The sequence below is a fragment of the Rosa chinensis genome, chromosome 3 (genome assembly GCF_002994745.2).
Source record: "Rosa chinensis cultivar Old Blush chromosome 3, RchiOBHm-V2, whole genome shotgun sequence".
In the NCBI taxonomy this organism is placed as follows: domain Eukaryota; kingdom Viridiplantae; phylum Streptophyta; class Magnoliopsida; order Rosales; family Rosaceae; genus Rosa; species Rosa chinensis.
Genome location: NC_037090.1, coordinates 23,544,503 through 23,616,591, shown reverse-complemented (window position 1 = coordinate 23,616,591; position 72,089 = coordinate 23,544,503). Strand labels below are relative to the sequence as shown.

The following is a 72,089-nucleotide window of genomic DNA, read 5'->3' as shown; positions in this document are numbered from 1 at the left end:
AGAATCATTTCCAGTAATCAAAATATCGTCAACATATATCAAGAGAGCAGTGAAAGACTTGCCTTGTGTTCTGGTGAATAACGAGTAGTCAGATCGAGATTGAACATACCCTGCAGTTCGAATAGCTTCTGAGAATTTTGAGAACCACTGCCTAGATGCTTGCTTCAAACCATATAAAGACTTATGAAGTTGACATACCAAGTTTCCCTCCCCCTGTGTCCGAAGCCCTAGCGGTCGAGACATATAAATTTCTTCATGGAGATCGCCGTGAAGGAAAGCGTTATTAACATCCAACTGGTGAAGGGACCAGCCTCGAGCTGCAGCCAAGGCAAGAAGACAGCGAACTGTGATGATTTTGCCAGTGGGAGAGAATGTATCCTGATAATCGACACCCTCCAATTGGGTGAATCCCTTAGCAACAAGGCGCGCTTTGTATCTCTCAATGGATCCATCGGAGCGATGTTTAATCTTATAGACCCACCGACAACCGATCGGCGTCTTCCCTGCTAGAAGGGATGTGAGAGTCCATGTACCATTAGCCTGAAGGGCTTGCAATTCAGAACGCATTGCCTCCTGCCATTCAGGATGGATGGCAGCTTCAGAATAAGTTCTAGGTTCTGTAACTTGACTGATCTGGGCAATGAAAGAGTGATGTGCAGGCCTGTAACGATGATAAGAAACATACCGTGCCAGGGGATATCAGGTACTGGTAGTCGGACCTGGAAGCAAGGAATTCGAGTGGTCTGGGCAAGCATACGTAACCTGAGAGCATTGATAATCCTGAAATTTCCCCGGTGGATGACGGGAGCTGCTGGAGCGGCGAAGAGGCTAAGGGATGGGTGCGGGTGAAGCTGTAGCTGAGGCGGGTAAGGGGTCCAGGGGTGGTGGAGGCGAGTCAGATGAAGAATCGAGCGGGTTGGAAGCTGGGGCCGGGAGATTGGAGGGTGGCGAGGACGGAAGTGGGTATGGGAGTGCCAGAGGTTTGGGACGGCGAGCATAAGTCCGAAGGGTTGGGCAAGGAGAGGTTGGGGAGGGTAGTTGTGGGTAGGAGGAGAGACGATCGACACGGGGGAGAGGAGGTCTGGTGCACTGGGTGGGGAAGAGGATGAGGGTGCGATGGGTTGAGAAGAGGACGTGGCTGAGACGTCGGGACAAGGGGAAGAAGAAAGAGGAGGAGAGTCAAAAGTGAGGTCAAGGGAAGATGTAGGGTCAGATAGGGGAAGAGGGATTGGGCCGTGGGAATGGGCCAAAGAGGAGACAGAAGAAACAGGTGTGGCAGAGGCATATGGAAAAATAGTCTCATGAAAGAAAACATCCCTACTTGTGAAGACCTTTTTAGTTGACAGATTATACAATTTGTATGCCTTTTGACCAACAGGATAACCGATGAAAATACAAGTCATGGCACGATAATCGAATTTGTATGAAGTATGTACATTGGTAGCATAGGCCAAACATCCAAACACACGAAGATGATGGAACGGAGGTGGTTTTGAGTATAGACGCTCAAACGGAGTTTGGAAGGAAAGGACAGGGGTAGGTAATCGATTGATGATGTGCACCGCAGTAAGAGCACACTCCCCCCAAAATTGGGTAGGAAGATGAGCGTGAAATTTTAAAGCGCGGGCCACTTGCAAGATGTGACGATGTTTGCATTCCACAACCCCATTTTGTTGGGGCGTGGAAACGCAGGAATGTTGAAATGTCACTGCGAAATTTTTTAATGCGAGATGAGAATTGAGTGAATGCATAGCTAAAAAATTGCTTTAGAATCGATTGTGCCTCATCTTTGTGCCCCATTAAAAAAATCCAAGTGAAACGTGTATAATCATCAACAATGGTAAGAAAATAATGGGCACCAGAAAGTGAAGGGTGCTTATAACGGCCCAAATATCACAATGAATAATATCAAATGGTTTTTCAGATGAAATTGAACTAGAACCAAAAGGTAAACGATTCTGCTTAGCCAAAGGATAAACATGGCAAGCATTATTGGATTGAATTGAAATATTGAGAAAATTGATAGGAGCATTTTAATGCGACGTTTTAACTGTTATTTCCCTACATTTCTTGCGTTATTTCCTTATTAAAACTCTGTTTAGGGAAGTTTCCATTCTTTGATTGGGAAAGTTCCTAATTGTAGAAAGTTTCCGTTTTATAGTTTCTATTTTCCATTTTTAGAAAGTTTCCATTTTAGTTTAGGAAAGTTTCCATTTCTTATTTTAGAAAGCTTCTATTTTCAGGTTTCTGGAATAAATAAGCTGAATTGAGTTCATAAATGGAAAGAGAAGCTTCATGAAGATGACATGGCAAGGAGAGATTCAAGGAAGAGTTTTTAAAAAAGGAAAATACATTTTCCTTGGGAATTAAATTTGCCGTGAAATACCTAGAGGAAAACAAGGTGACAACGTGGGAATTAAGGTGATTGATTGAGAATTTCACGTGGAATAAATCAAAGGAGATTTTCTTGGGAGATTTTTATGGAAAGAAATATTGTTGGAGGAGTAAATTGGTGTGATTGCCAACGTGAAAATCAGAAATAATCAAGGAGATGACGCAAAGAGAGATTCAAGGGAGATATTTATGGAAGGAAAATATGTGTGCACCAAGGAAAAGCTCAAAAGGCGTCCAGATTCATCCCTAAATTCCCTAAAGGAATGTTGGCCGAAATTCATGAAGAAAATCAGAATAATTTCAAGGAAATTCAGCAATTAAATATTAGGGAGGTATTTTAGAGAATTATGATTGGTTGGAACACATCACAAGCTTACTTGGCGAATTATCATTGGTTGAAGCTATGTGGAAAATTCTTATTGCTTTGTGAACCCTAGCCGTGCTCCTATATATACCCACCTCTTTGACATTGAGAAGGGTTCCTCTCTCCATACAATTTACACTTTAGAAAAAAATCAGAAAATCTTCTTAGCATAGCCGTGAGTTTCTCCATCCTCTAGTCATCTCCACGAGTTCAAGCAAGGCCAAGGGAGAAGAAGCATAGCCGTGAGCATCCATCGTCCATCTCCAACCTTGAAGCTTGCTTTCGAGATTCAAGAGACCACCACATCAATCGTTCATCACCATCTCCATCTCACGGTGTAATCCGATTCTCCTTTGTAACCTTTGCTTTGAATTTCGTTGGTTATGAACTAGTTGACATATGTGTTTGAACAAATATTAATTTCTGGAATTTTTATGATTAATTGAGAATTTTCAGATTCATATTATTGTGATTCGAGAGTTGCTTATGTGGGTTTGTTTAATTAAATTTGCGTTATAGATAACTTTTGTATTTTAATCTTATGTGGTTGCAAACACTTAGGGTTTTGATATAATTGGTGCTAGGTTTAAGAACATGAAATCGACTTTTCGTTTTGTGTAAACTTGAATCAAAGTAGTAAAGGTTTTGTGCAAAGATCGAATTTAATTAAAGAGGATTGCAATTAGGTGGACTTTTCCATAACTAAGTTGTTCACTTGAGTTGATAGCCTTTCTTTGTTCTTAATGCGTTAAACATGTCATGATTGACTAGCTTTCTAGGGCTTGATTACATGTTTGATAGGATTAATCTTTGTGCTTTCACTTAGGTTAATTAGCATTGAAAAGTAAAAAATGGGATATTATTTGCTTTCGAATATTTCACATGATCAACTCCTTTCTCATGACTTAGATGAACAATATTAGGGTTTGAGTCAATTTTAATCATATGTTTCGATTTTGATCTTTGTTCTCTCATTCCATTTGTATTTTTATGTTTTTGCATTTTAATTGTTTTGTTAACTTAGTTTTATTTTCGAAAAACCAAAAACAAAATCCCCCTTTTTTCGTGTAAAATGGTTATAGTTGTGAATATATTTGTGAATATTATACTTTGTTTTAATTTTAATTGTTTGTTTGTCCTACATTGACAGGTGTACCCTCAATCCCCGGAATAGAACGATCCCTATTTACTTTATACTACTAATGACATTTCAGGGTTAAATTATGCGCTTGCTTTAAGCTGTATCAATTTTTGGCGCCGTTGCCGGGGATTGAAAAATCACTTGTTAAATATGTGAATATTTGTTTTGTTTATATGTTGTGTTCGAAAAAAAAAAAAAAATTTTACTTGTTAATTGTTCATAATTTGTTAGTTAATTAGTTAATTAATTACTTAGGTTGTTATTTATATTATTGAATACGAATTTTAATTGTGAGTTGTAAATTAAAGAAGGAATAGGTGAAGTCGTGTTTATTAATATTGGCCTAAACCCCTTATTGGTACCTAGTCCAGGTCCCTTAAGGTTGAGGGCGGCCTTTATTAACATTCATTGAACTGTCTTCACACTTAGGATCTTTTTCATCCAAGTAAGTATAGCCTATGTGGGATGGTGTCTAGGAAGGGGACAACACTCATGACAGGTTCTTGAATCCAGAAGTGCTTACAAATGGGCCTAAACCACAATGTGGGAGTAGCTCATGCCAAAATGGATTCTACCTCTCGTGGTCGCCCTCCCCTACCTGGCCATTTCAGTAAGGTTGCCCAAAGGATGTAGGAGAGACTTGGTGTCTAGACGACTATACTTGGGCCGCACGTCCTCTTGATTTACCGCTTGGAATTTAATTTGATATCAATGATATATATAACTAACGAAAATATTGTGATTCACTAAGGTATATTGGATTAAACATAGTTTTGAAAAGGGTAGCTGTTTCAGTCCCATTGCACATCGAGACTCCCTGTTCCCGTACCTAAGTGTTGAAAATAATTGTAAAGGAAAGGAAAGAATGTAAATATTTGTAAGTATTTTCGTACAAAGAAAGAAAAGAAAAAAAAAAAAAAACACTTGTGTAAATATTTTTCGTGTTTTTTTTTTTTACTCACTTGTGTACTTAACTTGTGTCTTATGTACTGACTTGTTAACTTGTGTACTTAACTTGTTAATATTACATGTAGTTTGTAATTCACTAACTTGTTATACTTGTTTATATATATATATATATATATATATATATATATTTTTTTTTTGTATTTCTTTGTTAATTATAGTCACTAACTTTATTTAATAGAGGTACCGTCTGGCTGAAAGACGTTAAATTCAAGCGCTGCTTGGGAGGCAACCCAATTCAGAAGCAGCTGTGAAGGAGTCTTCAATAACACAGATTTGCTTTCTCTTTCGCTATTTCTTTTACTTTATAATTTTCTCCTTTATTTTTGAAGTCTTTTCGTAAATTCCATTCCTATATGCTTAATTGTTTCATTGCATGCTTATGATTGATTACATTGAGGACAATGCAATATTTAAGTGTGGGGGAAGGGATTTACACTTTTATCTTGAGTCATATATTGAAAAATACAAAAAAGTGAAAAATGTCAAAAATTTAAAAATTTTCGTTGCTTTTGTTTTTGTTTTGAGTCTTAGGATGCCCTTTCAACTGTCTAGGATGATTCTATATCTCTGAAATCATGATTAAAAGAGGATCACAAAATTGAGATGATTTCTAAAATGGTATTCTTTGGTTAATTGAGATATATGAAAAATGTATGCATGTGTAGTGGATATGGATTTCGTGACTTTGGTACAGAATATGAGCATGTTAAGATGAGTTTTGATTCATATAAACCCATGTGAGATAATTGAGCCCATGTCCCTTTTTCTTGGAGTGAATCGAAAATATATATTCTTATTTTCTTGGCGATGTTTTGATGATCTCATTATTCTTTCATCTTGATTGACTACTTGCCATAGATTAAGTTTGATGGACTAGAGAATGCTAGAATTCACTCTTGTGCTTGTTGAAACGTTATATCAATACATGGCCCTGATTCTGGAAAGGATAGAGGCACCCTAGGAATTACCACCATTGCCAAATAAACTTGTGTCCCTATTTGTGCCCGTCGTGGGACTCCCCTAGTTTAACCCCTTTGAGCCTACATTAAGCCTTTTCTTTCATCACCCTTAAAATCCTTAACCCTGAACCTTAGTATAGCTACACTCCTACCCTTTGTTCTAAAAACTTAGTGGAGCTATCTTTTGGGACATTACTTAAGGATTTGGCATTGAGAATGAAGATTGAGAAGAGGTGAAAGTTCAAGTGTGGGGGTAGACTTGTCCATACAGAGAAAAATATGTGAAAGCCGTGAAAAAAAGAAATGAAAAAAAGAAAAAGAAAAAAAAATGTGTACGGCTAGAAAAGAAAAAGAAAAATATATCTATGGATTTTAGTCCCCCATACTTGGTGAGTTTGGAGTTTGTTTTGAATTGAAGGCCCACTACAGAAAAATTTGGCCTTTGTCCAATTCACTAGAGTTCAAAGGAAGTTTAGAGTGAAGTTAGGGCCCAACATGAAGACATTAGGCCCTCTTTACATTACCTCTATGGGATAGGACGTTTTGATATATCTTTGTGGATTTCTAGAAGTCTCTACAGTTACATGAACTCTACTAGGTTTTTAGGACACTTTGTTAAAATCCTTACCTTTCATTTCTTAAAACCTTGAGCCTTAGCCCCATTACAACCTTTGAGAAGACCTTCTTGATCCTTAAGATGGGACAGCCTTTGATGTGGAGATGAGTTACAAGAGTTGAACCTATGGCTTGGGTCCATCCGTGCAAGTAGTTGGTATCTTTCATGAGATCTTTTGAAAAAAAAAAATTATATTCACAGAGTGCTTTTCATTTCTTATATATGTGAGCTATTTGATTGCCTCAAAATATTTTCTCTCACATATAATAGAGTGATTATAAGCTTTTAAGCATTGCCTTGAATTCTGAGAGAAGAAAGAGTGATATACCTTGTGAGGATTTGTATCATACTTGTCTGAAACATGCTTTACAGAACCCATCACCATTGTTACAACCAAGTCCTACTTGTGTATGTGTAAATTATGTGTTTCAATTAACTCTCGAATGCTTAAACATTGATTCTTGGTGGAGTGCTAATCTTGGTGTTGTGAAAGTAAGAGATTGTTGAGACAAAAAGTTGAAGGGCAATAGAGTCATTGTTTGTGTAGAGTCTTTAAATTTTCGTTGAGTCTTTGTGTGATTTTGCTAAGGGACTAGCAAAAGTTAAGTGTGGGGGAATTTGATAGGAGCATTTTAATGCGACGTTTTAACTGTTATTTCCCTACATTTCTTGCGTTATTTCCTTATTAAAACTCTGTTTAGGGAAGTTTCCATTCTTTGATTGGGAAAGTTCCTAATTGTAGAAAGTTTCCGTTTTATAGTTTCTATTTTCCATTTTTAGAAAGTTTCCATTTTAGTTTAGGAAAGTTTCCATTTCTTATTTTAGAAAGCTTCTATTTTCAGGTTTCTGGAATAAATAAGCTGAATTGAGTTCATAAATGGAAAGAGAAGCTTCATGAAGATGACATGGCAAGGAGAGATTCAAGGAAGAGTTTTTAAAAAAGGAAAATACATTTTCCTTGGGAATTAAATTTGCCGTGAAATACCTAGAGGAAAACAAGGTGACAACGTGGGAATTAAGGTGATTGATTGAGAATTTCACGTGGAATAAATCAAAGGAGATTTTCTTGGGAGATTTTTATGGAAAGAAATATTGTTGGAGGAGTAAATTGGTGTGATTGCCAACGTGAAAATCAGAAATAATCAAGGAGATGACGCAAAGAGAGATTCAAGGGAGATATTTATGGAAGGAAAATATGTGTGCACCAAGGAAAAGCTCAAAAGGCGTCCAGATTCATCCCTAAATTCCCTAAAGGAATGTTGGCCGAAATTCATGAAGAAAATCAGAATAATTTCAAGGAAATTCAGCAATTAAATATTAGGGAGGTATTTTAGAGAATTATGATTGGTTGGAACACATCACAAGCTTACTTGGCGAATTATCATTGGTTGAAGCTATGTGGAAAATTCTTATTGCTTTGTGAACCCTAGCCGTGCTCCTATATATACCCACCTCTTTGACATTGAGAAGGGTTCCTCTCTCCATACAATTTACACTTTAGAAAAAATCAGAAAATCTTCTTAGCATAGCCGTGAGTTTCTCCATCCTCTAGTCATCTCCACGAGTTCAAGCAAGGCCAAGGGAGAAGAAGCATAGCCGTGAGCATCCATCGTCCATCTCCAACCTTGAAGCTTGCTTTCGAGATTCAAGAGACCACCACATCAATCGTTCATCACCATTTCCATCTCACGGTGTAATCCGATTCTCCTTTGTAACCTTTGCTTTGAATTTCGTTGGTTATGAACTAGTTGACATATGTGTTTGAACAAATATTAATTTCTGGAATTTTTATGATTAATTGAGAATTTTCAGATTCATATTATTGTGATTCGAGAGTTGCTTATGTGGGTTTGTTTAATTAAATTTGCGTTATAGATAACTTTTGTATTTTAATCTTATGTGGTTGCAAACACTTAGGGTTTTGATATAATTGGTGCTAGGTTTAAGAACATGAAATCGACTTTTCGTTTTGTGTAAACTTGAATCAAAGTAGTAAAGGTTTTGTGCAAAGATCGAATTTAATTAAAGAGGATTGCAATTAGGTGGACTTTTCCATAACTAAGTTGTTCACTTGAGTTGATAGCCTTTCTTTGTTCTTAATGCGTTAAACATGTCATGATTGACTAGCTTTCTAGGGCTTGATTACATGTTTGATAGGATTAATCTTTGTGCTTTCACTTAGGTTAATTAGCATTGAAAAGTAAAAAATGGGATATTATTTGCTTTCGAATATTTCACATGATCAACTCTTTTCTCATGACTTAGATGAACAATATTAGGGTTTGAGTCAATTTTAATCATATGTTTCGATTTTGATCTTTGTTCTCTCATTCCATTTGTATTTTTATGTTTTTGCATTTTAATTGTTTTGTTAACTTAGTTTTATTTTCGAAAAACCAAAAACAAAATCCCCCCTTTTTTCGTGTAAAATGTTTATAGTTGTGAATATATTTGTGAATATTATACTTTGTTTTAATTTTAATTGTTTGTTTGTCCTACATTGACAGGTGTACCCTCAATCCCCGGAATAGAACGATCCCTATTTACTTTATACTACTAATGACATTTCAGGGTTAAATTATGCGCTTGCTTTAAGCTGTATCAAAAATTCTTGGCAATAAAACTTAAATGAGAGGGAGACACATGCCCTAATCGGTTATGCCATAGATCGGTAGATTTTGTGGTGAGGTTGCAGGTTGGTTTAGTGTTTTAGGAGGAAGGTGAACTGAATATGGATTTCTTCGCCGCTAACTCCACCAAGTAGTATAGACCACCACGCTGCTTACCCAAACCAATCATCTTCCTCATAGCCAGATCCTGCAGAATACACCAGTATGGGAAAAAAGTTACTGAACAGTTCAAGCCTCTTGTTAAACGACTAACCGACAATAAGTCAACTTTGAATGTAGGAACACAAAGCACATCTCTGAGATAATAAATTGAATTTAGAGGAAAAGATCCTGTGGCAACTATTGGTGCTTTCTGTCCACTTGGTAACAATACCGGTGGTAATGAAGAACCTTTCTTTTCAGATAATAAATTGGGAGAGGAAGCAATATGATTCGTCGCCCCTATCAATGATCCAGCGGCGGGAGGAGATTGTAGACAAACTTGGTTTGGCAACTGCTGAATTAGCTTGAGGTTTAGCACCTTCTTTGTCTTTAGTCCCCAAGATGCTAATAAGCTGCTGAAGTTATGCTTCTGTAAAAGTAGAATTCAAGAACCCTTCTTCATCTTTGGTTTGTCCATCAGAGACTTGATTTACAGAATGACCACGGCTTCTATCATTCTTGGGACGGTTGGATTTATTCTTTGGATGACCTGGTGGATAACCAATCAACTTGTAACAAGTTTCAACAAAGTGCTCCATATCACAACAATAGGTGCATTCAGGACGTCCTCTAGAAGAGCCTTTGCGATGCCTATCTTGATTAGATTTCTGTCCACTTTGCAAGCTATTGGAGGATTGATCAAAATGGTGTTCCATTCTGCCTTGTAGGCTAGAATTATTTGGCCTATTATTTCTTACAGCCATAGCTGCTCCACCATGTGAATCTGAAGCATGTGTAGTCCCAAGTTGCCTCTGCTTTACATTTTGACAAATTGCTGCGTATGCTTGTCGAACTGAGGGAAGAGGATTCATTAAAAGTATCTGACCTCTAGCAGCACTATAAGATTCATCCAAACCCATCAAAAACTGCATCAATTTCTATCGGTCTTGTTGCGCACCACAGGTACATGAGGAGGCATGAATATATGAAGCTAATTCATCCCAGAGACTCTTCAACTTAGTGTAATAGGCTGAAACAGACAGCTGATCTTGTCTATGGTAAGCAATCTCCCGCTGGATTTCAAAGATGCGAGGGGCAATGCTTTGAGAGAAACGCTCACGAAGGTCTTCCCAGACTTCACGAGCAGTAGTGTAATAGATTACACTATCAGAGATTTCCGGGGCTATAGAATTGATAATCCAAGAATGGATCATATCATTGCACCGAGACCAAGTTGCATAATCATCAGGATACTTTTCTGCTGAGGATGGTTTGATGACACCGTTGACAAAACCAAGCTTGTTCTTGGCATTTAAGGCTATGGTCATGGCTCTCAGCCATATTGAGTAATTATCTCCATTGAGTGGTTTAGAGACCAAGACTAAGCCGGGATGGTCTGAATGATGACTGAAGAAGGGGTTTGAGATGTCAGCCTTTGGGGCATCTGATCCTTCTCCCATGATTTAAGAGATTGAGGAATGAAGCTTGCTGCACGAGAAGATAAGGCACAACAGCAAGGGAAAGAGTCAAGATTTTACTCCTGCTCTGATACCATGAAAAGAAGAAGATATGGTTGAATGAATAATCATTAATCTGTAATCACGTACATATACAGTAGGTGGACGTGTCCTACACGTTTGTCTCTCCTATAAGCAAGCTATCAGCTATCACTACCAACTACAATCTAGGAATATAAAAGGAAACTGTTATATACAGAATATCTCTACTTTATACACAAGATAAGTCAGATTATTTTCCTAACAACATCATATTAGGCTATGAGATAAGTCGAATACATCCCACTTCTCAACATTTTTACCTCAAAATTTTGCAGAACCGTCACACATATGAGAAGCCAGTTAAAATATACAACTAAGAAAGCTGCTTATCCTCGACCATTGCATCAGTTTGAACTAAGCATCCTCTGCTGCAACAGAGGCAGTTTGGAAATAACCAGGATGAGAGCTGAGTGGTATACAGCTAAAGAAACAATGAAGCTCACATAGAGGTGACTTGGTAGGACTTTTCATTGTTGTTTTGTGGGCCCAAATATTTTTTCATGTGGGTGGGGAAAGGGAGGTATAATCCCCTAGGATGTGTAGTATTGCTGGTACTCCCTGCCTGAGTTCTGCTGTCTGCTATTTTCCTATATTTATTTCTCCGTGGTGAAGGCACCTTGTTTCTTTCAGAGGGTGATTGCTTTCCATATACACCTACTTAGAAATTTAGCAGTACATAAGGGGATTTTTAAGGGCATGTATATTGCGGGTACAGTCAGCTGCATTTTGGATTGCTCCTTTATTATATTTCTTTCTGTACCTCCATTACTTTTATAATAAATTACATATAAGTTATTGACAAAAAATGACTTAACAAATACATCCTCTAAAAATTGAATTAAACATATAAGGACTAAATCTTACAAATAAGGACAATGTGCTCTCCACTTGCCACATGTCATGAGTTAATTTACTTTTTTACCCTTAACTACTTCTTTTGACTTCTAATCCCTTTAGAAGGATCAAATCTTACAAATAAGGATAATCTGCTCTCCACTTGTCATGAGTTAATTTACTTTTTTACCCTTAACTACTTATTTTTGACTTCTAATCCCCTTATGTTAATTTTTTTTTCAGAGAATAATTCTTTATGTTACTTTTATTTTTAGAATAATCTTTTTATGTTTTTTTTTTCCTAAAAATAATCCACTTATGTTTTTTGTTTCTTGAGAATAATCCATTTATGTTACTTCACAAAACCTTACTCTCCTACTACTCTCATCTCATCATCTAATCTTGCTACTGCACTCGTCCAATCCTGCTACTGCACTCAAACTCGTCCAGCTCTGCTACTTGTTTTCTGCTACTGCACTCGTCATCGCCTAATCCTGCTACTGCACTCGTCCAATCCTGCTACTGCACTCAAACTTATCCAGCTCTGCTACTGCACTCGTCATCGCCTAATCCTGCTACTGCACTCGTCCAATCCCACTACTGCATTCATACTCGTCCAGTTCTGCTACTACACTTGTACTCGTGTTCTGCTACTGCACTCGTCATCACCTAATCCTACTACTGCACTCGTCCAATCCCGCTACAACACTCGTTGCACTCATACTTGTCCAGTTATGCTATGGCACTTGTACTTGTGTTCTACTACTGCACTCGTCCAATCCCGCTACCGCACTCGTTGCACTCATACTTGTCCAGTTCTGCTACGGCACTTGTACTTCTGTTCTGCTACTGCACTCGTCATCATCCAATTCTGCTGCAACACTCGTACTCTTTTGGTTTTGTTATTACACTCGCTGCACTTATGCTCGTCTAGTTCGGCTACTGCACTTGTACTTGTTCAGTTATGCTACTGCACTTGTACGCGTCCAGTTTTGCTACTGCACTCGTACTTGTTCAGTTCTGCTACTGCACTTGTACGCATCTAGTTCTGCTACTACACTCGTACGCGTCGAGTTCTGCTACTGCACTCGTCTAGTTATACTACTACTTGAGGATCGAGACAACATTAAAGGTACAACATTAAAGGTTAGTTGCTACTGTTTTGAGATGGAGATGAAATGAAGATTAGTTTTGCTACTGCTACTATTGCTGCTTGAAATTGAAATAATATTGAAGGTAGCTACTACTGCTGCTACTGACTCTAAACAATCTCAATTCATCATTAATAAAGGCACATAGAGATCTTAAGCCTTTACCGAATGTTACCTGATTTAACTATTAGTGTAAAACTTCACATTGTCATGCCCTCTTGCAATTGTAAATTGGCTTGCATTAATAGAAGAAGTTATCTGCTTCATAAGTCCTCTGTTACTCACTTCCGGAATAGTATTTAGCATCGTGTAGATTTGACTCTTAGGCTCTCTTACGTATGAAAAATTACCAACAGAAACTGTGAACCTCAAGGTGATGCAATTTCTTGGATGATATCTATGCAGTATCGTTCACTTGACATATAAGTATATAACTAGATAATTCCACACAATTGATTTCTCTTTGGTTTAACAAAGCACAAGGTCCAAGAGGAGTGCGGAATCATTCATGTTAGTTTGCCAATTTTGACCATTACAACACCAATAAGACTTTGCTTTATCCAATTGAAACTCTTTAATACAATAATTAGGTTTTGCCTCACTGTGAATCCAACCGTATTAACTTACAGTGTGGGCTTAGATTCAATGGTGACCATGCGAGCTCCGAACTTGACTCCAATGGTGAGGTCATGCACAGGTTAGAAGTTGGAACCACTTGTCCGTCAATTGCAGTAGCAGATTTCCCTACACCTGCGTCCACACGAAAACCTCCAATTTTGTGATCAATTCTCAATTAAATTCTCACGCTCCCGTTGAAGAACTCGTCATCGTCCCTCTGCCGGTATTCTTGGTACTTGTTCCTCATGATCTTAGACCAGTCCGGAATGCCCACCGGCAGCGACGCCGCCATCCTTATGTTCCCGTCGCCAGCCTAAGAGCGCTTAGACGAGGCGGACTTCTTCGACGCCTTGAGGAGACGACGCGGGAGCTCATCGCCCGTTTGCGGTACTATGCTTATCAGACCTCTGTTTTGGGGTTATTCCATCCAACAGTGGCATCATTGTAATTTCAACGAAAAATTATTCTAATTTGTAACTGTGGATGAAACATCAGGTATTTCTTTGGGTCTGGCCTCATTGTCCTTATTTGTATAAAACTTACACAAGTTGAGTTTTCTGTTTTTTCAACTTTTGTCTGGTATTACTATGTATTTTTCTATTACTTTTATCTCGGTGGAAATGAGTTTGTATAAGCTTTGTAATACATGGGTGGGTGACGGACAATTCTGGCCTTCGAATTGGTCAAGGCACATGATTTCGCATTGTAGATTGTAGTAGTAATTATTATTTTATATTTTATTTTGTAGCTTTCTACCTTTTCAACATGTATGCTTGGCTCGTCCTTTTGGTTAGAGCTGTTGTTTTCCATTTGATGAGTGAGTCTTCAAGTATCCACAAATCTTTTTATTTTTTATTTTTATAAATTTTCCTCGGCCAAACCTCAAAGCATTATTTGGTCAAAATGATTTGATACTTACTTTTAACTTGTTGATTTAGATGTTGGAATTTAGCGTTTTGGATGAATTTGAGGTTTTTAGACGTCTTGTGTTGCATCAAATTCCCATTGGCCTTCCCGCCCCTCCTCCATTTCTTTAAGTAATGACTCTTCACCTTAACAAACCATTTGGGTTTTTCAGTACATGAAGATTGTTTTGGTCAAATCCTAGTCTATTTTATCCACGTCGGATAAGGAAAAGATCCTCAAATTGATTGGAAATATTTAACTATTCAAGATTGGTTGTCATCTCTTACGCGAGTTGGCAACAAATTTACACCAAAACTAGGGGTGTGCAAAACACGGTACAAACAGGCCAAACCGGTCGAAACTGACCGGTAAATATGGTTTGGTTAAAGTTTTTTAGCGTTAAAATATGAAAGCCAGTTCAATATCGAACCAAACCGTTTATGAATTGGTTTGGTTTGGTTTTTCTTTTACTTAAAACGAGAAATCCGAACCGACCAGTATGTATTAAATATAATAGGAAAAAAATTTAAAATTATATACATAATATATATGTGTGTGTGTGTGTGATATATATATATATATATATATATATATTTGTGGGTAGTCTTTTATAAGTAAGTTCTAAATCTCCAATTATAATTTGATTATCAAAATGATATACTACCATATTGAATTCTAGACCCAAAGACTTAAAACCCAAATAAGTGAATCAATTTGAAACTTTTTTTTTTTGACAAAATTTTGAAACTATTTTGGATTTTGTTCTTTGAATATTAGTTTTGGATTTTGATTATTAAATTTTGGATTAAATACTTGTTATTCTTCAAACTTTTGCTTGAAAAACAGTTTAGTCCCTCGCCTTTCAAATTAAACTGAATAGTCATTATTCTCTCTAAAATGTCCAAAATAGGTCTAAAATGACTATTCTATCCCCAAGATCCTTTTTTTTTTCTCTTTTTTATTTATTTATTTATTTTTATTTATCTCTATTTTGTTTTCTCTTTTATTTTTTTATTTTTTTTTCTGGCTGGTTCTCTCTCTCTCTCTCTCTCCAAGCTCGTATCCGACCTCGAGTTTATCCACTCGATCCACCGCACTCACTACTACTCTGCAGCGCTTGATGGGCCCCCTCCACCCCTCATGGAAGCTCCGCCGCCACAATTCCATCTGCACCTCCGTCGTCGTCCCCACTAAGCTCAGCCACCTCTCCTCCTCCTCATCCTCCACCACTCCCACCAATAAGCTACCTCACTATCATCATCCAACATATTACGAATGATCAGAAACACCCAGATCAGATCGAGCAATAACAACACACAACCTAGATCATAAACACCCAGAAACAACCCAGATCCTAAACACCCAAGTCGTTGACGTATTGATAATACGTCAAGATCTAGATGGAAGGAGAGGAGCGGGTCTTTGGGTTTGAGATTCGAATACGAAACGGATATGTTGAAGACCCGCCGAATTCGATCCAGCAATTCACGAGGTCCACTGCCACGAAGCTCAACCCGGAACCCGAACTAGGGTCCTCCATGCTCTGGAGCCCCAAGAACCCGCTGGCGTCTCCGACAACCTCATAGTCCGGTGAGATGATAAAAGCCAGCCCGCCGCCGATCGAGGAGGGGTTCAAATTGCTGACGGAGAACGTGAAGAATGTGGAGAAGCTAGCCGGAAAAGGAGCGGAGGGTTGCTTGAAGCAGACGGGCTTCAAGTACAGCACTCTGCCGGCGCTGGAGTTGCATTCTGATAGAGGAAGACGAAGACCCATTTAGTGGTGGGTTCTGGAGAGTCATGAAGATGAGAATGTAAGAGATTGAGAGTAGTGAGGAGGACAAGATCGATTGGTGGAGAGGGAAAGAGAGAAAAGCAGAAAAAAATAAATAAAAAAAAGAGAGAAATTTAAAAAAAAAAAAGAGAGAAAATAAAAAAAGGATCTTGGGGGTAGAATAGTCATTTTAGACCTGTTTTGGACCTGTTCTATGAGAATTAGAGAGAATAAGGACTATCCAGTTTAATTTGAAAGGCGAGGGACTAAACTATTTTTTAGGCAAAAGTTTGAGGAGTAACAAGTATTTAATCCTTAAATTTTTATTATTGAGATTGAGTTTTAGTATTTTACCATGAGTTTTTCGTAAACAAAACGTTAATGCTATATAAGTTAAAACCACATTACCGACCGAACCAAACCATCTTTAAATGGATTGGATTGGATCGGATTAAGCTTATTTTTTTCGATGACTGCCTGTTTAAAATGTCTAAACTGCTTACTTTGGCATAGAAACGGTTTGAAGTCAAAACCAATCCAATCCAATCCAATCCGCGTGCAGCCCTACCAAAAACTCGGGAGTAGGACTAGCAATTGGCCTATGGCAGTATGGCACCCGACCCGATGAGCCACAAAAAACTTATGCATAAGGTGATAAGGGATATACCTTTGTCAACAAATTATTTGTTGGCAATAGTGTTTCATGAAAAAATAAAAATAAAAATAAATAAATCTTGAAGCACCTTAAAATCTTGTCCGGAAAATAAAATAAAAATATTATTTTATTTTTATTTGTTGTCTCACACCCCTGTATTCAAGATTTTAGGCTGCTCCAATGTTGCTCTCCAATAAAAGATGAAAATTTATATCCTAGTTTCAACTCTACCTTCTTCAGTTCTCTTCTCTTCTATATTAACTAATATTTTACGTTCATTTGATAATTTCTATTATAATTGGAAAACAAAATAGTACAATCTACTAAAATATCACAAGCGCCATGAATTTAATTCGCCTTGAGCCCCCGAATTCTCGGGATTGACTTAAGTGTGCAAACCTATATTTGTAGGGCTACACGGTGACAAACCATATTACCCTATCAATAAAGTTGTCGATACTACTAAAAGTCTTTAAAAAAAAAAAAAAAAACAACAACTCACAGGCATGATAACAAAGGTACATGCAGCATGAACCGGGAATATAAATCTAAAAGAAACTCACAAAGCCACATTGTTCAAAAAAGAATGAACTGGCCCTTCAAATAAAGAAAGAAAGAATGCACTGGGAATAAGGCCCAGTTTGGTATTGCTTTTGGATCCTGCTTTTGGTCCAAAAGTGCTTCTGGTGCTCAGTGAGGCTGTTTGGTAAACTCCAAAATTTTGGCTTTTGGGCAGAAGCGCTGCCTCCCACAGCAGGAAATCAAAAACTAGTTTTAGTAGCTTTTGAAAATGACTTCTGCGGAACCGAGCTGACAAACACGGAGGTATTAATGAAGTTGACTGAACTACCTTATTTGTCCTCGTCCTTTTCTAAAATTTACATTAAACATTGATTGCCAATCTTTTCTCCTCTTCGACAACTCAAACAGAGATGACCCAGAATTTTCTGACTCTTCACCAACCTTCACAAACACTGAAAATTAACCACAGATAAATATCAATAGCAATGCATTAAGGTCAGAACTGGACCAAAGCGAACCAAGCTGCGACCCTGAAGTGGCCTTGGCGGTGGCCGAATTGTACCCAAAACGTTAATCATCCTAAATTCAACTATAATCAAAACCAAGTATATCAATACGTAGAGTGTGAAGAGGAGATCGACTTTCGTACCTCATGCATTGCAGATGATCGCCGGAGTTGCCAGAAAACGTCGAAATTCTGCCGAAAAGGCTGGAGCTTCTTGGTTTCAAATCGCCTTCATCAGAGCTCGTCGGTGAAAACCCAAGCCGTAGGCTTGGTCGCGACGGTGATGTTGTCCGAACGCCGGTGTCTGACGCCTAGAGATGGCTGGAATCGGAAGTGAGGATCGGTGACTGTCGAGGATACTAGAGAGACAGAGAGGCGTCTGAAGTTCTAAAATTTTCTGGAGGCTTCTGGGTGTTGATACGATCTCGGCCCTTATATAATTGAAAGCAATGGATTAGATTAAATGGTGATTGAAATCTAAGGTCCATATCGCACCATAATATTCTTTTTATTTAAAATGAATTTCCTTATTTCCAAACTTCCGAAATATGAAATAAATAGCTCCGAAGTCTGAAAAATTTCACCATGGACTCATCGTGCCGCGTACTTTACTATCGGGTTTTGAAATTGAAGATTTAACTTACTAAATTTTTTTTTTATAGTTATTCCTGAACACTATTAATAATTATAGAGAGCGCTATATATATATATAACAAAAAAACCTAAAATTTTCACCGATATTACAAAAACTCTAAAATTTCTTACATAATTTTGATTTTGATGAAAGTGGAAATTACTCAAGTGAAGAGACTAGTGAAGAGATTGAGGATAATGAAAGTAAATGTTTTATTCGGTCTAATCAAGGGTATAAGGATAATACATGAGAAATTTATTTTATTTGGTATGATTACATAATCAAAAAACAAAATTATGTATTTTAGCAGCATATCTTAGCATGTATGACCATTTTGGTAATTATACATTTATACCTAGCTAATGCACTTTTGCCTTGCAACTTACCAAACACCTAGAAATTGCTTTTCGTTCTCACAACACTTTTAAAAACAATTTACCAAACACCTCAGCTGCTTCTTCTCACAGCAAGTTTGGAAGTGCTTCCTCTCACAGCAGGTTCGGAAGTACTTCTTCTTACAGCACAGCAATCCCAAACTAAGCCTAAGCCATCGTTAAAGCCGCACATCCCCGAATACCATACTTGTATATTTGTCAATTACGGAATCAGGAAATAGTTGTGTTAGAGACAATCCATCTCCTCCACCAATCAATCTCCATTGAATGATTTGTCTACAGCTGGTTTACAGATTCCTGTGATCATGCATCAGTTTTGATATTGTAGTTAATGTAATATTATTGTTTCCTGTAACTGTCAATACACACAGCTATATAATGCATATAATGTAATAGCTTATTTGATCAAGAAAAATCAATTTCTACATGGTATTTGTTGCCAGTGCCACAAGCCTCAAACTCCAAATCTTTGACCTTCAGAAGGGTTCGCAATCTGTTGATACATATCTGCAGCAGGCCAAATCCATTGCCGACTCCTTGGCCTCCATCAACCAGCCTATCTCTGATGCCGACTTGGTTGTTGCTACACTCCATGGGCTTGGTCCTGATTATCTCATGCTCCGCACTGCTCTTGCCCAGTCTCCATCCCTACCTGATTTCTCTGATCTCCGGGCCCGGATCCTTGCCTTTGATGCGCAACAACAGCCCAGTCCTTCTGACTCGGCCACTGGCCTGCTTAATCAAGGTCCGATTCAGGCACCGCAGCCTCGCCGTCGTGACAATCGCAGTCGGCCTCCCCAATTTGGTGGTCGCCCATTTGGGAACTATCGGTATAAGCGTGGTGGTTCACGACACCAATTTGTTCCTTCCCAGCAGCATGGCTCGCCTCACTATGCGTCCTATCCTTTTCCTCCCTCTAATCGAGCTGCCCGCTCCCCTTGGGCCACTGGGCTTCTTGGTCCAAGCCCACATTGGTGTCCCAATTGTCACACAGATCAACATGGTCTTCCTCAATGCCCTCACCGTTTCTCAGGCCCCTCTTCAGCACCTCCGTTTGCTGGCTCCCATTCCCTTGGTGATCTGAATTGGTATCCCGATACCAGAGCTACCCACCACATGACAGCCATGCCCCTCAACAACTCTCAGCCTTATGGTGGCCCACACAATGTTTATATGGGTAACGGCGATTCCATGCCCGTTACTCATACTGGTAACCTCCCTTTATCACTAGGCCAATTTCCCTTCTCCTTAGAGCATGTCTTACGCATTCCATCAATTCGTAAAAATCTTCTTTCCGTAGCTCGTTTTACCAAAGATAATCTTGTCTACTTTCTTTTCGCTCCTAACTTTTATCAAATCTGTTGCTTACGTACTGGTTGTCTATTGTTTCAGGGCTCTTCTAAAGATGGCCTGTATCCGCTTCATCTGTCGTCTGTCCCCACCACTCCTCATGCTCTAGCCTCCATTCATTCATCTCTCTGGCATAATCGTCTGGGTCACCCTTCGTCTACAATATTAGCTCATTTAGGGCCTACTATAGGGCCTCATTCTACTTTTCGTGATTTTTGTCGTGATTGTGCACTTAGCAAATCACATCAATTACCTTTCAATTCCAATAAAGTGTGTGCTAAATCTCTTTTTCATATTATCCATAGTGATGTTTGGATATCTCCCATATTGTCGGTAAGTGGATTCAAATACTATGTTGTATTCACCGATGAATTTTCCCGTTATACATGGATTTACCCAATGCGTCGTAAAAATGAGGTTCTTTCACATTTTCAAACTTTGGTTGCCTTGATCAATAATATCTTTAATGGCTCTGTCAAATTTCTTCAAAGTGACAATGGCAAGGAATATGTCAATCATGCTTTTTCTCATTTTTGTCAATCCTTGGGTATCCAACAACATTTTTCCTGTCCTCATACCCCCCAACAAAATGGCCTCGCCGAACGCAAACATCGCCACATTGCCACAATGACCCGCACTCTTCTCCTCACTTCTGGTGCACCCCAGAAACTATGGGTGGAAGCCGCTTTGACTTCCGTTCATCTTATTAACCTCCTTCCCACTCCTGTTCTTGATTGGGATACCCTTCATCATCGCCTTTATGGTACTCTTCCCTCGTATTCCTCTCTTCGCGTCTTCGATTGTTCTTGTTATCCTCATCTTGGTCCATATGTGTCAAACAAACTCTCTAGTCGTAGCATTGAGTGCGTCTTTCTTGGTTATAGCCCTCATCATAAGGGCTACCGTTGTCTCAATCCCACCACTGGTCGCGTCTATCTCTCCCGTTATGTTCTGTTTAATGAAAATAATTTTCCTTTTAAAGACTTGCAGGCACACTCCAAATCTGGTACTAGTCCCCTAGACTTTATCTCTTTGTCTAGCTCACTTCCTCAGCAGGCCCACCTGCCCATCCAAATGCCCTCCTCATCTGACATCACCCAAGCCGATCTCACGGTCTCTTTGCCAGTTCAATCCTCGCCAAACCCGACTACTCCGACGTCGGCCCCAACCCCCACTGCCGTCCCAGACCCTCCTCCATCGCCGCCAGCCTCGCTTGCTCCACCGTCACCGCCATCTTCCAGTGGCGCCCCACTCCTCCAGTACAGCTGTCGTCGCCCTTCTTATCAGCCGCCCACTTCCCCGCCTCCTGCCCCCGCCGCACCCTGTCCAGATGTCCAACCACCGGTGTCCTCTCTTCCCAATGTTGCCGGCTCTTCCCAGATCGATCCTCCTGTGGACCCATCTCCTCTAGACGTAACCCCGGCCATCGGCGCCTCCAAACGGACAGCCCCAGTCTGTCCTCCACCACCGGTTCATCCCATGACTACTTGCCTCCGCGCTGGCACTCATCAGGTCTGCCAACTCACTGACGGCACTGTTCGATATCCTCTGCCTCGGGCTCTTCTCACCTTCCTAGAGACTGTTGAACCCACCTGTTACTCACAGGCATCTCAGAAAGCCGAATGGCGTGCAGCAATGACGGAGGAGATAAATGCCTTGTTGAAGAACAACACCTGGACACTGGTGCCTTCCTCCCCATCACAGAATACAGTTGGCTGTAAGTGGGTATTTCGGGTGAAGCGGAAGTCTGATGGATCGATCGAGCGCTACAAGGCTCGTCTGGTAGCCAAAGGATTCCACCAGCAGCAAGGTATTGATTATGATAAAACCTTCAGTCCTGTGATTAAACCTGCAACTATTCGTACTGTCATTACACTTGCTGTGTCTCGAGGTTGGTCCCTACGCCAGTTGGATGTGAAAAATGCCTTTCTTCACGGCATTCTCAATGAAGATGTCTATATGGTTCAACCTCCAGGTTTCATCGATCCGACTCGGTCTTCTCATGTCTGCAAACTCAACAAAGCCCTATACGGACTTAAGCAGGCTCCCCGTGCCTGGTTTAATCGCATGCGTACATTCCTTTTATCTGTTGGGTTTGTTCAGAGTCTTGCTGATTCCTCCCTATTCATTTACCATCACGGTCTACACACCATTTATTTTCTGCTATATGTTGACGATATTGTGGTGACGGGTAGCCATGAACAGCCTCTCCAAAGTTTTATTGATACTCTGGATCGTGGCTTTGACATCAAGGACTTAGGTCCTCTCCATTATTTTCTTGGTTTACAGGTCACTACTCATTCTCATGGGCTGCATGTCAATCAAGTTAAGTATGCTCATGATCTTCTCTCCAAGCATGATCTCCTCCTCAGCAAACCTGTGAGCACACCCATGTCTACTAAGTCTGACCTCAATACCACTGATGGTGTCGTCCTTGAGAATCCTACCTCCTTCCGTGAACTTGTTGGTTCCTTGCAATATCTCACCATCACACGACCTGACATTGCCTTCGCAGTTAACGCTGTCTCACAATTTATGAGCCAGCCACATGTGTCTCACCTTGTTGCTGTAAAACGCATCCTCCGTTACATCAAAGGCACTCTTGATCATGGTTTACTGTTCACACCACCAAACCAACCGGTAACTCAGTCTGCTTACTCTGATGCTGATTGGGCCAGCTGTCCCGTTACTCGTCGCTCCACATTTGGCTATCTTGTGTACCTAGGTTCTAATCTTATCTCTTGGTGTTCTAAAAAGCAGCCTACCATTGCTCGCTCTAGTGCAGAGTCAGAGTATCGCTCTCTTGCCCATGCTAGTGCCGAAACAACTTGGTTGGGTTATTTACTGTATGAGCTTGGTGCCCAGACTCAATTTCCCATCTTGTTGCATTGTGATAATCTGAGTTTCACTTATATGGCCTCCAATCCTGTTTTTCATGCACGCACTAAGCATATTGAACTTGATTACCACTCTGTTCGTGAAAAGGTTGCTCGTGGTAGTCATCGCGTTTGTTTCATTCCATCCAAGGATCAGCCGGCAGATTTGCTCACTAAGCCACTTCACAAATCTCGCCATCGTCTCTTTTCCAGCAAACTTGTCCGTCCAGGACCGCCAAGTTTGAGGGGGGCTGTTAGAGACAATCCATCTCCTCCACCAATCAATCTCCATTGAATGATTTGTCTACAGCTAGTTTACAGATTCCTGTGATCATGCATCAGTTTTGATATTGTAGTTAATGTAATATTATTGTTTCCTGTAACTGTCAATACACACAGCTATATAATGCATAGAATGTAATAGCTTATTTGATCAAGAGAAATCAATTTCTACAAGTTGCTTTTACCCTACTCATATCCTATCCAAGTATCCATCTCGTCAACCGAAAACTCTGAAACTTTCATGGGACATCCATCATGATAAGATTAGGAAAATTGGCACTGACAGCACTAAAAGCGAGCAGCAGCACTAAACTTAGTGCTCCAGAACTAGAATCAGTCCACCTACAACAGTTCTGGAGCAGAATAGTTATCCTATTTCATTAAGACAAACAAGAATACAGTCTTCTATGCCAAAAAAATAAAAAATAAATAACAATTGAATCTTCTTACTTGATAACAAGGCAAAATTCAAATAGCAAAGACACATAAGTCCCGCAAAAATACAAGCCTCAATTTAAACTACTAGTTTAAACAAATAAACAAATATTCAAGGTATTTTTCATCAAGTGAAAGCAAACCACCGAATAAAGTTGTTGGACCTCACTTTTAGACATCTATGTGACTATGTCTGTACTATGATTCTCCAAGTCACTATCTTTATTTGAATCTGTCAAAGCAGAGATTAAATATGAATTTTGGAAGTGGTTTCCATCAAATATTTTTGTTTAAGATTCAACCTGAAGTTTGATTCAGCCTTTGATCCTTTACTATGCATCCATTCTAAATTTCAATTTCAATTCTTTAGTTTCAATATAGTACTTCAGAAAAAGCTCTATATATACACAGCTTTCATAGATTCTTCTCATCCACATTCAAGTTTAGTAGTCACTCAATCATACACAGCTTTCCATTGCCTATTTCACCACTTGGTAAAGTTACAGAAGCAACCATGTCTGGGTTCAAAAGCCAAAGGTGGTCCCTTAAGGGTATGACTGCACTCGTCACCGGTGGAACTAGAGGCATTGGGTTAGCAATCTCTTCATTATTTACTGTATTTGCAAATTATTCAAATAATTATGTCATCTGTGATCTTATTTGGGTTGTTTTTGGGTACTATGAATTAATAGATATGCCATTGTCGAAGAACTAGCAGGACTTGGGGCAACAGTGCATACCTGTGCTCGTAACAAGGAAATGATCGATGAGAGGGTTCGAGAGTGGAAGATTAAGGGATTTACCGTGAGTGGTTCAGTTTGTGACCTCACATCTAAATCTCAAAGGGAGGAGCTCATAAAGACTGTCTCATCTGTTTTTGATGGCAAGCTTAGCATCCTTGTAAGTTCGGACTTTGCTATTTTTGTTCTGTATCATTTTCGAGTATAAAAGCTTTGATGTAAAGATGGGGTTTTGACTTTTGAGTATTCTGCTACCTGTTTACCAGCTTACTGTAGAATTTAGTTCTCAAGGTTCTTTTATGGTGATACAGATAAATAATGCTGCAATAGTCACACTCAGAGGAGCTACAGATTATAGTTTAGAAGATTTCTCAAGTATGATGAGCAGCAATGTTGAATCTCCCTACCATCTTTGTCAACTAGCACATCCTCTTCTGAAGGCATCAGGAAATGGAAGCATTATATTTGTGTCCTCTATTGCTGGTATAATAGCTCTGCCTAAACTCTCTGCCTATGCAGCAACCAAAGGTAATTAAGTCGATTATTTTGTTCATAAAACAAAAATTTGGATCCTACTATCTACTACTTACACGAGCTTAATTGTTATTTTACAGGAGCTATCATCCAGATTTCAAAGAATTTGGCATGTGAATGGGCAAAAGACAACATTCGGACAAATACTGTAGCACCATGGGCTGTCAACACTGGGGCAGCAGCAGTTGAACCGGTAAATATTGTCTCCACTTTTATGTGTTTTATGACTCTGTCTAATAGGACTCAGGGTTAGGGGTGTTTCTAACATTTTAAACTTCACTTTTTTTTATCAGGATGAGCATCGTGATGATTTCAGAAGGCTAATAGCTCGAACTCCCATTCGTCGCCTTGCAGACCCTAATGAAATTTCATCTCTGGTGACTTTTCTTTGCCTCCCAGCTGCTTCTTACATCAATGGACAAGTTGTTAGCATTGATGGAGGATTTACAGTTAGTGGTTTCTAGCAAACTCAATATATGGGTTTGCCAAATCTCAAATCTGTCACCCAACTCTCAATATTTATTCAATTCTTTAATTTCAGTTGCTTCAATTTGTGGATAGCCAGTCCTTCCTTCTTCCAAATAGCATAGTGCAATATTATTGTAAAACAAGTCTCCGCAATTGTTGCATTTACATTGAATGTACCTCTTCTTTTTACCTCGTAACCTTGTGGTGTCTTCTCTGGGGCAAGGCATTGAAGTTGGAAATGCTAAAACTGAACAAAGAACTATGCCTAAATTGTAGAGATATTTCACGTGTGAATAGTTTTCAGTTGGTAGTTACAAACTTAGTCAACCAATACAGATTAGAACTATTTGTATTGCATTTGTTTTTGACAACGCTGATAACATGTAATCCTAGAGCTCCCGCAATGAATTTTCTCAATGCCACTAAAATTTAGTTGAAGTTTTCCATCAACCGAGCAACACAAATAAGTGACATGGTATGAGTGGAATATGAAGATACTAAAGATGAAACCTGATACCATTACTTTATATGAGGTTCATCATGCAGGTGAGATTACATGTAGACAAACACATCTACAACAAATGATGTATCATTAATGCGACAAATCATTGCATAAACTGGAAAGAGCACTACCTGTTCAAGAAATTTTGCTGGTGAAGTTCCTCCACATTGGATTATATCCATCTACAGAACTCGGTATGATATCACACCATCTACCGTCTCAACAACTAATTGGGTCATTCGTACACACAGCAGCAAATAAGATCTTGCTTTAGGCCCTATATCAACCAAACAACACCAAATTATATCCTGAATTTTTGTTAGATCAGCAAACAAACATACTGATGATATTCATGTGCATGTGCACACGCGGGCGCGTGCACACACACACGTGTCCAGTTGTTATGAACATGGAGTACATATTTTGGCAGTTAAAACTTTCAAACGGATTTTAGATTTGGGATCAAGCAGGGATGGCACTATCAGCACTCAGCAGAAGTGCTGTTGTTCTTAGCAACTTGTCCCTCCACTTGCTTTCTGTTTAGGCCTGTGTTGATCTTCTCCACAGCAGCAGCTGGTCCTGAGAGTCCAGTAATAGTAAACTCTAATATTACATAAGGGACACTAGGAGACACAGGGCATTATCCATACTCATATGTGATCTCTATTACATTACTCCCTCATCTTGGCCCAAATTAATGGGGCTTTAAACAAACACAATAACGAGTATCCTGACTGATTAGCCCAAGAAAAGATAATGGTACGATAGTTAAGTCTGCAATACAACATCAACAAAATTGGTCTCTGCTTCTTACGGGGTTGATCAACACGCCGAAGGCTCACCTCACCTACTTTGGAAGAAGAGGCCAACTACTTCAATAAACAGGTTTATCATGCGATTCGTCACCCTACACAATCCGATTATATAAATGCATGGCCCCAAAATGCATCAGCTAAGAAGAAACATTCTTCAAAACAACGTTGTTCTTCATTTTTAATCTTCTTTTCACTTGTAATGGAAAGAGAATTTCTTTATTGAAAAAGAGAAAGAAAGAGATGGAAATTGTTGCTTTTCTTGTTCTCATATTTTGTCTATTGCCCGGAACTATGGGAGGTGACAAGAGATGCCAACTTTTCCTCGAGTTGAGATGGAATCATGATGAGTCAGCTTCCACGCCCAAGGCTCACCTCACCTAATTTGGAAGAACAGGTTTATCATGCGCTTCATCACCCTACACAATCGGGTTATATGATTGCATGGCCCCTAAATGCATTAGCTAAGCAACAACATACTTGTTCTTCATTTTCAATCTTCTTTTCACTTGTTTATTGAAAAACAAAAACAAAGAGATGGAAATTATTGCTTTTCTTGTTCTGATATGTACTGTGACGGTTCATGTGCCCAACGTCAATTACCAACACCTACAAAATATTTTTGAAAAGCACTTGAAATGTGGGCTGACATCAGCTCAGACAATTGGCTGTGTCCTGGAGGCAGTTATAAGCCAAATACTCCATTTATTGACATCCAAAGTTCAAGTGTAATCCTTCGAATAATGAACTAACTGAAGTTTCCTTTTGCTATACCAGCAAAATGAAAATGATACATTGTTATTGCTGAAATTAATGTACTCTCCTGCTTACCCATTTTAGTGAATTGGAACTTTCATATTGGACTAGTGGCATAGCCCGCACTTGCTGTGAGTAGTATAATTGCATTCAAGCTGTATAACAATTATCAATTGCCCTCACCATTAAAGAAGGTGATGGAGGACTAATATGTCACTACAGCCTAATACCTATCATGATTGTAGCCACATTCTGCAAGTTCAAAAGATATAAGTCAAGTATAAGCTGAAAGAACTTAAAAAGGAAAAACAAAGCAGATGACTTCAATTTTATATATTTATATGATTTATTGCGTTACCTCCTGCATAGCATAGTCAGATTAATTCTTCTACTGATTAAGAAGCAGTTTAGCTTTTCTCTTATTTTTGGTCAAGCTCATTTTGTGATTAGTCACAAACCTATCCAGTTCCCAAAGTGTTTCGGGATCAACCCTGCCAATGTCCAATTCAATCTCATCGTCTTGTTGTAAAATCCCTTGACTCCTCTTTTTAACAATCTGGACAACATTAACTAGTTTCTCAGAGGCAAAGTGTGGGATTAAATCAACCTCAGATAATTATCACACTGTGCAGCAGACTTTTTTTTTTTACTTCAAAAAAACTTTATTATGCTACTTACTGCTTCCAGTTATCAACTACATACATTCAGATCAAAATCACAGCACACCTTCAAGTTAACATATCATGCATCATTCAGCAAGAGTCTTGGTATTACATGGTCTAGGAAACAGTCTTGTCATCCAGCTACTTGGTCGATCAATACAGATTGGAACTAGTTGTATTAAATGTGTTAATCACATTGCATGGTATATATCCTAGAGCTCCCTTAATAAATTTTCTCAATGACACTAAAATTGAGATAAGTTTTCCATTACCAGGCAACATAGAGTTATCGTCTGAGAGGAATATGAAGATACGAAAGATGAAAACTAATACCATGCTATATGTGAGATCCATCATTCAGGTGAGATTACATGTAGTCATACACATTTACAACAAATGATGTATCATTAATGCGACAAATCATTGCATAAACTTGAAAGTGAACTGCTTGCTCAAGAAATTTAGCTGTTGAAGTTTCTCTGCATTGGATTATATCCATCTACAGAACTCGGTAGGATATCACACCATCTACTGTCTCAACTACTAATTGGTTCATTCGCACAAGCAGCAGCAAATAAGATCTAGCTTTAGGCCCTATATGAACAAAACAACACCAAATCATGTCCTGAATTCTTCATAATATAAACCGACAAGAGATATTTGTTCGATCAGCAGACAAAACATACTGATAATGTTAGGCATTTATATAAAAGAGTCCAGTTGCTATGAACAACAGTAGTCCATTTTGTACATATTTTGGCAGTTAAAAGTTTCAAACAACAGATTTTACATATGTGATGAAAGCAAGGATGGCACTGTCAGCAAGACAGCAGAACTGCTGTGATTCTTAGCAACTGGTAAGAGGTTAACAGAATGAACTTACCCAAACCCAGGGATGGAATTTCATCTTGGTGGAAGAAATTTCCTCTGCTTGTTTTCTGTTTCAGGCCTGAGTTGATCTTCTCTACAGCAGCAAGCAAGTCCTGAGAGTCCAGTTAGAGTCATAATATTACTAAGGGACACTCGGAGATCTGCCATATAACAAATCTACACTAGACAGGGCATCATGCAAACTCATATCTGACCTAGTTAATGGTCTCTATTACGTCACTTCTCATCTTAAACAAACACAATAATTAGTATTCTGAAATCACAGGGAGATTCAAGAGAAGATAATGTACAATAGATCAGTCTGCAATACAACATCCTCTAATTTGGATACCAGAAAGTTGAAATCAACAAAACTGAGCTTTCTCTAGTGGTCTCCTACTTAAGGGGCTGATCAAAATGGAAAGCATCTGTGAGACCATTCTTGAAAGCAAAGCACAACTAACTTCAACTGTTTATCATGAGTCAGCATTTTATTCTAAAATTCTGCAAACTAATATTACAATGGGAAATTACAATTGACTTGGCTAGAGGTGACAGGGACTCTTTTATTAGAAATAAAGGTAATACACTGGGAATTCTGGGAAATGCAATAACCAATAGTTAATCTAAGGTTGAAAAACCCACAGCATGATGGATGGCTGAGCTACCCATCCAACATAGAATCATTACCATTTCCCAGCAATTCAAGATATTGTCCTAATAAATTGTACTGAATTCCCTTTCCATTCTCTATCTAGAACAGCATAATGCATCATCAATTCTCAGAAAGATCTGATTCGCTACGTCCTAGCTAGAATGTTGTCCCTATATGATACCAAATGCAGGTACAAGAGCAGTTCCCTTTATCTTATATATCTTTCATTGAAGATGAATAATTCTTCAATTTGCAAACACAGTGTAGTTACAAGATTTTTTATTCATCTATTATTTTTTTTTTTTTTAAGAAAACAGTTACAAGGAACATGAAGCATAAGTTCATACCTCCCAAGGCGCTAGACTTTTCATGTAGGAAGGAAGACACTCATAATCATCCCTGCAAACCTTCACAAGCTGCAAAGGAGCTACAGCTATCATTTCTTTATCCTCTACTTCCCCTACATTATTTCACAAACAATGACCAACACTATGGGCAATCATTAGATTCTGCTTGCATCTAAAGAACTGAGTTTCTAACGAAATGTGCCAAAGAAAAAAAAAACATCATTGCATACCGAAATCATTAGATCCATCTGGAGACGCTCCCGAGCTCTCCTTAGAAGGATCATACGAGAGCGACGAAGGAAAAGATACATCTTGGTCCTCATTTGTAGCATTAGCTGCACAAGAGCCATGCAAGGGAACAGTGTTCATACGATGGTATATGAATTTAGCAAACAAGGAAACTCTAGCATTGCGAAAAGAATAACACAGAAAGATTTGGGGGTTTCATAACTTCACCTTGGAATGCTAAAGTAGCAAGGGAAGCATCCGAAAGCCCAAGCTTCTTCAAACTCAATGACTCGTCCAATCTAATGAAGAAAACCCACTAAGGAAACACAAACATAACCACTATCTTCTCAATTTCAATTTCAATTTCAATTCTGAGATTAAGGATACAAAGAGTCATCGTCGTCGTCATCAGGTGCATCCAATCCATCCTCTGGAGTAATCGGCGTCGATACACCGTCCTCATCGATCTCAATTTCTAGAAAAAAAATTCGCAAAAATTAAAATTAAAAAAAAAAATGGAGAAAATGGAAGTAAAATTAGTGTGAGAGAGAAGAGTACCGGGGAGGTAACCGAAGGGCTGGAGGCGGTGTTGGAGGTGGAGGAGGCGGGCGTGGTTGTCTTTGTAGACCTCGTTGCAGTGACCCAAGAGCTCCTCGAAGGAAACGGTGTCGAACGACATCGTTTCGAGGAGGTTGAGGTGGGCGCTGGCGGTGGAGACGCGGCGGTTGAGGGAGTGGATGAAGGTGGAGGAGGCGGTGGCGAGAGGGATGGGGCGGCGGTCGATGGAGGTCTTGAGGGCGTCGCAGCTGCTCTGGAGGTGGTTGCAGAATGAAGCAGTGGAATTGCAAAAGCTCCGAATCGAGTCCTCCATTTCTTTCTTTCTGACTCAAACTCGCTTTCAATCGGACTCCCTCTCTCTCTCTGAGCTTTCAAGCCGAACACCACCCCCCTTCTTCCCCCACTTCAAAATTGAATGAGCGGGAACATATTGTAAGGTATGTAACTCTGGAGTTGAGTATACATTGACATCTAGCGCCTGTAGCTCAGTGGATAGAGCGTCTGTTTCCTAAGCAGAAGGTCATAGGTTCGACCCCTATCTGGCGCGTTAAATATTTTTTTAGGCAATTAATTTTTTCTAATCTATCTATTTATAGTATATTTTATAAACAATTTTCTCATCTATTTATGCAAGTCCTATCTTAAGGATTGATAAACTAACACAGGTAGCCGAGTTGGTAAGAACCTGCAGGTGTGGAACCCCCCATAGTCGGGTTCGAATCCCGCAGATGTTGTCTGACATGACCCTTTTGGTATGTCAGTTGTCTTTGCACTACACACTTTTTCTAATCGTCAGTTGTCATCAGACAATCCGAAAGGCTGAAAGTAGACATTTTCATCTTCAATAACAATATGGGAAAATCGAGAGTAATAAAGCAGTAAAAGACTGTTACTTGAATCAACATAGCCAATAGTTCCCTTGATTCCAACTGTTAATATGCGCACCGTCTTCAAAATCTCTATTTAGGATCCTTTTCTAATCTATCTATTTATAATATATTTTATAAACAATTTTCTCATCTATTTATGCAAGTCTTGCAGGTGTAGAACCCCCATAGTCGGGTTCGAATCCCGCAAATGTTGTCTGACATGACCCTTCTGGTATGTCAGTTGTCTTTGCACTACACACTTTTTTCTAATCGTCAGTTGTCAGACAATCCGAAAGGCTGAAAGTAGACATTTTCATCTTCAATAACAATATGGGAAAATCGAGAGTAATAAAGCAGTAAAAGACTGTTACTTGAATCAACATAGCTAATAGTTTCCTTGATTCCAACTGTTAATATGCGCACCGTCTTCAAAATCTCTATTTAGGATCCTTGTGGTGGATTTTAGGTCTTATGGTGTGATTTAACAACTACAATATGCTGATTTATCCCACTTGCTAAGAAGCTACCTCTCTTTTCATTCATTCTTTCATACGTTCAATGTTGGTTTTCTAATTTATGACTTTTAGAGTAGCTAAATTTCAAGAGTGTGGAAGCATCATATAGAGTTATAGAGAATGTGATTTGAGTTGGTAGAATCTATAGATTCTGTATTATACTCTAAATTTTGCTGCTAAGAGCCACTATTTCATTATCTTCTCAACATTTTTTTTCTTCTTATTTCATTTACCAATTATATGAAAGAGAAATTTTATCTACAAATAGTATTCTGTTCAAGTAAAACCCTTAATTTGTGTTTAGCCCAAACTCTAGGGTACTTGACCTATAGGTAATAGAGTTTAATTTGTGATTATCTTTCCTTGTATGATTTAAACTCTTATTGTAATCCTCTATATAAAGAGGCCTCTATTATCAATAAGAATACACAGTGAATTTCTCTCAATTTCTGATTCCCTAAAATACGTTATCAGCACGAAGCCCTAACCCTGAAACCTAATATTCGTAGCCTTCTAATCTCAGAAACCACCGCCGCCCACCTTGAAGCTCTGAACTCCAGGAGTCCAGAACGGGCGGCGCTACCTCCAGAACAGGCCGGAACACCCCGAACCGGCCCCCTGAAATACCGAAAGCCTTTCTGCCCGGTTCGAAGCCTTCCTCCCTGCCTCCTACTACCATATTCCACCAGAAGCTGCAGTCTGATCCCAGATTACCAGAGCTGAAAAATCATCACCAGAACCGGCCTCAAGATACCTGAACCGGTGACCAGAAATTCTCTAGCTTTGAAACGCCGCCTGCATCTTCAATCTTGCTTCAGTCAACCTTGCAGCCCCACAGCCCAGAAGAACCAGAACTTGGCCCAGAGTCAGAAGCCAAGCCCCATCGACCCAGAAGCATTGCAGCTGACCTCGGCCTAAAAGCAAAGAACCAGGCCCAAAGCCCACTGTCGTCAGCCCAGAACCCGAGCCACGCCAGCCTCTAGTAAGCACCCAGTCAGACTGCCACGTCAGTAGATCGGTCAACTTTTTTCCTACGACTTTTTTCGGCGATTTTTTCTGGCCAATTTTTCCGGTCAAGATTTTTGAAAACTTTTCTAAAAGTTCCCATTTTTGAAGTTTTTTTTTAAATTCTTTTCTTCTTTTTATTGGGGACTTGCAACCTCCCTCTCTCTTATCCCCCCCCCCCCCCCTTTCTTCTTCATAGGGGAGACCAAAAGCCGAACTGTGGGGGTTCGTGCTCACTCCAAGCTTGGAGCTTGTGGAGTCCTCCAAACTTAGAGTTTGTTGAGAAGAAAACGATCGACCACATACATTGTTGTTTCGATCTAATCCAAAACCCCTCTTGGAATCGGATTTTCTTATAAGCGACTACGCTTAGAAAATCCCTAATTTCTTTGAAGCGACTACGCTCAGAAATTTAATAGTTTTTCGTGGTAGCCTTTTTCGCTCTGAAACTAACCCTAATCTTGTGTTGTTTTTCAGGATGAGTTACCTGAACAAGTTGAACTTTGTTCCACTGGAGACAACTGACGCAGGATACCATAGGTGGGTGCGAGATGTGCGCTAACATCTTAAGGCTGATGGACTTCTGGAAACCATCCAAGAGCCTAGTCAAAACGTGCTCTCTATTGAGCAAGCTACTACTTTTGAAGCAAATCAAGCTAAAGCCATAATTCTCATGACAAGGCACATGAATGACGCACTCCAAAGTGAATATCTCAATGAGGAAGACCCAAGAAAGCTATGGGTAGAACTTGAGCAGTGATTTGGCAACGTTCGTGACTCCCTATTTCCTGATTTAGAAGTGCGATGGCATAGCCTCCGCTTTTGTGATTTCAAGTATGTGCTTGATTATAACTCGGAAGCTCTTCGTATCAAGTCTCTGATGGAGTTTTGTGGCCAAGCTATAACTGATACGATGTTGATCGAGAAGACTCTCTCTACCTTCCCCGTCTCTACCCTGATGATTTCAAAGAATTATAGGCTTGATGTGAATGCAGGATGTATCACAAGGTTTCATGAGCTCATTGGTGCCATGAACGTAGCTGAAAAGCACGACAATATTCTTTTGAAGAACTATAATGCTAGACTTGTGGGAACTAAGTCTATTTCGGAGTCTAACTATAGTTGCGCCCCCAAGGGAGGATGTAAGGAGCAAAACCCTAAGAGTAGGGACAATTCTGGACGTTCTGGTCCATATTCTCGCCCTAAAGAGGAAGGAAATCGCCTAGAGTGGCGTGCACAGAACCGTGGAGGTCAATGTGTGAAGAGAGAGAGAGAGGCGGAGCCTCCGACCATGGTGGTAAGGCCGCCAAGAACAATGGTAATCCAAATCGCGCCCCAAAGTTGCCTCGATCAAGGGAGCCTGACCATAATGATGTTTGTTTTCGATGTGGATCAACTGAACATTGAGCCAAAGCATGTAAAGCACCCCAGAATGTTGCAAATGCATACAAGACGTATCGTGAAGCAAGGGAGGCAAATTACATGGAACAAGAAGATCAAGATGGCGATCTCGATCTAAGGGTGGAAGACTACAAGGATCAAGACCTAGAAACTGGCGATTTTGATTAAACTTTTTTATTTTCCAAGAGATGTAGGCAATTGCCATATTATTTTTGTAGTATGATGTCTAGGAAGGTTTTAAGATAAGTGGTACTTAAGTGAGCTTTGCTCCACCGAAATCTCTCTACTCACCTGGTCACATTTACATTGGAATTACCGAAAGGAGTTAGATGACTACCATTGTTTTGCATTGGCTAGTTTCTTGGATTAGATTTTCTTTGGTTAAAGAAACGATGATGTAATTCCGTTTGGCATATTAATAAAAGTTGAGTTCTTTTCTTTATGACTCATTTTTAAATACGAGCTTTTCTTTTAGGAATAGATGAACTTCAATGTTTTGCGGATAGTGCGACTACGCATACCATTCTATGACATAGGCAATTATTCTTAGAGATGTTGCCTACATATTCCTCTATGACTACGATGGCTGGGCCATCAGGTTTAGTTCGAGGACATGGAATGGCCCACTTCCTATTGCCTAATGGCACCTTGATTAAAGTCACTGAAGCTCTCTATGCTCCTAAGGCAAATCAAACCTTATTGAGCTTTAAAGATATAAAAGCTAACGGATTCCATGCGGAAACGCATAATGAGAAAGGAAAAGAGTTCATTTGCATTACCTCTAATGATTGCGGACAAAAGCGCATCTTAGAGAAGCTTATGTGTCAATCTAGTGGACTTTATGTCACTACAATTCTACCAATTGAATTCAATAATGTCATAAGAGAAGATCTCTTGGAGTCTGACACATATTGGCTTTGGCATGACCGACTAGGACACCCTGGTCGTGATATGATGCTCCGTATACTAAAGACTTCACACAGACATCCATTCTTCAGAGTGAGAAGATGAAAGAATCGAAAATTGATTCCTGGACTTAGCAAGACCGCAATAATTGTAGCATCTAGCGCTGCAGCCGTCTTGGGGAGCCATAGGGCCGCCCAAGTCCCATGTGATGACTCCATCAATGGCACCAACCATGAGCATGACGCCATGGTTGTTCCTCCTAATGGCCATGATGCCATACATACTACTTCCCATGGCTCCAACGTCATGATGGGAGATGTAGTCACACATTTTGCTTCTAATAGCGCTACAGACATTCAGGCCCAACCAAAATCCTCATTGGTTGCTTCTAAGGGCCCTCGCTCATTTTGCAAAGCCTGTTCTTTTGGGAAATTAGGACCGAGACCGTCCTATGCAAAGGATTCCAAAATACTCATTCCGTTCTTACAGAGAATCCAAGGGGATATCTGTGGACCAATTTAACCATCATGCGGACCTTTTAAATACTTTATGGTATTGGTTGATGCGTCGACACGCTGGTCACATGTCACGCTAATGTCCACTCAAAATACTGCTTATGCTAAACTCCTTGCCCAGATTATCCGTCTACGGGCTCACTACCCTGACCATCCAATTAAGTCCATTCGACTTGATAATGCTGGGGAGTTTACATCGAAATTATTCGATGACTATTGCATGTCACTGGGGATTGATGTAGAGCATCCAGTTCCCCATGTTCATACCCAAAATGGTATCGCAGAAGCCGCTATCAAACGACTACAGATGATATAGCACGGACATTAGTTATGCGCACTAATCTCCCTGTTTCTGCTTGGGGATATGCAATATTGCATGCAGCGACGCTTATTCGTCTACAACCCACTGCAACCCAATCTTACTCTGCGTTACAGCTAGTGACTAGGTACGAGCCTAATATCTCGCACTTACGCATTTTTGGGTGTGCAATTTATGTGCCTATTACGCCACCACAGTGTACTAAGATGGGTCCACTGTTACGTCCCGAACCTAAATTTACTGATTTACTAATCATTAGGACGGTAAACGACATTTACTTTCACTTTTACTATCGTTTCAGTACTTTTAGGGGGCCCTAAAATATGACTTTTTGTTCGGGTCAAAATTTGAGAAAATGTTCTTCATGGAAGTTGTAGAGGACGTTAAACCGAGCGCGTGCATATGTGGTAAGTAAAAATCGGAGTTCGTATGCGAAAGTTATGGCCAAAATACTAAAGTTACTATTCATGATAAGTTTCTATAAATAGCCGAGTTACTGTGGTAAGTTTCCATTTTCGGAAACTTACCGAGCCTCTCCCTTCTCTATCCCTGATTCTCTCTTCTTCTCCGACCTCTTCACCTTCTTCCGGCCATAACTCCTCCATCCGGCGACAGATTTTGACGTGTAAGATGTCGTTGGAAAGCTCTCTTCCTTCTCTTCATTTCTGGGTTTGTTCCGTAGCTTAATATGAACTGTGGAAGGTGCAGCAACGAGAAGAAGAGGACGGTCACTGTAGCAGTTTTGAGTCAACGCCTATATTTTCCGATTCCGGCAGTCTCCGGCCACCAAATTGGCGTCGAAGGTTCGGTTTTTGACATAGATCATTTCCCCTAAGGTCTTTCATTTCAATTTGCAGTGTAGAGGTCGAATTAACAATTTCAATTTCTAGGGTTCTTGGAATTTCTGGAAAATTTTCACCGGCCAAATTGGAGCTCTTCCAGGTAAAATTGGAACTTGTTGTAGTTAAGAAAGAGGTTGGGTTTGTTGAGTAGATGGTGCTGCCAAATTTTGGTGGCCATCGGAGGTGGTTGCCGCCGGTGCGTGGGGCCCACGCGCTGCCACTGTTGGTGGCGCGTGGAGGCGTGTAGGGCAGTGTTTTAATTCCGGTTTTTAGCCCGTTAAATCCTATAAATTGTGTAGAGGTTGTATGTGAAGTTTGGTAATTTTTGGAGAAACTTGAAATTAATAATGAATTTTTGAAGTTTAGGGTTTCAATTATTGAATTACGAGAATCCGACTGTCGGATATCTCTCGGTTCTGCCTTGGAACCTTTAAATTAAGGAATTGGTATTAGTGGTATAATTTGGGCTAAATCCGAGGAGAATTGGGAGGCGAAATTATGAGGAATTGATTTTAGGAATTGTATTAAATTATTGAAGAATTATTCACGGAATATAATTGTGTACAGGACGACGTACCGAGCTATTGCTCGATGACGGAACACGAATGCGTGATCGTCGGAATAGTACTGTGAGTGGACTTTTGTTTTAAATAGCGATGCATGCATTTATTTTCTTAAAATAATGCTCTAGTGATTATTCATATTACTTTTTGAGGAAATGAATTAATTTTCGGAAATTGATTTCGAATTATATCATGGATTTGTTTTCAATAATGAGTTTCAAAAGTTGGTTTTGATTTATAATATTAGTTGATGAATTCCTTATTTCCGAGGTAAATTTCCGGAATTAAGCATATCCCTAATCACCGAGTTAAGCTCCTGGAAGATTTTTAAGATGAGTTTCAATGGAGTTGGATATTCTCAATTGTTTATTGACTTTCGATTTTGGCATCGGGAATGCCTAATTAAGGATTTTGGATTTGGTTGGCTTTTTGGAGATTTTGAGAGATTTTTGGAAATGAGATTTACTTATACTAATTTCCGGTTTTGGTTACGGATTTGAGAATATTTGGGCGTGTGGGACACGCCGTCGATTTATTCCTATTTCTCACTTATCCATTTTGAGATTGAAAGTAATCTTGGCGTGCGGGGTCAGGTCGTTGAATACATGGTTTCTATCTCGTGAGAAATGTGGGGAAGCTACATGGATTTACTGGTTTTCGATGATTTTTCCTCACCATACGCGGGTTATGTGATTAGGTCTCCTCCTCACTGACTTTGTGTTGGTGAGTGGCAGTTGAGGTAGCTTGTTCTCCTCCTCACCTACTTTGTGTTGGTGAGTGGCAGTAGAGGTGATTTATTCTCCTCCTCACGTGGGTGGCAGTCGAGGTTATTTGGTCTCCTCCTCGCACAATCTATGTGTGAGTGGAAGTTGAGGTTATTAGTTCTCCTCCTCGCACAATCTATGTGTGAGTGGAAGTTGAGGTTATTAGTTCTCCTCCTCGCACAATCTATGTGTGAGTGGCAGTTGAGGGTAGGTAGAGCCTGGGAGGCTCCATTTCCCGTATGGTGATATCTCTTCCCCATATCCTATCATTTCTCGACTAGCGGGGCCTAGTCTGATTTCCGTGTAACCAGCGGGGCTGGTCTTATCCTGTTGAGTATCGGAGTTTTGATCTTTCCTCTCAGTTGTTTGTGACTAGCGGGGCTAGTCAGTTTTTCTTGAGCGGAGCTTCTCGTGATTTGTTTTCTAAATCGTTGCATGCATCGAGAGTTTTTAAGGAAATAAATGTGGGAAAGTATAAAATCCATTTGGTTTAAAAATTGTTTATTTTTGTCCACTCACGCTAACGTATTTTATGTACTTTCCCCTGGGCCCTTCGGTTTCAAATGCCCAGTTTGCAGGCGAATTGGTTGAGGTTGGGCGTACACGGAGTTGAGGCATAGTCAACAGCATGGCTTCCGCATCTGCCTTTGAATTAGGTTTTCCTGTTATACCTTTCTGTTAGAATTGCTCTGATTACCTATGAGATTTATGCTACTCGAGTTGAGATGTGTGTTTTGTGAATTGGAGACTGATGTTGATTTGGGGAGCAAGGTGGCTCCAGGAGCATAAGGATGAATTGATTGAGGAGTGTAAATTTTCTTTCTACAGGTTTTGGGTAGTTCATTTTAGGGGAAGTTCTGCCAAATTTTTGGAAGAATTTCTTCTAAGGTGGATCCCGCAGGGCCACTTCAGATTTCAGGGTGAAATTCGGGGCGGGACCTGTCATCCACAATGACAAATGGGCATCTATGTTGGCTATGAATCTCCAACTATTGTTTGCTATCTTGAACTCTTGACAGGTGATCTCTTTACCGCTAGATTTGCGGATTGTCACTTTGATGAGACAGTCTTCCCATCGTTAGGGGGAGATAAGAACACAGATGTTCAACAGGAATGATAGGAATTGTCGTGGTCTGTCCCCACTATGTCTCATCTCTATCCTAGTACCGCACAGTCTGAAATTGAAGTGCAAAGAATAATCGAGCTCAAGAACGTAGCAGATACTCTGCCTGATGCGTTTTCTGATGTTGCCAAAGTGACGAGATCACACATACCTGCTGCAAAGGTGCCTGTAAGGATCGATGTCTAGAATACTGGACATCACGACACTCCTGCGACACCAAGAGATGGCGTTATTGCCCAGCATGGCGATGATGTGGCGTCTATGGCCGCAGGTCCCTCAAGGGATCGCGGTAGACCGATTGGTTAGAAAGAAAGCAAATGAGGCACAAACAAATCATTTGATCATCGATACTCAAAATCCGTCTCATGAGAATGTTCTGGATTATGGTTATGTCCAAGAGACATCATTGGGGGACGCCTCAATGTCATAACCTATCCCTGAGAACGTAGAGATCTCTGTAAATTACACTAGTGTACTTGGGACGTGGGAAAGAAGCTCCATCATCATTGATGATGTATTTGTGTATTCAGTGGCAAGTGAGATTATTGAGACTGATGATATCGAACCACGCTCCGTTAATGAATGCCAACATAGAGCTGATTGGCCAAAATGGAAAGATGATATCCACGCAGAACTTGATTCTCTAGCGAAAAGAAAGGTATTCGGACCAGTTGTGCCAATACAGCCCAACACCAAACCAGTTGGTCACAAATGGGTATTCGTTAGAAAGCGTAATGAGAGAAACAAGATTGTAAGGTACAAAGCTCGCCTTGTGGCATAAGGCTTCTCACAACGCCCTAGAATTGACTACGAGGAGACCTATTCTCCCGTAATGGACGTAATAACGTTCCGCTACCTTGTCAGTTTGGTAGTTTCTGAAAAATTGAACATGCAGCTCATGGATGTACTGCGTATCTATATGGGGATCTTAGTTACAGAAATATACATGAAGGTCCCAGATGGACTTCAATTACCCAAATCAAGTGGCTCCAAACCACGGAGCGCGTTTGCGATTAGATTGAAATGCTCACTATATGGATTGAAACAATCCGGATGGATGTGGTATAACCGTCTAAGTGACTACTTGATTGGTAAGGGATATGTCAACAATGAATTATGCCCATGTGTATTCATAAAAAAGACAAGTTCCGGATTTGTAATAGTAGCGGTTTATGTCGATGACATGAACATAATTGGCACCCTTAAAGAGTTATGGGAAACCGATGAACACTTGAAATCCGAGTTTGAGATTAAAGATCTTGGGAAAACACGGTTTTGTCTCGGTTTGGAACTTGAGCACCGTAGATAAGGTATCCTGATTCATCAATCAGCTTATACCCAAAAGATGCTTAGGCGTTTCAACACTAACAAGATTAAGCCCTTAAGCACCCCAATGGTCGTTCGTAGTCTTGATCCAAAGAAGGATCCATTCCATCCAAAAGATGATAATGAAGAAGTGCTAGAGGCAGAAATGCCCTACCTAAGTGCAATAGGCACATTGTTATACTTAGCACAATGCACAAGACCGGATATCTCATTCGCTGTGAACTTGCTAGCTAGATATAGTTCTGCGCCAACACGACGCCATTGGACTGGTGTTAAAGATAGCTTTCGATACTTAAGTGGTACGATTGATATGAGCTTGTTCTATCCCTACAGAGAGACGACGGATTCGGACCTATCAAGTACCCGGGACGCCACACATGGTGGACTGCGTTCCCTCTCCCCATCCCAAAACGATATAAGTGTTTTGCAAGGTTTTGCTGATGCTGGGTATCTCTCTGACCCACACAAAGGTCGCTCCCAAACTGGTTATGTTTTCACCATGGGAAAGACCGCGATATCTTGGAGGTCTACACAATAGACCTTAGTCGCTACCTCTTCGAATCATGAAGAGATTATTGCTCTTCACGAAACAGTTCGTGAATGTATATGGCTTCGATCCATAGTTACGCATGTTCAAAGCAATTGTGGTCTGAAGTCTACCACAGATGAGTCAACCATCATTTATGAGGATAATGCTGCTTGCATTGAAAAAATGAAGCAAGGCTACATTAAAGGCGACAACACCAAGCACATATCGCCAAAATTCTTCTACAATCAGCAACAACAGAAGCTCCTTAAGATCAAAGTGAACTAGGTTCGATCTGAGAACAATGTGGCAGACTTGGTTACTAAGTCATTGCCTAAATCCACGTTCGAGAAACATGTGGCAAGAATTGGCTTGTGGAAATTATCTGAACTCCCATGATCGTAGTCATTAGGGGGAGGCGCAGATATCAGGGGGAGATGTCTACATGTTCACCTCGAAATGTGAATGGTGTGTTGTGCTCTTTTTCCCCTTCGACCGAGGTTATTTTTGTCCCATTGGGTTTTTGTTACTAGGCAAAGTTTTTATCAAGGCAACGAGAGAAGCACCGCGTTTGGGCAACACAAGGGGGAGTGTTCAAGTAAAACCCTAATTTGTGTTTAGCCCAAACTCTAGGTTACTTGACCTATAGGTAATAGGGTTTAATTAGAAGAATCTAGAGACTATATTTCCTTGTATGATTCAAACTCTATGTATTGTAATCCTCTATATAAAGAGGCCCTATTATCAATGAGAATTCACAGCGAATTTCTCTCAATTTCTGATTCCCTAAATCATATTCTACTTAATTCACATCCATCATTTTTGAAACTTTTTCAATTACCATCTTAACCTCAACCAAAAAATAAACAAATTCAAGGAAGAACAACTCCACCAAAACGAAGCAAGCAAAATTCAACCAAAATTTAAATAATTTCATAAAGAGATTGTTAATTTATTTATTTTGAATAAATGACTTGTGTGGCTGCCCTCAAACCTTGATTAATGAAAATGTTGAATACAAAGGGGGACATTGAGTCTAAACCCATGATTACAATAAACATCTAGAGAACGTCTTGAAATGAAAATCAGGAGTCTCTACCAAATAAATGCATTCAACCAAGCACCAACTAGCAAAGAGTGCTTCACTGGCTACTCCATTTGCTTTGACATAGTGGTTACATATTGGAAAAATAACTCAATAACAACGAAGCATAATTACCAAAAGCCACACTTTCTTGCTATGTTGCCGCTGGAGGATAAATCCGACGACATTTAATTTCACCGTACCATTAGAAAGTTGTGACCATTTGACGAAGTAAGAAACTCGCTGCCTACTTAGAGCAGATAAGACACACAAGATTTGAAGCTCGGGACACAACCCACTTCGCCTTACTTCAACCGGGGAGGGACTTATTGCTAGCATAAAGCCACAAAAATAAAGACAAAAGAAAACTAAAAACAGACCAGAAAAGGCCTATTGATCACTTCCAAGCCCAAACTCTGGGATCCCAGACTGGGCCCATAAGCAATGCCCAGGACTAACATGCTAAGACAGCAAAGAGAACGTACCTCTCCATCTCAGCCCAAAGACCCCAATTGCATCGCCACCACCTCCCCGGCCACCATACGCGTCGTTTCACCACTGGCCTCAAGCCCCGACCACCACTGCGTTTCCGCCGTTGTCAAACAACTAGAAAGCGACATCGCCATCAACGCTCCGCCGTCATCCCTATCATCTAACCATCAATCTATCCCATCTAGCTACCGATCCTAGCTCACTTTCCATTGACCACCACGAGCCATCGCTCCATCCCGGCTAAGATGCAACCTCTCTCTGATCCCGACTCCAGCTCTGACTCCACCTCAAATGTAGCCACCATCCCCCGATATAGATAAAGAAACACATTCCTCGACCCCAGCCTCTGAGCTCCAAGCACACCAACCAACCAGACAACCCCTCCAGCTGCACGTATCGTGCACCGGAGAGACCAGTGGCTAGTGCTAGTACAGAGGCGCAACCGAACATGCACGAATGACCACAACGCTCTCAAGGTTTTTCTCAAGGGATTTTGTTCTTCCTACTGTAATTTTTTAAATAGAATGTTTATTAGATACATAGACTTTAAAGCAAACATCAATTCCAACTCTTCTTCTTTCCCATGGAGATTCTTTTCATGGAATCCCTTATATTACTAAATTTATGGATTACATCTTTTTTGTATTTTCTATATTGAGCATATTCTTTAATTTCAATCAAACTGCAGCAAGTTACAATAGGGAATACTTTCACGACTTGAACAATTAAGGAGCCCAGAACAAAGAGATGAGAGATTTTTTCCATTGTTAATGTTCTATAAATCAACTTTAGGTCTAATTTTTTATTTTTTGGGTGGGGGGTAGTAAAAGAGGAAGTTTCTGAGAAAAGTTGGATAAAAAAGTGAGGGGTGTGTGTTAATGAATTTGGTTTGTGTTAATAAGATTTTCCTATACGAAATTCCATTTTTCAATCACATAAGGACAACAAATTTAGATTCACACAACCTAGAGCCCCTCTATTTTATGTCGAAACACAATGCAACATGTTGGATACAGTCAATTCTCAGAGAGAATCAACATTGCTTTGGTCTCTCATGCATGCATTACGCTAGCAATCATTAAATTTTGCATCCAACTAAAAACCGAAAAAAATCTTAAGTGCACTTAGCGGCATTAAATTTTTTGATTTAGGAAAGAAATCTTCTAGAATTGATTAGGTTTGGTAGGCCCCGGTGCCTACCCTATATAAAGCATAGTCTCTTCAAGGTAAGACCATCTCCAACAGATAGGTCTTTTGCCAGATGGACACCCAACGATTACTTTTGACCAACCAAACTATTCTCCAACCCATATGCCTTTTACACGTGGATTTGACATAAGTCTCTCCTCTGTCAAATTTGACAGCTTCTTCTCCTTCTGTCTTTTATTTTTTTTATTATTTCTCTCTCCCTCTCTCTCACTCTTTCCTTTTCACGTCTTTCTTCCTCTCCTCTGACCCAGAACTTCAAGCTTCCTCTCCTCTTACCCAGAACTTCAAGCTTCCTCTCTTCAAGTTTCTTTTCTCTTCTTGAATATTAGGAATATGGATAAAAAAATTTCAGATTCATCTTCAAATGCTGCAGATGAGGAATTTTGGAATCTTGCCAATTCATCATCAGACGAAGAATTGATGAATATGTAGATTATTGCTCTACAAGAGAATGGAAGAACCTTTCTCCATGGATTTGAAGACTGGCAATGGATTTGAAGCCATATCTCATCAGTTTGGTCCGGTCAGTTCTCACCTCGTTGAGCAATTTCTTGTATATATTGATTGTGATTAGTGATCTTAACATGTGGGTGTTATGATTTGGAGTAATGGGTGTTGTAGAAGGTCAATTTTGTTTACTGGATTTGAATTTTTTGAATGCCATAATGCCCTGTTCAGCTGTTGGGTTTGTACCTTAACTGCAATGTACTAGCTTTAATGGGTTTTGTTTTGTTGTTGCATTAGATAATTGCTATTCTTTGGTTCCATTTTTCGGAGTTGAGACCTGTGCATTAATATGGTTCTGTAATGTGCTTAGGGAAACTTAAAAGCTCTGAACTTGCTAAAACAATCAAGTAGGCAACTTTTAAGTGCTGAGAGGTGTATTCAGTTGAATTCCCAACCTGATGTATGTGCCTAATTGCAATGATCTAGCTTGCATGGGTTTGTTTTCTTTTTATATGGATGATTGCTAGCCTTTTGTTCAATTTTGAGTTGACATGTGTACAAATGCCATTAGTTGTTTAGGGGAAACCTACACTATCTTAAGTGCTAAAAGACATGTCTTCTGGTATGCGATTTGATATTGTTGTTCAAGTAAACAACTTTAAGCTCTGAGAGTTGTGATTTGAATTCCCAGCCTGATGTGGTAGTAAACTGTGCTGCACTTTCGGTTCCTCGTGCCTGTACAATGGATCCTGCTGCAGCTATGTCAGTTAATGTGCCATCTTCTCTTGTTAATTGATTATCGAGCATAGAAGAGAGTAATTATCTTCTGATCCATTTGTCAACTGATCAAGGTAAGTTGTTTCATATACTGTAATTTGTTCATATTCCTAGTTCAGTTACTCTGTAAAGATGGATCAATAAAAGCAAACAGGAGAAACTGGTAAGAACTACAATGGCACATAGTTGCTTACCAACGAGAGCCTATCATTTTTTAAGCTCCTTGGAGGGGAGTTGGAATAAGGGTTGGGATTAGGATAGTTGAATGTTCTTAGGGTAAATAAATAAAATAAAGTTTTGGCTTTTGTCGATTAAAAAACCCTTGTTCTTTATGTTCCAAAAATGTAAATAAATAAAATAAGGTTTTGGCTTTTGTCGATTGAAGAATCTTGGCTTACTATAACAACCATGATTGCACTATATTGGTTATTCCAGCCATTGTGTGGAATGTGTGTCTTCTATGATATAGTTTGCATTACCCTCTCTTAGTGTATTGTATCTTACTCCAGAGAAGAACAACAGCTAAGGTACTAACAAATAACTTAGGTGAGAAACTGAGTTGCATTACCCTCTCTTAGTGTATTGTATCTTACTCCAGAGAAGAACAACAGCTAAGGTACTAACAAATAACTTAGGTGAGAAACTGAGTTGCATTACCCTCTCTTTGTAGGGCTTCTCTTCCCAAAGATTACGGCAGGAATTATGCAGATGAGTTAAATGCATGTTTCTCTTTTGATTTTTTAGATTTTGTTTTGTGACTCTGTTGTGCAGACTGATAAATGCATATGCGTTAATAAATGTAGATGCATTAAAGCATGTTTCTAAGGAGCTATGTCAATCTCCCATGGCCTCCCTCTTGCCGTATAACGTTAAGAACAGCAATAATCACTACAACTTGATTGGATTGTATTTCTGGTACTATAGAACAAGTTGTTTCTTAACAAGTTCATTTTGATCTCTAGTCTCATCGACCTTGATTGGATTGTATGGATGGTATGCTTATTCTGTTTTCTGTCCAAAACGCAGAACAATTCTCTCAGTCTTTTCATATCTCTCAACTAAAGCAAATTCAAGAATCTTCCTTGTTCAAAGGTTTGTTAGCTAAATATTTTAGTTTGATTTGCCCAGATTATGGTGTGTCAACCAATATTGCTAGCTAGCTTCTCATATTGCTATTAGCTTCTCTTTTTCATGTATCTTCTGCTTGTGTTTTCAGGATAAATATAAGATGGGGAAGATTGTTGCGGGAATTCTTGGTAGAATAGAAATGTGCAGCATTAGTCTGTATGGGAGATTGCAAAGCCTTCTAGATCTTTTAGTTTGTATCAGTTCGTTTGGTTTCCAGTGAAATAGATATGTTTTCACCTGTTTAGGTTTCCTGCTATGTATTCCTTCATCTCAAATTCTCATAATCTCAACTGCATCTCTCTTACTGTAAACATTCTTGGTATGTTCTTTGATTTACAAAAAAAGAAAAAAAAGAAAGGGAAAACAACGTAAATAGAATTATATATATTAAAATAATATTTAAATTTGACATCTCCATTGGAGTTACAATTAGTCAAAATGTTAACATGTCAATTTTGCTATGTCATATGTCAAATTTAAATTTGACCAAGGCTAAAAGACATAGCCATTGGAGATGCTCTAAGCAAACCCAATAGAAATCTTATTTTTCATTCCCATCCTTTTTGCAACATTTTCATCATTTTTTGGTAACCATGGCAAGAAAAAAGGTGAGATTGACCTACATCACTAATGACAGTGCTCGCAAAGCGACCTTCAAGAAAAGGAAGATGGGACTTATGAAGAAGGTGAGTGAACTCAGCACCCTTTGTGATGCTAATGCTTGTGCTATTATCTACATCCCCTATAACTCCCAACCAGAACCCTAAGAGACCTACCTGAGACAAAGGATTGGGAAAGTTAAAGAGCTCAAGAAGCTGAAGAAGGAAAACCGCTAGAAGGAGATGAAGCATCTCTTGTCCCAGATGTAACGACGTCTTGTATCTCAATTTATTCGTTTACTAGTCATTTGGATGGCAAACGACAACTACTTTCACTTTTTATTTTGTTTCGATACTTTTAGTGGCTCTAAAAGTTAACGTTTTGTTTGGGTCAAAATTTGAGAAAATTTCCTTCATCAAAGTTATAGAGGACGTTAAACCGAGCACGTGCATATGTGGTACGTAAAAATAAGAGTTCGTATGCAATAGTTATAAGCTGAAAATGGAAGTTACTGTTTATGATAAGTTGGCGTCTATTTAAATTTTTACTGTGGCCGGTAATTTTCCTTTTTCTTTTCTCTCTCCTTCCCTCCGTGCTCTCTCTCTCTCTCTCTCTCTCTCCTCTGCAACTCTCTCTTTCTCCTTGTAACGCCTCGGAAGGATTACGTTGCAACGCCGCAAGCCTCTGAACATGAGTCTGCAGCTTGTGCCACAAACCCATGCCACAAAAGCTTGCAAGGTCTTTTAGAATTGTGGTGAGAAAAACATTTACGATTGAGGTTGAGAGTACAATTGGGAAGCATAAAGATTTTACAACAAAAGAGTACTTTATTTACATTCCACAAAAGTCATGAGTCCAAGGTTCGGGTTTCAAATTCACGCTAAGTAACACACACCAAAAGATAGGCAGGCGGATAATAACAAATTTACAAAGGTTCCCACAACAAGAAAAAGTCACATTCACAATTTCAAAAGGAGGGAGACTGATCAACACCTGCCAAACCAACAGTCAAGTCCAAAAGAAGCTATTCACAACTTGACGATGCCAACACCAAGTGTCTAAGTCTGGCCGGTCCTCAGCTGGCTCCTGTCCAGTTCCTGGAGAGAAAGTAGGGGTGAGCATCACATACGTTCATCACCCAGTAGAGGAGCTCAACCCCACTAGGTTTTATAAATAGCATGCAGTAAAGGATTATCACGAACTTAGAAATGTGTAAAACATATAAATAACGTAAAGAAAATCATTAAGTACACGACTTGTAGACGAGATCCCAATAGCTCACAAACCAGATAATCGGTCCCATAGACCAACTACACGGCCTTACCTCAAATAGAAGGTTTACCAGGTAAGCGTAGCGAGAGCGTTCACTACCTAGCTACACACATGTACCGGGCCCGTCATTACGATCGGAATACCCGGACGACCGGCGTAACTAACCCTCCAGAGGTTTTGGGGATCGAACCCAAGGAAGTCAGAGCCACCCTTCGCTCTCAAGTCATCTAACTTACTTGACCGTATAGCACAGCCCCGACAAGTTAATAGTTATCTCCGTGCTGATAAAATAAAATAAAATAAAATAAAGTAGAAATATAAATATAAATAAAACATACCGAAACTGTGCATAAGTCATGCAACACTTAAAACGAATATATAAAGAAAACTCTAGTGAGGCGTAGGTGAGTCCCCCCTACCTAGAATCCATGCTTAGACAATCTCTTAATTATCACCGTCGTTGGTTAAGCCTCGGTCACTGGAATCCTAAACCCAACAATTCTAGGTTAGTAACTTCCTTAGAACAAATAATTTATCCTTCACCTATATACCAATTTCGACCAATCCTAAGTCATGTAAATAGTTCAAGCGAACAACTAATTTCCACAAGTCCAAACCAAACCTTTAACTATAATTTAGTTTCTGCCAAACTCAACCGAATCTGCAACTTACTCTAGAATAAGACAATTATACATATACCAACATGCAGCTCAAAGGAATCTCAAAACCATACAAAGCCTTCAACTTTAATCTAGTTTTGGAATTTGGAGTAAGCAATTATATCCAACAATCACGTCCATCACTTTGGCTCCCACAACACACAATTATGTAGGCCTCACCATATGGCCCTTGGGCCCTAAGCCCGCCCGGCCCGGCCCTTCCATTAGGGCGGGCCGGCCCGACCCTTTTTTATTTAGGGTAGGGTATGGGTCACACAAATAAAGCCCGGCCCGGCCCCGCCCTTAAAGCCCGGCCCTAACATTTATATTTTATTTTTGTTATTTTCTATTACATGTGTTATATGTATAAAACTATGGAAGTGTAGAAAATTATTTCAATCTACATATTAGGAAATGAGTCTTTTAAATTGAGCTATATTTTGAGAAGAAAAAAATAATTTTTTTAAAAGAATTAACCGTTAATTCGGCAAAAACGCCGCTGTTTTAATATAATCTTATGAGTATTTTAATATTTACCAATAATTACTATTAACTAATTAACTGTAATAATTACAAAGCTATTATTTCAAATTGGACAATATATTCATGTAATACCAATTTTGAAATAAATCAAGTAATCAACATAACTAAAAATAATCAATTGGTCGAGTTGAAACCTTTTTACCAATGTAATGTTAACTTCTTAATGAGCAAAATGGGGGACGAAATGGAATTTTTTAAAATGAACCGCTGGATGTTGTTTTCATATGAATATATGTTAGTGGTAGAAATTTCAACAATTTCCGCATTTGGTTGGACCTCGATCTACCGGTCAACTCAATACCCTAAATAGAACATAAAACAAATATGCTCTTAACCGGTCCTTGGCAATTCACTTTTTTCGATCTTTCAGCTCCCACACTCTCATGGGTAGGGGGTCTACTTATGGATGTCAAAATTCCGCAACGTTTGTCCGCGCATGGTGCCGCTCCCCTTAGGGAAGTTTGCTTGTGCAAAGCGTTGACCGCTCCGTTAGGAGCCTTATTCACGGCGGATCGGCCTAATTTCTTTACACAATACCTATCACTATTGTATAAACATATAAGAATTTTTTGATTGATCGATTTTCATTTCAAAATTTTTGGATCGCACATAATCCTTATATGTCTTGTAATGTAGTATAACTAGTTTAATAAGCTTGTTACCCTCCATGAGCAAAATGGGGGACGAAATGGAATTTTTTAAAATGAACCGCTGGATGTTGTTTGCATATGAACATATGTTAGTGGTAGAAATTTCAACAATTTCCGCATTCGGTTGGACCTCAATCTACCCGGTCAACTCAATACCCTAAATAGAACATAAAACAAATATGCTCTTAACCGGTCCTTGGCAATTCACTTTTTTTGATCTTTCAGCTCCCACACTCTCATGGGTAGGGGGTCTACTTATGGATGTCAAAATTCCGCAACGTTTGTCCGCGCATGGTGCCGCTCCCCTTAGGGAAGTTTGCTTGTGCAAACCGTTGACCGCTCTGTTAGGTGCCTTATTCACGGCGGATCGGCCTAATTTCTTTACACAATACCTATCACTATTGTATAAACATATAAGAATTTTCCGATTGATTGATTTTCATTTCAAAATTTTTGGATCGCACATAATCCTTATGTCTTGTAATGTAGTATAACTAGTTTATTAGGCTTGTTACCCTCCACAAGCAAAATGGGGGACGAAATGGAATTTTTTAAAATGAACCGCTGGATGTTGTTTGCATATGAATATATGTTAGTGGTAGAAATTTCAACAATTTCCGCATTAAGTTGGACCTCGATCTACCGGGTCAACTCAATACCCTAAATAGAACATAAAACAAATATGCTCTTAACCTGTCCTTGGCAATTCACTTTTTTTGATCTTTCAGCTCCCACACTCTCATGGGTAGGGGTTCTATTTACGGATATCAAAATTCCGCAACGTTTGTCCGCGCATGGTGCCGCTCCCCTTAGGAAAGTTTTCTTGTGCAAAGCGTTGACCGCTACGTTGGGAGCCTTATTCATGGCAGATCGGCCTAATTTTTTTACACAATACCTAATTACCTATCAATGTTGTATAAGCATATGAGAATTTCAGATTGGTCGATTTTCATTTCAGAATTTTTGGATCACATATAATCCTTATATGCTTATTAATGTAGTACAACTCGTTTATTAGGCTTGTTATCCTCCATCAGCAAAATGGGGGACGAAATGGAATTTTTTAAAATGCACCGTTGGATGTCATCCGTATATGAATATATGGTAGTGGTAAAAATTTTAGTGACTTCCACCTTCGGTTGGGTCTCTATCGACCCGGTCAACTCCATACCCTAAATAAAACCTAACACAAATATGCTCATAACCGAGAATTTGCAATTTTTTTTTTGATCTATCAGCTCCCACACTCTCATGGGGAGGGGGTCTATCACATGCTGTCAAAATACGGGGATGTTTGTCCGCAAAAGGTGCCGCTCCCCTTACGGAAGTTTGCTTATACAAAGTGTTGACCGCTCCGTTTGGTGCCTTATTTAATGCAGATCGGCATAATTTTTTTACACAATACCTACTACTGTTGTATATGCATATGAGCATTGTCATGTTATAAGTTACAAGTGTGTGTGTGTGTGTGTATTAAATATGTTCAATAAAAAACAATGAGTCTTTTATTACCAATATATACCATTAAGCCATATTTTGAGAAGAAAAAAATAATGTTTTTTTTTTGTTAAACAAAGTAAGGCCCTTTTTTGGCCCATTTCGGCCCTATTTGACCCTATTTGAGGGCCAGCCCGACCCGGCCCTTTCGGCCCTAACGGATCGGGCTTTTCGGGCGGGTAAGGGTTAGCATATTTAAACCCTGGCTCGACCCTACCCGGCCCTAAATTTTGTTGACTTTGACTAGGCCCGGCCCGGCCTGACCCTAAGCCCTAAAATTTAGGGTAGGGCCGGCCCTAGCCTGGCCCATGATGACCCCTACAATTATGTATATAAATATACATATACCAAGACCAAACCATTGACTAGTCTTGCTGGACGTCACCTTTCAGACTAAAGATCCTTTATTAAACAATTATAGTAACCTACACCACCACCAAAAGCTGACCAGATTTCTACTTTTATTATAATTATACCCAAGAATGCTTCTTCCCTCAATTTGATCAATGCCCCGTCAACTACCTTCACCCAGAAACCTTCTCCCTCAATTTATGTACTGCACAATTCCACCTTTCAGCCGACAAAGACTTTCGATTAACTCCAGCTCCAAACCTCTACTTTTCCTCAATTCCAAACCTTGATTTAAGAAGAATTATCAATTTCCCAACCTTATAATTGTTGGAATTTTAGATATAATATTTCAAAATACAATATTATTTATTGAGTTTAATCATAGCCAATTATTTGGTGCTTTGTTTTCCAATAAAACCTTCATTGCATAAGTTGGTATATCCTTTATTTTCACTGCATCCATTATAATTGTGCGGCTTGTTAATTGCTTCTTTATCCATTGTTGACTAGTAAGTTTTTCCATGTCAGTTACAAAAGCCAACATTATTAATATTGATGATCATTATCGTAGCTTAATTACTAGTCTTCTTTGCTTAGTCATATATATACCCTCATTTCCTTCCTATTATATATATATATATATATATATATATATGATCACCATACATTCTCCTCAAGAGTTCTTTTCTCATATTCTAGTCAATTTTATGCGCTCAATATTCTTCTTTCCTATGCCAAAGGAAATTATCAAGCTGTTCTAGGATCCAAGTATTGCGAGTGTACGCTTACAAGGATTAACGGTTGTTGTACCCTGGAGGGTAGGGTGCCACTAACCTGCTACACCGAGACATTGTCTCCGAGGGGCGAAATCTACTCCTAAAGGCAGTGTTTACATGCCTCAACCTTAAAACGCTTTTCGAATGATGTGTTCCTTGGAATCCTACAAATTCAAGAGATAAGTCTTATAATTCTTGTTTTTTTTTTTAATAGAGATTGATATCATTAAGATCAATAGCCGGCAGACTGCCAATGGCTAGAGTCTAACTGTACTTACAACAAGATAGCCGGCAAGAAAATCCGGAAACCCTATTCTAAGCAAAACAGACTCATTACAAGTCGATGATAAGCTCGCTACAATTAGCGAACTTATAAACAAAGAAACTCCGTGTCTTCTAGGGCAAAATCATTGACTAGCATCCCCATTAGCCAGACGCGCAATTGCGGTACCAACAGAAAGCCACTTCCTAGCAAACAGATAGGAGCACGTCCTTATGCATAAGCCGCTATAACAAACGCCAATCGCATTCCAGATAATTACCAACTCCCGTAGCAGCCATGATCCGAAATTGATTGGTCATGGACCATATACCGACCCAAATACCCAAGAAGGTTCACATCTCAGGCTAGGTCCACTCTCAACCTTAAGTGATAAATGAGGGTGGCAAGGCACCCTCCTTGAAGACCCCCAAGACAGAGCCCAGCAGCCCAAGTTGGAGCCCAGACCCAAAAGCCCAAGACCACACCCAAGCAAAGGGGGCAGAAGCCCTAATCATGTTCTGCCATGCCATCGCTGCCGCCGGCCAACTTTCCGGTGGCCGTCCCTTCCAGCTGGACATCAGGTCGTCACCAGACCGCCGACCAGCCAAACCACTTAGGCCAAAGCTTTGCAGACCAAAACCTCGACTCAAGTACACAAAGCATCCGGAGAACATCGCCGACTCCTGTGTCAGTTAGCCGGAGAAGTATTGACTAACGTGAAACCAGAGATGTCGCCGTGCAGTCCCCTAGCCCAGACGTCGAACTCCCACGTCAAGACGCCGAGAAGGAAGCCAGAACCGCCGACCCAAATTGACCTACGCGATCTTCAATTCCTCCAAAGTGTCAGTGTCGATCTATCCTACGTGCCCTTCCCTACACAGCCTAGCCCTGACGAGGAAACTCGCAGGTATTAGATCGGCCAGCCACCAAAGATAGCTCGCCGCCGTTCTACTCAATAGGTTGGGTTTGCTTGCCTCAGTTATACAGCTGGATTTCACTGGAGCAAGTCTCTATTGATATCACGTCTTATAATTCTTGGTATTTTAATCTATATGACAATAAAATAATGATAATTATTTATTATTAAATTATATTGTATTTGTGTGATTTTGTAGGAGAATCAAAATAAGTAGCATCCATCAACCAAATTTTCCAACAATAGTCAGATTGAAATACCAATTGAACACCAAGGATGGGTTGAGATTACATTAAGAGTGAGCCAATTTCAGTCTAATTTCCAAAGCCAAGCTTCTGCACTAGCAACAGAAGGAGATGGGGACTTCAGTGGCTTCTAACCCATTGTCATGGTTGGTTTCTCCATTCTTGGCAAGGTTGGGTAAGAAAACTGGTTGAGCTGTGGGTGGATGTAGATGAGAGTAGTGAGTATAATCTGTGGTTTCTGAGAACCAAAGGAGTATGATTGGCATGCAAGTGACAGAAAAGTCTAGAGATATAGGTGGAGAAGGCTGTGAGGTGGTGAGCGTTGTAGGCAGGAGGTGTAGAAGCGTGACTGACCAAGGCTAACATGTTCCATTTTCAGATACCCACCTCAACTATCTCATGCACTCTTAAGTTGGCTATTGTTCCAATTAAACTCCTTCTCTACGTTTACCAACATGGGTTGACTTAAATCTTCTATAGGCCCAACTTGTACTAGTTTACTAAAGCCCAATGAGAACCATTAATTCTAAACTTAACCGAAAAGTTCCTACCTAACCAGAACTAGATTGAACCTAAATTCTCAGAAATAAATTTCGAAACCAAAGCTTGAGAAAATTCAAAGTAACTAAACAAAATTACCGGGGCTCACACTCCGCCTCTAAGCCACCTGACTGCTTGCAATGGGCATCGTTGGCTTCGTCTCCTCCTCCTCTCGACGCCTACTGTGGTATTTCAAGGCATCATGGTCGGAAAATGAAGAACCAACACCGAGAACCATGCGGTTACTTTAGCAGAAGTGGTCAACGCCGGTTTCTCTTGATTCCGGTCACCTCCAGCCATAAACCCAAGTCTATTAGAAGCGCCTTGAGCTACTCTTCATGTCCTCCAAACCTCTTGTAGCAATTCGAAGCCTGGAGGAAGAAAGCATAATTGGAAAATTTCACTGTACAATCGGGTTGCTTAATTGTTCGACCACTTCGAGACATTTTCTGACTTTGTCACAGTTGAGAAAGTTGTTAGGCTTGTTGAGTAGGTGTTGCAGCTAAAATTTGGTGGCCATCATAGGTGGTTGCAGGCGGCGCGTGGGACCCACATGCCGCCAATGTGGGTGGCGCGTTGAGGCGCGTAAAGCAGGTTTCTGGATTTGATTTTTGGCTAGTTAAATCTTATAATTGTTGTAGAGATTGAATATGTGATTTTGGTGAATTTTGGAGAAGTTTGACATTGATTATGAATTTCCGAAGTTTGGAGTTTCAGAGGTCGGATTCCCCTTGTTTCTGTTATGGAATACTTTAATCGACGGATTGATATCAGTGGTGGAGTTTGGCTTAAATCCTGAAAGAAATGGAGATATTGATTTACGAGGGGTTTTCGGGTTTCGTTATAGAATCATACTTATTTGTCGAATTGTTGTTATGGAATACAATTATGTATAGGACGAGGTACTGACTCATTACTCGACGAGGATCCTTATGCTTGGATACCATGTTAGCCGTATACTGTGAGTGGACGTTTGATTTTAATAATGCATGTAATTATTTTCTGAATTAAGAATTTATTTAAATTATCATTTTAAATTATTGAGCATATTATCTGAGTTTTTAAATATTAAATTATTTGTTCGATTGGGCTTTCGGATTAGAAATTGTTATGCTCTATTTTAAACTCATGATTTAGAATGATTTTCGACGAATTATTTTCCGAGATGATTTTCGGAATTAAATATTGTTTTCATTCGTCGATTTTGAGTTTCCCTAAAGATCTTCGAAGATGGGATTGTCGTTAGGATTCATGGATTTACGTTAACCTCGCATATTGGTTTATGAATTCGAGAATATTTTGGTGTGCGGGGCCACGTCAGTGATATATATTATTTTTCTCGTAAGATTTGGGGAAGCTTTGTTGGTTTTTCGATTTTCGTATGATTTTAACCCACCATACCTGGGTCGTATTATTTTATTGCTAGCTAGCCTATTAGTGCTCCTCCCCGCTTACTCTGTGTTTGTAGGTGAGTTGAGCAGCAGAGCATGGGATGCTTAAGAGTGTGGGACACTCTGACCCGAGCTTGGGAGGCTCCCTGACTCGTATGGTGATGACTTCTTCCCCATACTCTGTTGTTACTTGACTAGCGGGGCTAGTCTGATTTTTTGTTTAACCAGTGGGGCTGGTCTTATTTTCTTGAGTGACGGAGTTTCAATATTTTTTACTTGGTTGTTTGTGACTAGCGGGGCTAGTCGGTTTTCTTGAGCTGAACTTTAGTCGGTTTGTTTTCTTTAATTGTTGCATGCATCGGGTTTTTAAAGAAATAAACGTGGGAAAGTATAAACTCATTTTGTTTTACAATTACTTATTTTTGTCAACTCACGCTAACATTTTTATGTACTTTTCCCCTGGGCCTTTCGGTTTCTTTTGCTCAGTCTGCAGAGTAGCTGGTTCGGCATAGTAGGATTCGGGGCATAGCATCTGCTGCTATTGTTTTCATATTGTAGGTTGATCGTTGAACTTATTCGTAATATGAATTCTTTTTCTCTTTTAGATTGCTCTGATAACCTGTGGAAGAACTGTTGTAGAGTTTGGGAGTTGCACTTGTGTATTTGGTTTATGATGTATGGTTTGGTTTTTATTTGTAAATTGTGGAGTTGTTGTGATTCGGGGAGCAGGGTGCTTCCAGAAGAATAAGGATGGCTTATTAGAAGTGTGAATGTGTTTTTACAGGTTTTGGGTAGTCCATTTTAGGGGTGACTTTGCCTAATTTTTGGTAGAGTTATTCCTAAGGTGGGCCCCACAGGGCCACCTTGGATTTTAGGGTGAAATTCAGGGCGGGTCCAGTCACCAGAGCCTCAGTGGAAAGTCCCTTCAGGGCTTGATGTTGATGGACTTGAGCGATCTAGGGTGGACCATTGACCAGGATTTGGAGAAGCTACAAAGCAGGATCAAGAGTATCAAGGATGAGGCTTTGAAGAATCAGAACCAGATCAACAATATCAAGGAGGAGGATTTGAACAATCAGAAGCAAGAGCAAGGAGCTCAGGTGGAGCTAGTTATCCCTAAAACGGAGCCAACATGGGCAATATAGATGCAGCAGCAGCAACACCAACATAAACCATGAACCCCCTCCAGCACCTGTCATCACCATAAAGGGTCTGCTTGGAATGTGATTCCTCCATTTTCTGATCATAACCAAAGAACTGTGGTCTAATCCTCCTCCTAAATTTAGTTTTCCCTGTACAATTTCATTATGGACTTCTATAGTGTCTTTAAAGTGCTTTGGTTTTTCTTCTGGTATATCTCTTTGATGTTTTCTTTTTAGTTTTGTTTTAGTATGAACCACAGGGTGTAATTTGTTCTTTGACCAATATTGTGTACTAAATTACTGTTGCAGTTTGGTTATGCACTTGGTTTAAATAAGATATACTATTTACTTTGTTTTAAAACAACATTTGTTTAATACCTCAACATTCAAGCAATTTAGACGGATGACTATGGATAATTTGAGAATAAGCAAACAAAAGGGTAAAATCCTTATACGGTACCCTAATTATCACAACATGCAGTTTTCTGTACCTACAAACTTGTAGGGAATCTAGTTGTAGAGTAGTCAATGGGTCGTGTCGGGTTGGGTTCATGTCGGGTCAAGGTATTTATCCTGTCGCAAGAGACAAACTCAAACCCAACCCATTTAATAATCGTGTCAAAAATTTAAACCCAAACCCAACCTATTTATCAAACAGCTTACCCATTTCCAATCCGCTTAACCTATTTAATAAATAGGTCATGTCGTATTAGACAAAATGACCTATTTAGAAATTAACAATGCGACCAATTTAACTAAAACAAATGCATAAATTGATTAAATTCGCTAAAAACTCCACAAGTCGAAGAATATAAATAATTATATATAATTCCTAAATAATTAAATTCAATAATTATAAAGCAAAATATTTCAAATTGTCTAATCCTATAATCAAATACTTCCAACGTCCAAAATTTCAAGAAGAAGTATAACATAATCGGGTTATGCGGATTCACTTCTTATTGGCGGGTTGATCCGTAGCCGACCCATTTATTAAATGGGTCCTGGGGTCAACCCGCTTTTTAAACGTGCGGGTTCAACCCACTTTATTTCGTGCGGGTTTCGAGTCATGTTATCGGGTCGTGTCGGAATTGATAGCCCTAGTTTTACAATAGCTCTTCTGAGCTGGGTCGCCTTCTGCTGAGCTTGACTGCAACTGCTGATCACTGCAAACTATAAGAATATAGGATTAATAGCTCACGGTAGGCATGAACAGGGGCGGATTCAGGGGGGTCGAGTCTAGGCAGTTGCCTAACCTCGAAACTTAAGATAAGTTATGGAAGTCTCTTTGGTCTTAGGGTTCTCCAGAATTCTTTTCTAAAGGAGAGGGCAAGAGGGTTGGGGATGATACTCTGCACGTCCTTTCTGTTTCTTCTCTCCAATAAAGACACCGTCTGATAGTTTGAAATCTTTAATTAGGCTTAAGAGTCATAACTAAATGTAAATACAATTAAATATAAGTAACACTAGAAACTGTTCACACCATATGGGTGTGGAGAAGTGGGTGGTCACCCTTCTAGAAGTGGGTAGTTAGTTTATGAAAATAATAAATTTTCTTATTAATTACTTATTTAAGTTTTTGTTTAAGGATATCTCTATTTGTGTTTGGCCCAAACTCTAGGTTACTTGACCTAGTGGTAATAGGATTTAATTAGAAGAATCTAGAGATATCTTTCCTTGTATGATTCAGACTCTATGCATTGTATATATAAAGAGGGCCCTATTATCAATGAGAATACACTGAAAATTTCTCTCAATTTCTAATTCCCTAAAACACGTTATCAGCACGAAGCCCTAACCCTGAAAACCCTAATTTCATAACCTTCAAAATCCTGCAACCATCTCCCCGCATATCGAAGCCCTATTCCCAAGGAGCCCAGAACTGGCGGCGGAACCACCTAAACCGGCCGGAAAACCCCTGGACCGGCCATCGGAAAAATCGGACCGGCCCCTGCCTTGTGCCTGCCCCTGCAAGCCCTGCCGAGCAGCTGCCGAGCCCTGTGCCTACATCTGCCGAGACTTGCTGACAGCCCCTGCAAGCCTCCTGCCGAGACCTGCCGAGCCCTGTGCCTGCATCTACCGAGAGTTGCTGACTGCCCCTGTAAGCCTCCTGCCGAGAGCTGCTGAGACCTGCCGAACCCTGCGCACCCCTGTGCCTGCCCCTCTCGACATCTGCTGAAAGCTTCGCATAGCCCCTGCCGACACCTGCGAACCCCTGTGCCTGCTTCTCCGATAGCAGCCTAACACCTGCCGAGCATTTGCCTGCCACCCCTGCACATCCCCTGCACAGCCTCCGCACACCACCTGCACAGCCCCTGTAGCAACCCTGCCTAGCTCTGGCCACCACCTCAGCCACCAGTTTCCGGCCACTTTTCCGGCGACCTCCGGCAACTTTTTTCCTGCCACCTCCGTCATCTTTTCCGGTCAAGAATACCGGCATTTTTTCAAGGTAAACTTTTATAAAAGTTCTCGTTTTTGAAGTTTTTCAATTTCTTCTTCTTTTCTCGGGGACTTCCAACATCCCTTCTCCTACCCCCCTTTCTTCTTCATAGGGGAGACCAATAACCGAACTGTGGGGGTTCGTGCTCACTCCAAGCTTGGAGCTTGTAGAGTCCTCCAAACTTAGAGTTTGTTGAGAAGAAAACGATCGACCACATACATCGTTGTTTCGATCCAATCCAAAACCCCTCTTGGAATCGGATTTTCTTGGAAGCGACTACGCTAAGAAAATCCCTAATTTCTTGGAAGCGACTACGCTAAGAAATTTAATAGTTTTTCGTGGTAGCCTTTTTCGCTCTGAAATTAACTCTAATCTTGTGTTGTTTTTCAGGATGAGTTACCTGAACAAGTTGAACTTTGTTCCACTAGAGACAACTGGCACAGGATACCATAGGTGGGTCTGAGATATGCGCCAACATCTTAAGGCTGATGGACTTCTGGAAGCCATCCAAGAGCCTAGTCAGAACATGCTCTCCATTGAGCAAGCTATTGCTTTTGAAGCAAATCAAGTTAAAGCCATCATTCTCATGACAAGGCACATGAATGACGTGCTCCAAAGTGAATACCTCAATGAGGAAGACCCAAGAAAGCTATGGGTTGAACTTGAGCAGCAATTTGGCAACGTTCGTGACTCCCTGCTTCCTGATTTAGAAGCGCGATGGCATAGCCTCCGCTTCTGTGATTTCAAGTCTGTGCTTGATTATAACTCGGAAGCTCTTCATATCAAGTCTCTGATGGAGTTTTGTGGCCAAACCATAACTGATGCGATGTTGATCGAGAAGACTCTCTCTGCCTTCCCCGTCTCTGCCTTGATGATTTCAAAGAATTATCGGATTGATGTGAAAGCAGGACGTATCACGAGGTTTCATGAGCTTATTGGCGCCATGAACGTAGCTGAAAAGCACAACAACATACTTGTGAAGAACTATAATGCTAGACCCGTGGGAACTAAGTCTATTCCGGAGTCTAACTATAGTCGCGCCCCCAAGGGAGGACGCAAGGAGCGAAACCCTAAGAGTAGGGACAATTCTGGTCCATATTCTCGCCCTAAAGAGGAAGGAAATCGCCAAGAGAGGCGTGCACGAAACCGTGGAGGTCAACGTGTGAAGAGAGAGAGAGGCGGAGCCTCCGGCTATGGTGGTGACACCACCAAGAGTAATAGTCGTCCAAATCATGCACCAAAAGCATCTTGATCAAGGGAGCCTGACCATAAAGATGTTTGTCTTCGATGTGGATCAAGTGGAGATTGGGCAAAGAAGTGTACTGCATCCCAGAATGTTGCAAACACATACAAGATGTATCGTGAAGCAAGGGAGGCAAATTACATGGAACAAGAAGATCAAGATGGTGATCTCGATCTAAGGGTAGAAGACTACAAGGATCAAGACCCAGAAACTGGCGATTTTGATTAAGTCTTTTTATTTTCCAAGAAATGTAGGCAATTGCCAAATTACTTTTGTAGTAGATGCCAATGATATTAGTCTTTCTTCAAAGTAGGCGTACTCAATGTAAATGTGATGTCTAGAAAAGTTTTGAGATAAGTGGTACTTAAGCGAGTTTTGCTCCACCGACATCTCTCTACTTGCCTGGTCATATTTACATTGGAATTACCGAAAGAAGTTAGACGACTACCATTGTTTTTCATTAACTAGTTTATTGGATTAGATTTTCTTTGGTTAAAGAAACGATGATGTATTTCCGTTTGGCTTATTAATAAAAGTTGAGTTCTTTTCTTTATGACTCCTTTTTAATTACTAGCTTTTCTTTTAGGAATGGATGAACTTCAATGTCTTGCGGATAGTGCGACTACGCACACCATTCTATGACATAGGCAATTATTCTTAGAGATGTTGCCTACATATTCCTCTGTGACTACGATGCCTGGGCCATCAAGTTTAGTTCAAGGACATGGAATGGCCCAATTCCTTTTGCCAAATGGTACCTTGATTAAAGTCACTGAAGCTCTTTACGCTCCTAAGGCAAATCCAACCTTATTAAGCTTTAAAGATATAAGAGCCAACGGATTCCGTGCGGAAACGCATAGTGAAAACGGAATACAATTCCTTTGCATTACCTCTAATGATTGCGGACGAAAGCGCATTTTAGAGAAGCTTATGTATCAATCTAGTGGACTTTATGACACTACAATTCGACCATTTGAATCTAATAATGTCATAAGAGAAGATCTCTTGGATTGAAACACATATTGGCTTTGGCATGACCGACTAGGACATCCTGGTCGTGATATGATGCTCCGTATACTTAAGACTTCACACGGGCATCCTTGCTTCAGAATGAGAAGAAGCAAGAATCAAAAATTAATTCCAGGACTTAACAAGAAAGCAAAAGTGCAGCTTCTGGTGTTGCTGCTGTCTTGGGCCGCCGAAAGGCCGCCCCTGTCCCTAGTGATGACGCCATAAATGGCGCCAACCATGAGCATGACGCCATGGTTGCTCCTCCTAGTGGCCATGACGCCACACAAACCAATTTTCATGGCTCTACCGCCATAATGGGAGATGTAGTCACACACTTTGCTTCTAATAGCGCTACAGACGCTCAGGCCCAACCAAAATCCTCATTGGTTGCTTCTAAGGCCCCTCGCTCATTTTGCAAAGCTTGTTCCTTCGGGAAATTAGGACCGAGATCGTCCTACGCAAAGGATCCAAAAATACTCATTCCGTTCTTACAGAGAATCCAAAGAGATATCTGTGGACCAATTCAACCATCATGCGGACCTTTTAAATACTTTATGGTATTGGTTGATGCATCGACACGCTGGTCACATGTGTCGCTATTGTCCACTCGAATTGCTGCTTATGCTAAACTCCTCGCCCAGATTATCCGTCTACCGGCTCACTACCCTGACCATCCTATTAAGTTGATTCGACTTGATAATGCTGGGGAGTTTACATCAAAAACGTTCGATGACTATTGCATGTTACTGTGGATTGATATAGAGCATCCAGTTCCCCATGTTCATACCCAAACTGGTTTCGCAGAAGCCGCTATCAAATGACTATAGATGATAGCACAGACATTGGTTATGCACACCAATCTCCCTGTTTCTGCTTGGGGATATACAATATTGCATACAGCGACACTCATTCATCTACGACCCACTGCAACCCAATCTTATTCTGCGTTACAGCTAGTGACTGGGTACGAGCCTAATAGCTCACACTTACGCATTTTTGGGTGTGCCATTTATGTGCCTATTACGCCGCCACAGCGTACTAAGATGGGTCCGCAACGACGAATGAGCATTTATGTTGGATATGAATCTCTAACCATCGTCCGGTATCTTGAACCCTTGACAGGCGATCTCTTTACCACTAGATTTGTGGATTGTCACTTTGATGAGACAGTCTTCCCATCGTTAGGGGGAGATAAGAACACAGATGTTCAACAGGAACGACAGGAATTGTCGTGGTCTGTCTCCACTATGTCTCATCTCGATCCCCATACCGCACATTCCGAACTTGAAGTGCGAAGAATAATCGAACTCCAGAACGTAGCAGACACTCTGCCTGATGCGTTTTCTGATGTTACCAAAGTGACAAGATCACACATACTTGCTGCAAACGTGCCTGCAAGGATTGATGTCCCCAATACTGGACATCACTCCACTCCTGTGACACCAGGAGATGGCGCCATTGCCCAGCATGGAAAGGATGTGGCATCTATGGTCGCATGTCCCCCAAGGAAGCGCGGTAGACCAATTAGTTCGAAGGATACTCGCCCTAGAAAGAGAGCGAATGAGGCACAAACAAATCCTTTGATCATCGATACTCAAAATCCGTCCCATGAGAATGTTCCGGATTACAGTTATGTCCAAGAGACATCATTGGGAGACACCTCAATGTTAGAACCTATCCATGAGAACGTAGAGATCTCTGTAAATTACACTAGTGTACATGGGACGTGGGAAAGAAACTCTATCATCATTGATGATGTATTCGCGTATTTAGTGGCGCGTGAGATTATTGAGACTGATGACATATAACCACTCTCCGTTGATGAATGCCAACGTAGAGCTGATTGGCCAAAATGGAAAGATGCGATCCAGGCGGAACTTGATTCTCTAGCGAAAAGAAAGGTATTTGGCAAAGTTGTACCAATACCGCCCAACACCAAACCAGTTGGTCACAAATGGGTATTCGTTAGAAAGCGTAATGAGAAAAACGAGATTGTAAGATACAAAGCTCGCCTTGTGGCGCAAGGCTACTCACAACGCCCTGGAATCGACTACGAGCAGACCTATTCTCCTGTAATGGACGTCATTACGTTCCGCTACCTTGTCAGTTTAGTAGTTTCCGAAAAACTGAACATGCAGCTTATGGATGTGGTTATTGCGTATCTATATGGGGATCTAGATACGAAAATATACATGAAGATTCTAGATGGAATTCAGTTGTGATTAGATTGAAACGCTCACTATATGGATTGAAACAATCCGGACGGATGTGGTATAACCGTCTAAGTGACTACTTGATTGGAAAGAGATATGTCAACAATGAACTATGCCCATGTGTGTTCATAAAAAGAACAAGTTTCGGATTTGCAATTGTAGCGGTTTATGTTGATGACATGAACATAATTGGCACCCTTAAAGAGTTAAGGGAAACCGCTGAACACTTGAAATCCGAGTTTGAGATGAAAGATCTTGGGAAAACACGGTTTTACCTCGGTTTAGAACTTGAGCACTGTAGAGATGGTATCCTGATTCATCAATCAGCTTATACCCAAAAGATGCTTAGGCATTTCAACACTAATAAGATTAAGCCTTTAAGCGCCCCAATGGTCGTCCGTAGTCTTGATCCAAAGAAGGATCCATTCAGTCCAAAAGATGACGACGAAGAAGTGCTAGAGGCAGAAGTGCCCTATCTAAGTGTAATAGGCGCATTATTGTACTTAGCACAATGCACAAGACCAGATATCTCATTCGCTGTGAACTTGCTAGCTAGATATAGCTCTGCGCCAACACGACGCCATTGGACTGGTGTTAAAGATATCTTTCGATACCTAAGTGGTACGATCGATATGGGCTTGTTCTATCCCTATAGAGAGAAGATGGATTCAGACCCATCTAGTGTCAGGGACGCCACATATGGTGGACCGCGTTCCCTCACCCCACCCCAAAACGATGTAAGTGTTTTGGAAGGTTTTGCTGATGTTGGGTACCTCTCTGACCCACACAAAGGTCGCTCCCAAACTGGTTATGTTTTTACCATGGGAAAGACCGCGATATCTTGGAGATCTACAAAGTAGACCTTAGTCGCTACCTCTTCGAATCATGCTGAGATTATTGCTCTTCATGAAGCAGTTCGTGAATGTATATGGCTTCGATCCATAGTTACGCATGTTCGAAGCAATTGTGGTTTGAAGTCTACCACAGATGAGCCAACGAGCATTTATGAGGATAATGCTGCTTGCATTGAACAAATGAAGCAAGGCTACATCAAAGGCGACAACACCAAGCACATATCGCCCAAATTCTTCTATAATCAGCAACAACAGAAGCTCTTCAAGATCAAAGTGAACCAAGTTCGATCTGAGGACAATGAGGCAGACTTGTTTACTAAGTCATTGCCCAAATCCACGTTCGAGAAACATATGGCAAGAATTGGCTTGCGGAAATTATCTGAACTCCCATGATCGTAGTCATCAGGGGGAGGCACAGACATCAGGGGGAGATGTCTACATGTTCGTCTCGAATCGTGAAGGGTGTGTTGTGCTCTTTTTCCCCTTCGACCGAGGTTATTTTTGTCCCACTGGGTTTTTGTTACTCGGCAAGGTTTTTAACGAGGCAACGAGAGAAACACCGCGTTTGGACAACACAAGGGGGAGTGTTTAAGGATATCTCTATTTGTGTTTGGCCCAAGCTCTAGGTTACTTGACCTAGTGGTAATAGGGTTTAATTAGAAGAATCTAGAGATTATCTTTCCTTGTATGATTCAGACTCTATGCATTGTAATCCTCTATATAAAGAGGCCCATATTATCAATGAGAATACACAGCAAATTTCTCTCAATTTCTGAATCCCTAAAACAGTTTTGACTTTTTTATCTTTGACAATTAGAAAGATATATAAAGTTATTTAATATTTAAGAGGCATAAAAGTAAAAAAATTTAGTTATGGTGAGCAATCCCTCTTCTCTTAAATATAGTGTAGATAATTTAATAGCTCACGGTAGGCATGACCAGGGGCGGATTTTGGGGGGGTCAAGTCTAGGCAGTTGGTCTAACCTCGAAACTTAAGATAAGTTATGGAAGTCTCGTTGGTCTTAGGGTTTTGCAGAATTCTTTTCTAAAGGAGAGGGCAAGAGGGTTGAGGATGATACCTTGCACGTCCTTTCTGTTTCTTATCTCCAATAAAGACACCGCCTAATAGTTTCAAATCTTTAATTAGGCTTAAAAGTTATAACTAGATTTAAATACAATTAAATATAAGTAACACTAGAAACTGTTCACACCATATGGGTATGGATAAGTGGGTGGTCACCCATCTTGAAGTGGGTAGTTAGTTTATGAAAATAGTAAATTTTCTTATTAATTACGTATTTAAGTTTTGACTTTTTTTATCTTTGACAATTAGAAAGATATATAAAGTTATTTAATATTTTAGGGGTATAAAAGTAAAAAAAATTAGTTACGATGAGCAAGCCATCTTCTCTTAAATATAGAATAGATAATACTTGTCAAAGATATAGCATAACACTCGTGGCATCAACATTACTATTCTACACTAGGTTTAGATAATTGTGTATTTCTTTAAATATTTTTTTGTTTATTATCAAATGGAATCTCTAGATGTAAGCCTAATATCTCTCTCTTTCTCTCTAAAAAAAAACCCGATGGTGTGTTTGTTCTCTCCCTGCAGAACATTGCCGACGCTCCAACCACTGCGTTTTGGCCTGGGAGAGGATGTCGATTATGAGTAGTGGAGGGGTTTCGGGGCAGCGGTATGGTCCAGGGTGGGAGGATGGGTCTTCGTTTCTGAGTTGGGTGGATCGATCTCAATCTGTCCCTCTTGGATCGGAGGCGATGGCAGAGGAGGAGGAGGAGCGACAGAACTCGGCTTTTCGGCGGTGGAATCTGAAGTCACTGATCCTGCTATTTGGGCAGTGGCTGATCAGATCGAATCGTGGTTGTGGTGATCCCGGAAGGGATCTGTCTTAGCTTCGGTTTAGGATCTTGTTCGGGTCGTCAGCTTGGTGTAGGAGTTGTTTGCTATGTGACAAGGCGGTGCAGCGGCGGAGGGATTCAGCGCGACAACGTATTGTTGTGGGGCAGAGGCGTGGTGGCGAAGGGGCTCGCTGGTGGCGGGAATGGTTGCCTGCTGCTCTTGATTTTTTCTTAAGGAGGTGGTGTTTGGGTCGGGCCTTCGTTCTTGGGTCTCTCTAGTGGTCTTTTGTGATGCCCCAGAAATTCGTATTTACTTTCCGAGGATTTTCCGGAATTTAAATTGTGGGTATCGGACGTTTTCGTGGCTCGTGGATGGAGCGGAAGTGTTTCGGGCGAATAATTAATTGAAGAATATGGTTTTAGGGGGGTTGCTAAAGGTTGACTTTTTATTCGTCGAGATTCTCCAAAAACTTCCTTCACGAAAGTTGTAGAGCGCGTCGATACGAGTTCGTGGACATGTGGAACGCGAGAATCGGAGTTCGTATGAGGAAGTTATGGCTATTGGAAAAAGTTTCCATTTTAGTATATAAAGGAAAAATCAGTTTTTTTTTCATTATTCCTCATTTCCGTTTCCGGAAGCTTTTTTTTTCTCTCTCTCTTCTCTCTCGTCCGCTCCCTCAGTATCGAAGAAAACCGCCTGACCCGACCCGAACCCGGCCGATCCGACCCGGCTTTTCCGGCCAACTGCGGCGGTCTCCGGCCGTGAAACTTGGCCAGCAGGGTCGTCTCCTCCGTCTGGTCGTCCCTCTGGTGTTCTCTTACGGCGATTCTCCGTCTCGGTGGCAGTTCAAGGCGGTGCAGCCTTGTGTTTTCGGACCCGGCCGGAAAACACAACTCCGGCGACCTCATGACTTCAGGCTTCTAGGGTTGGGTTCAGAACAAGCTCGCTGATCGATCCATGGTGTTTGTTTTGATCGGTTGACGTGGAAATCGGTTCAACTCAGTTGGGATTACTGTTCACGGCTTGTGAGGTAGTTTTCGATCCCTTAAGCTTGTTTTCTGACTTCGAGCTAGTTATGAGAATTCACAAGCATGCTTAGATGAAGAACTTTGATGTTGGGAGTTTTGTGAAATAATGTGTTTTGGCCGGTGGCGGTGCACCACCGTCTGTGGTGGCGTTCCGGCGGTGTTCCGGCCACTTAAGGAACTGTTTTTGGTATTATATATGTTCTACTCGTTGATACGAGCGTTTCGATATATAATATGCAAATTTTGGAGTTCGTATGGAATTGTTATGATTTTTGCAGTTTCATACCGATCGATTATTCTATCCGTGAGGATTGAGCGTCCGATCGACTTGTGGTTTGGTCACATCGATCGTGGACGTATTCCAGAGACTTCGGGAGGTCTCGGATGTGGTTTTGCCTCGATTGGCGCCACTTTGGGGGATTTTAGTTCAAAACAGGGGTTTCGGACTTAAAATTGGTTATGAATCGTTACTGATTTGAGATCATTGGTGAATAGGTGCTTCTAGAAGGTGAATTGGACGAGTTGTTGGTGATAGTGTACTAGTTCGGTTCTGTATAGAAGACGCAGCGGGATTCTGAGGTGAGTAATCTCACGAAGTTCATATCACGAACGGGTTCACCATACTGTTTTGAAAGTTATTTAGTTAACTGCAAACTATAGATGGTATTAGTGACATTTCCGTGTAGATGACTATGTGTGTGTGTATATATATTATGGGATGTATATATATACATACGTATTCATGTATTAGTTGTGGATTTGTGAAACAATATGCATGAAACGATGCTTTTTATTGTTTTGGGTTGTGGCTTTTGGAAAACAATTGGTGGGAAATGGTATTTCTATTGTTTTGAAAAGTGTTTGAGGATTTGAGAGTCACAGGTTGTGATTTCTCCTTTTGGGTTGATTTAACGTTTTGATCTGACGACCGGTGGTCTGAGGATTTGAGAGTCACAGGTTGTGATTTCTCCTTTTGGGTTGATTTAACGTTTTGATCTGAGGGTCAGGTTGACCTAAGGATCCGGGGTTGCAGGTTGCATCCTCAGGCAGCATATATCGTAAGGTTGAACCTTGGCCGAGGTGACAGGTTACGATATATTCAGTTAGAGCTCTAGTCTGTCTGCCATCGTACTTTAGGGATCTAAGTAGGTTACTTAAGACTCCTGGGTACATGCTTTGTCCAGGTTGGACCTATTTGCTGTTTTGTCCAGGTTGGACCTAATTGCTGTTTTGTCCAGGTTGGACCCAATTATTGTTTTGTCCAGGTTGGACCTATTTGCTGTTTTGTCCAGGTTGGACCTAATTGCTGTTTTGTCCAGGTTGGACCCAATTATTGTTTTGTCCAGGTTGGACCTATTTGCTGTTTTGTCCAGGTTGGACCTAATTGCTGTTTTGTCCAGGTTGGACCCAATTATTGTTTTATCCAGGTTGGATCGATTTATCATATTTGAATTGTTAGGTTAACGATTTATATGATTTTGTCACGGTGTGACTTTCGTTGTTTCTTTTGGGAAAAGAGTATTGTTTTTGGAAGCATGGTATGTTTTCCTTATTCGCGAGTTGAAAGGTTTTCCTCGTTTTTGGCGTGAGTTGTGCATGTGTGATTTGAGTTACTCATACGGGCTTGCAAAAGCTTACCGGGTTTGTTGTGTGGCAACCCGGTGCACCATTCCAACGGTGTAGGGGTTAATCCTGCAGGTTAGGATAATCGCGCTGAAGCTGAGGTAGCGCCTTTGCAGTTTTACGGTAGGAAGCCAATTTTGTGACTTTACCGTTATAAGGACTTCCGTTGTATAGTTACTCTGAGTAGCCTTTACGTTTTATTTTGTTGTTGACAATTTAATTCGTAAGCTTGTGTAATATATAACTCTTTGGAGCGAGTGTATATTAACTTTGGGGGTTCAGGGCATCAATATGTGTGTAAGTTAAGGGAAAAAGATTTCAGGTATTTCGTATTGATGACTGGACGTTCACGCATATATAATTATGGGGTTATATATATCGATTTTCATGTGTGTAAAATCAGGGGCGTGACATCTTTTGTGACAAAAGAAAAGTTTACCTCCATCATCCAAAAGAAAGGTTTACCTCCATTCGCGACAGCAAAACCCTATGTTCGAAGCAACCTGTAAACGGCTTGGTAAGTAAGCAAAAGCGCATCGTGTTACGTGAGAGTAAAGCACCTCAAATACTACAGAGAAGAAAATCGACTCGCGAATTTAGGAAAAGAGGTATTGAAGTAACAATGTAATCCATAAGCAGGAAAGAAATTCTTTCATAGTCCCCAAAAGACTAATCGAGAAATCCCTCATAGAATAGTCCCCAGAAGACAAATCGAAACTCGTTGACTATCGTCGCCCCGCAAGGAAAACTGCCTCCAAACCTTCGCCATAACTCAAAGATTTTAAATTAAGATCATAACCACATCACCTAGCACTTCCACTTGAATTACTATGGACACCCCGTGGGGTCACTACGACCAATTCTTGATTCCAAGTTCAACAATTTCACCCAAATGGATATCCAATGACACTTAATAATACCCTCATGCGCGATAAAAGTGATCGCAACCGTTGTGAGACGATCCGAATGTCCTTGATTTCCAAAACCTTTCAAAACCTCAATTCTCACTTTTGTGCTCTTAATTGGTTTCAAATTCCAAATTATTGCTACACGGGGCCATTCCCCCTGACCACATCACCAGTTTTAGGATGAAGGACACCCGTCCACATCATATATCACACCCAATGATACCAGGATCTGACAGTGGTCCCACCACATTACGATCAAATTCTCAAGTTCAACCCATAAGAAGTTTTACTCAAAATATAACTTAGAATTCCGGTCAAACTATGACCTAGAATACTCCTTGAGTCAACTGGGAAAACCCATGTCCTTAGAGTTACTCTACTTACTACTCTTATAACATCTCAACCACTCCATCTGACAATTGCTCCTTCAAGAACTTACTACATTTCAATTCCTATGACTTCATGATTCAGAAACTGAATTAAACTTCGTATCACATAGTAATTCGTTTGAACCACTATGGATACCCTAACAACGTCACTACCGTCAATCCCCGAAATTGCGTTGAACCATTTCACTTAAAATCAAATGACCAAGACACACACTCTCGTACAATACCATTTACAAAAAGTTGGTTTTATTCCTCCCAATTAAAATACTGCCAAAAATCGTAACTCTAATATAAAGCTCTACGCATCCAACTAAATACTCAATTTTCAAATGCAAAACTATTTCAAACTCCATTTCAAAACTTCAAGCGTCCCGCCTACAAAACTTAAAACACAAAATAACTTCAAAAACTCACTTCTGTACATCTCAAAACTCACTACGATCCAAAACTTAAGATGACCAATTCATAACTCAAAATACCTGAAATTATTCCTGTAGTCCGAACAAAACTAAATCCAAATGTCATGGCTAGGTCAACAATCCAAGATGACCAGTCCAAAGATTTCCGACAACCCCCAAGGACTGCCAATAACACCCCAAAAATCACCTACAAGACCAATCATGCCATGCAACACATCTCTCGGTAAAAAATCAAAACCACTATTACCACTAGTTCCATTTTCCCCAACAGTCCTGATTCCAAAACAATTATCACATCCAGTCATTCGTCTCAAACACTCAAGCACGGAATCGAACTCCGTTCTCGCATCTTAAACCCTGCCCAACAACTTACTGGCACCGAGGAAGAAATAACCACGACATTTCCTCGAATCATACTTCGTAGCACAACTCAAAATTGTAGAGTAGTCTTACTCTACCATCAGCAGGGAAATGTGCAAAACAAGCGAACAATCCGCTACGCAACGAAAACCCTAGGAGGTCGGCGTACAAGAGGCATAACACCTAAAGGAACACCATCTAGACATGTACCTTACACACTTAATGAGTACATCAGCACCGAAG

The 72,089-nt window shown here is 40.3% G+C and overlaps 2 protein-coding genes, 1 long non-coding RNA gene and 1 other non-coding gene across 6 annotated transcripts; 3 read left to right on the top strand and 1 right to left on the bottom strand.

Annotated features, from left to right (window-relative positions):
- The first annotated feature begins 23,925 nt into the window (after window positions 1-23,925).
- Window positions 23,926-25,694, top strand: LOC112194833 (tropinone reductase homolog). Of its 2 annotated transcripts, none has more exons than XM_040517124.1 (5): window positions 23,926-24,298; window positions 24,417-24,607; window positions 24,759-24,975; window positions 25,062-25,174; window positions 25,275-25,694. In XM_040517124.1, exons 2-5 carry the CDS (start codon window positions 24,467-24,469, stop codon window positions 25,443-25,445), a joined length of 642 nt encoding a protein of 213 aa, XP_040373058.1. In that variant the 5' UTR covers window positions 23,926-24,298; window positions 24,417-24,466; the 3' UTR covers window positions 25,446-25,694. The 2 variants fall into 2 exon arrangements, with proteins under 2 accessions (XP_040373058.1, XP_024190841.1); XM_024335073.2 differs by having other exon boundaries at window positions 24,400-24,607; window positions 25,275-25,689.
- A 2,601-nt stretch (window positions 25,695-28,295) lies between these two features.
- On the bottom strand, window positions 28,296-31,292 carry LOC112193658. The gene is made up of 7 exons (XM_024333883.2): window positions 30,840-31,292; window positions 30,669-30,756; window positions 30,510-30,580; window positions 30,284-30,388; window positions 30,054-30,166; window positions 29,065-29,164; window positions 28,296-28,775 (listed from the first exon to the last, which is right to left on the bottom strand). Exons 1-7 carry the CDS (start codon window positions 31,150-31,152, stop codon window positions 28,681-28,683), a joined length of 885 nt encoding a protein of 294 aa, XP_024189651.1. The 5' UTR covers window positions 31,153-31,292; the 3' UTR covers window positions 28,296-28,680.
- A 21-nt stretch (window positions 31,293-31,313) lies between these two features.
- TRNAR-CCU lies at window positions 31,314-31,386 on the top strand. The gene has a single exon. It is a non-coding gene; the product is annotated as a tRNA-Arg (tRNA).
- Window positions 31,387-44,505: 13,119 nt separating this feature from the next.
- Window positions 44,506-46,932, top strand: LOC121052403. 2 transcript variants are annotated; one of them, XR_005808955.1, is made up of 4 exons: window positions 44,506-44,821; window positions 45,437-46,437; window positions 46,549-46,614; window positions 46,739-46,932. It is a non-coding gene; the product is annotated as an uncharacterized LOC121052403 (long non-coding RNA). The 2 variants fall into 2 exon arrangements; XR_005808954.1 differs by having other exon boundaries at window positions 44,506-46,437.
- The last annotated feature ends 25,157 nt before the right edge of the window (window positions 46,933-72,089 follow it).

Bases quoted from the DNA above. Each gene is read 5' to 3' on its own strand.
- LOC112194833 (XM_024335073.2), top strand. From the start codon at position 24,222: ATGTCTGGGTTCAAAAGCCAAAGGTGGTCCCTTAAGGGTATGACTGCA. The intron at 24,299-24,399 runs GTTAGCAATCTC...ATGAATTAATAG, and splicing joins GGTGGAACTAGAGGCATTGG to ATATGCCATTGTCGAAGAAC. The intron at 24,608-24,758 runs GTAAGTTCGGAC...ATGGTGATACAG, and splicing joins ATGGCAAGCTTAGCATCCTT to ATAAATAATGCTGCAATAGT.
- LOC112193658 (XM_024333883.2), bottom strand. From the start codon at position 31,152: ATGGAGGACTCGATTCGGAGCTTTTGCAATTCCACTGCTTCATTCTGC. The intron at 30,389-30,509 runs GTGAAGTTATGA...GCTCTTGTGCAG, and splicing joins TGCTACTTTAGCATTCCAAG to CTAATGCTACAAATGAGGAC. The intron at 30,167-30,283 runs GTATGCAATGAT...GAAATAATGTAG, and splicing joins AGATGGATCTAATGATTTCG to GGGAAGTAGAGGATAAAGAA.